Source organism: Mesoplodon densirostris, chromosome 13 (genome assembly GCF_025265405.1).
Source record: "Mesoplodon densirostris isolate mMesDen1 chromosome 13, mMesDen1 primary haplotype, whole genome shotgun sequence".
Taxonomy (NCBI): domain Eukaryota; kingdom Metazoa; phylum Chordata; class Mammalia; order Artiodactyla; family Ziphiidae; genus Mesoplodon; species Mesoplodon densirostris.
Genome location: NC_082673.1, coordinates 75839733 through 75911821, shown reverse-complemented (window position 1 = coordinate 75911821; position 72089 = coordinate 75839733). Strand labels below are relative to the sequence as shown.

The 72089-nt window shown below is 38.7% G+C and overlaps 1 protein-coding gene across 1 annotated transcript; it reads left to right on the top strand.

The window, feature by feature from the left end:
• The first annotated feature begins 24524 nt into the window (after positions 1–24524).
• Positions 24525–52291, top strand: HAS2 (hyaluronan synthase 2). Its single transcript, XM_060115786.1, has 4 exons — positions 24525–24834; positions 37620–38246; positions 49142–49243; positions 50869–52291. The coding sequence occupies exons 2-4, from the start codon at positions 37620–37622 to the stop codon at positions 51796–51798; spliced, it is 1659 nt and encodes a 552-aa protein (XP_059971769.1). The 5' UTR covers positions 24525–24834; the 3' UTR covers positions 51799–52291.
• Positions 52292–72089: the final 19798 nt, after the last annotated feature.

Sequence of the window (72089 nt, the reverse complement as noted above, 5' to 3'; positions counted from 1 at the left end):
TCCCCTGCATTGACAGGCAGATTCCCAACCACTGTGTCACCAGGGAAGCATGGTTAAATGAAATAATAGTGTCTAATGCATGCAAGATGGCCTAGTGGAAAGAATATGAGCTTATTTGTTTTTTTGGTTTGTTTGTTTTTTTAAATCTATTTTTGGCTGTGTTGGGTCCTCACTGCTGCATGCAGGCTTTCTCCAGTTGTGGCGAGCGGGGGCAACTCTTCATTGCGGTGCGCGGGCTTCTCATTGCAGTGGCTTCTCTTGTTGTGGAGCATGGGTTCTAGGAGTGCGGGCTTCAGTAGTTGTGGCACGTGGGCTCAGTAGTTGTGGCTCAGGGGCTCTAGAGCACAGGTTCAGTAGTTGTGGGGCACGGGCTTAGTTGCTCCGTGGCATGTGGGATCTTTCCGGACCAGGGATCGAACCTGTGTCCCCTGCACTGGCTGGCGGATTCTTACCACTGAGCCACCAGGAAGTCCCTATGAGTTTAATACTGACTCTATTCATCTTCTGGTAAATTGGACAAGTTACTTAATCTCTCTGGGCCACAGCTTTTTCATCTATAAAACACAGATAATTCTCACCTTGTAGGCTTGACAAAAGGATTCCAGATAATGTATGGAAAAGATCCAACATGGTGTTTGGCACTGTTTGTGTTAAATAAATAGTCATTATTATTATCAGTGTCAGTAGTAAATATCTGGAAGACAAATTGCCAACTTGAAGTTGAGCGTGCAGCTCATTGAATCATATCTCTACAGACAGTCGAACTACTCACTGCCAACTTTTTCAGGGAAACTTCTTTTCTGTTTATAAGAAATCCTAACTTTTCCATCTGGGAACTCATCTTGAAGCTTCCACTTAAGTTCTTGGATCCTCCAAGGGAGTGCCCCTCAAACTTTCTTGTCCTGAATTATGCTGTGTTCTTGGACACACGCCTATCCCACATATATCTGTTGTGTTCTGAATGTTTCTGGAGTTGCCATGGTTTCTAATACTCATTTCTAATATGCAGCAGAAGGTTTAAACTGAGAGGTTACCAGTTAAGGGGAGGGAAGGGGTATGGTCATGTCAGACTGCAAGGCTTCATATAACGTGGTCTCAAATTACCAGTCAAACCTTATAATTTCCATATTTATAAAATGGGATCATTATACCTACTTCACAAGTTTGTTGTGAGATTTACATGGGCTAATGCATGTTAAAACATGTGCCTTGCAATGCATCAGGTGTTTAATACATATGCTTATTCTCTATCCTTCAGGAGGTCCCATCATAAATACTACAATCCTACCAGTCTGATTAGCTCACCCTACCCTTGACAGACAGACATCTTTACCTCTTTCCTCTGCTCTCTTTTTCTTCCTTCCTCCCCCTTTTAAGCACTTAATTACATGTAGTTGTACCAAAGAGTAGGGAGCATTTATAACTGGCTTTTTATTAGTGGCTTTATTACTCCATCTAAACTAAGCTGCTGAAATTTTTAAGGAACAAGAAGAGGTCCCAGAGAAGATGGACTGTGTCACTTTTGGTCATGTGTTTAACTCCAGCTCTGAGCAAACATCTTGGCATGTCATGGGCACTCAGTGTGTATCAGGAGTCAAGGTTGTGGCTCTAGAAACTAAATGTGCAATCCAAACTTTTCTTGCTACCTTTGGATTTCAGACAAGTTATTTGACCTTTTTCAGCTCTATTTCCTCCTCTGGAAAATGGAGATAACAGTAGTGCTTTCCTCAGTGTTCTGTTGAGAATAAAACGAACAATGCATATATTAAGGGTTCAATACATTCTACATATTTATTGATAGTTATAAGTAAATAATTATTAAATATCACATGGAGCTAAAATAGCTGGCAGAAAAATGCATGAGTAATTTGATATTATTTAACCTTTAGACTAAGAGCTGGATGAGCAAGGGTCCTGGGGCTCTCTGACTTTCATTTAAGGGCACCCTAGTCAAACCACTTTCACCTATGCCACCCCATGTGTCCTTCACACTGTAATTACAATACCTTTTTCAAGGACTTCATTCCATTTTGAATGCTTCTTCCTTTTCAGCCTTTAGAAATTGTACCTTCCTTTCAAGATATAAACTAAATTCAGAGACCCCTGTGACATCTTCTTTGATCTCCCCCATCTGCCTTCCACAGTCCCCCTTTGAAACAGGAGGGAAGGGTGCAGGGCACAACCTTTGAAAGGATGACATAGACTGAGGACATGACATAAACTGATTAGAACCAAATGTGTCCAAGATGACAGAGAAATCATCTTCCACTAGACCTTAAGCCTCAGTATACACTCATTATAACACATCAGCACTCTAAATGACACATCCCCAGGTGCCATGACAGTTCCAAGACCAAACATAAGGATCAAAAAGTGGGTGGTGGCCCAATTCCTGGAAATCCCCACTCCTTCCTGAAATGGCTGGGATACGCCTCCCACTCATTAGCCTATGAAATTACCCACCCCTATAAACACTGACAAACCCATACCCTGGTGCCGCTGTCATCTTCTGAGATGGCCCACACTCTGTCTGTGGAATGTGTTTCTCTCTAAATAAATCCACTTCTAACCTATCATTTTGTCTCTCAAAGAATCTTTTCTGCGATGAGGCATCAAGAACCTGAGCTTCATTAAGTCCTAAAACCAGGTGTGTGATCTCAGTTGGAAGACCGTGGCTTTTTGCCGGGTTCGAGTCCCGGCACGTGGGTTCAAGTCCCAGTCTGAGGTTCACCTTCTCTACTCCTTCCAACTGCGATAGAGTGCACGTCTCTCCACCCCCTGTTACGTCATGGAACCCCGTCTACACCCTCCTCACAGCACTGCATATAATGGCCTGACTGGTTGTTATGGCTTATCTCTGTTAGATTATAAACCTCTTGCCAGCAGAGCCCTCTTTATTTCTTATTTCCCAGTATAGGGAACATGGCAGACCTCTGTCCCATTTGATGAGATCCCACTGGATTGATTTAATTGGAACTGATGGCAGTTTGTGAAGTCATGTGCCTCTGCTTCTTCTCAAGTCCTGGTGAATTTGACAGTTTACTCAGGGACTTCCCAGACACCATGCTTCAAATGCAGGGGGTGCGGGTTTGAACCCTGGTTTTGGAACTAAGATCCCACATGCCGTGAGACAAGTGACTCTAATTACCTCTTACTGGAATTGTATTGTCAGTTTAGTTTCTTGAGATTCCCAGAACAGCAAACAGGATTGAATGGGGTGGAGCTGCCTTAAGAGTGATTATAAGAGATTTAGAGGCAGTACTGTAGAGACATGCAAATCAGTACGGAGAATCTACACCCACCTAATTCTCTGAGTTTGTAAAGTTTCCATCCTTTTCTTTTAGAAGGAGTCAGCCTGATGAATTGAACACAAGGGCTGGCTTAATCAACACGCTGACTGGAATATGGATGAACTCCCTAATCTCTGGATGCTTTTAATTCTGGAAGTGTCTTGTGGGAGAGCCTAGCCTTATCCATAGGTTCAGTTTTGAAAGCAAGCAGAATAAAAGAAGACTGCTATTGTTCACATGTGTTTGAATTTACGTGCACTTAACAGTGTTTTAAAGGCTTTTTAAAAAGAGCTTTTAATATGATAATCGTTTTCTGTAAAGGCAATACTTAAAAAGAAAATGCTTAATGATTTTTTTTTAAAAAGTAGAAAACATGCTCTTCTGTTACATTTCTAAAAAGTATTTGTACGTTAAAAATATCTCAGTGCACATTGGTGTCATATTTTAATTTTTTCTTGAAAAGCATAGTGACTGCTTCTAGATATTTGTCTTTAAAACAGACTTTCATTCATTCCATGCAAAGTCATATTTTTAAAATTACATATCAATACTCATAAGATACATTTTGCATTGGAAAAATTATGAGCCACTTTAATATCATGCAAGTAATTGTAAATGAATTCATCACACTTTGAAAATGCTGCAGGTTTTGAAGGCAGGGGGACTGTATGAAGTCTATTTCCCTTCATCATCAGGGGGTCCCTGGACATACTCTCAATCTCTTTAACTTTCCAATTTTCTGGGTCAATCTCATAGGGCAGATATGCAGATTTTTTGTGGGTTTTTTTTTTTTTTTGCGGTACGCGGGCCTCTCACTGCTGTGGTCTCTCCCGTTGCGGAGCACAGGCTCCGGACACGCAGGCTCAGCGGCCATGGTTCACGGGCCCAGCCACTCCGTGGCATGTGGGATCTTCCTGGACCGGGGCACGAACCCACGTCCCCTGCATTGGCAGGCGGACTCTCAACCACTGTGCCACCAGGGAAGCCCAGATGTGCAGGTTAATAGAAAATGCACATATAATCCTGAGCATACTGCCTGACATCTGCAAATGCACAATAAACATTTCTTTTTATTGTTAAATAAATTTTACTCTGTTTCAGGCACTGTATCAGGCCATGATGACATAAAGATAAGAAAAAGGATCTTGTCCTTACTCCCACTTTGTTTAGAAGAAACCAAGGGAAGAATTAAAATTATTTTCTAACTACTGACCGCCAGGAAACCTGGGCACTGGAATCTTTATATTTATGTTTCTGAACATAAATCTTTATGTTTCTGAAACTCCAGCTGACCCAAACATTCTCTTGATTTTGATAGTTAAAAGACTAGAGTTTCTAATTGCCAAAGATGTTTGTGGTCTTACACTAACCACATAACTTCCAGTGGGAGCTCAGGTGATTTGAAATTTACCAACAAGGAGAGTGGACCCCTTTCTCTGAGCGTGCTGTCCTGAACTGGTGGCCTGAACAAGCATTTTTCTCAGATTCAATGGGCTTTTTCTTCGTTGTCTTCAAAGCAACTCCTCCTTTTCCTTCAAGAATCAGTTCAAAAGTTACCTCCAGGCTTCCCTGGTGTCTCAGTGGTTGAGAGTCCCCCTGCCGATGCAGGGGACCCAGGTTCGTGCCCTGGTCCGTGAAGATTCCACATGCCGCGGAGTGGCTGGGCCCCTGAGCCATGGCCGCTGAGCCTGCGCATCCGGAGCCTGTGCTCCGCAACGGGGGAGGTGACAACAGTGAGAGGCCCACGTACTGAAAAAAAAAAAAAAAGTTACTTCCTTCCTGTTTTTCACTACACACTACACACTCCCAGCAATGTTAACTATACTGTCCTCAGTTTTGTATGGCACTCTATCATATACCTCCATTATAGTACCCAATATCAAATAGTGATAAATTAATGTTTATTATTTATTTTCGAAATATGAAGTTTAGGCTATGTCCAACCATATTAATATGTGTAACCTCATTAGATGTGTTTGTTTGACATTCAGTAAGGATTGTCTCAAAGGACCAAGTTTTAGGTCTGTCACTAATTGTGTGATCCTAAGTTGCTTAATTCCTAGAACTCAGTTTCTTTAGCTACAACATGTTAATTTGGAGTATGTAACTGCTAAAGTCCTATTTGGTTCCCAAATTCTATGAGTGTAACATCAAGTAAATTACAATGTGCAGTTTTATTCTCCTGTTATTTCAGAAATGAGAAAACCAGAGCTCAGAGAGCTGACGTGATATTAATAGTGTTGAGATAGAACTTGGTATTTCAGAGAGTGGGCTCTAGGGGCGGAAGGCCTGGGTTTGAATCTTGCCGCCACTGCTTGCTTGCTTGCTCTGTGACTTTAGGGAAGTTGTTTAAACTTTCTGTGCTTTTTAAATTATCTGTAAAATGGGGATGATAATAATATATATGTGTAAGATTGATATAAAGATTCAATTACTTAACATATGTAAAATGCTAAGAACAGTGCCTGATCAATAGGAAGTATTAACTGTCAGCTCCCATCCTTATCTATTATCTTATACTAGTTAACAACACAGAAGGTCCTGGAACCAAGTCTTCTGGCCACACAAATGGTGCATTACTTGAGCTAAACTCAATAGCCAGAATTAGGTAAAGTAGTAAAGAACGAAAATAAAAACATTTATCACCAATTGGGTTTTCTTTTTTCTTCTTTTTTTTTTTAATCAAGCTCTTTAACAACTTATCTCCCAAAGCCCATCTTCTCCTGGTAGAATTGGATGCCTTACCATGATGTGAGGCCACAGGATGAACTGTCAGATTTGAAAAGCAATAAATACAGTGCAGTTCAGTTTCCTGGGAAAGATCAAATGTTTTGAATTTGACTTCCTTTCTATCCCTAAAAAACATTTCAGGAGGAAAAGACTGATGAATTCCTCATTGATCTTTTTCCTTTGTATGTTTTGTTAGAGTTTTTTAAAAACTAGGCTGTGAAAAGTTGTTGTTCATTAATGAAACTCAGAAAGTAGTCAAATCCCTTTGAAGTTCAAGACAGCATCTGTTCCACTGTCCAAAGAGAGTGGAGAAATTAACATCACCATCACATGGGTTTCAATGTAATTCAGGTTATTGCCACCCAGAAGTTGCAGGTGCAAAGATATAGCTAGCTTTGTTTTATGAAGCACATTCATGTTTGTATGTGTGTGTGTCCACATGAATAATAAGGACCAGGTCTTATAAAATGCATACTTAAAAAGGTAAGTTATAAAAGCATTGAAATTAAATTAGAATTACTCTTCAGGTAGATTTTTCTATTACCAGTCAAAGCTATTTATCCTTCAGTCAATAATAATCTAGGTCTTGTACAAAAAAACTAAACATTCTAAGGGAAAAATTAAATTTTCTAACTCAGCTAATTGAAAGGAATACATTTAAAAGTGGAAAATCAAATTCAATCAAATTCAAGAGGCTGCTTACCTCTCATACTTCCCAATCAAGATTTCAAAAGTTAGAGTATTAAAAAATAATAATAAATATTATAATTTTAACTTTGCATATAAATGCACATTAATTTGTCAGCCTTTTGATTTACAGTTAGGGCATTTTGGGGGAGATGGGAGGCATATATCAACTAATCTGTGCCATCTATCTTTTATAAGCCATATCAGTAATGGAATTTCTATAACTTCCAGTCTTGGTTTCCTTAGAATGGAGTGAGAACTCTGGAAACACTTGGAACATAATCTCAATCCAGAAACCTCAAATATTTTTTCTCATCCATACCTAATTTGATAACAATAATTTCAAACAATATTTTATAGATCAATTAATCCCCCCACACACATTGTTTTGTTAACTTATGTATAATTTACTAAAGTAATCAAAATGGATAAGATTCCACTTCTAAAAAGATAGAGTAGATATGTTTTTCCCTACTCCTCCTACTAAGTATACCTAAAATCCTTGGAAATTATAAGTAAGGCAAACAAAAAGAGACCTTGAAGGTCTGTTTCTGAAAAACAGAAAGAATATAATACACAGGAAAAAAAAGATGAACAGAGCCCTAAGAACCTGTGGGATTGTCACAAATCTAACATTTGTGAAGAGGAAATGTTTAAAACTATCATAAAAAGTAAAAGTTAAAGGAACATAAAGGGAAGTAAGGTTTTAAATTTTCATTCAAGCTAATAAAATCACAACACCAGTTTTCTGTGATAAATTATAAATTATACATATATATATATAAAGTATATATATATAAAGTAGTTCCTGGAGCAACCATTTAAAAAATTATATGAAGAGATAAAATGAAAAAACTATAGATGAAACAAAATGGAATTAAAAAAAAAGTTTAAGCAACCCATAGAAAAGAGAAGAAAAAAGAAATGAAAAGCAGAGAGAACAAGCAGAAAACAAAGATTTAAATGGCAGACCTAAGCCCTAACTTACCAATAATAACATTAAATGTAAATGGTCTAAATACACCAATCATAAGACAGAGATAAGCAGAGGAGATAAAAAACATGATGCAAGTATATGCACTCTATGAGAAACTCACTTCAAATACACTAATATCAGCAGGTTAGAAGTAAATGAATTAAAAAATATATATCATGGTCTTCCCTGGTGGTGCAGTGGTTAAGATGTTGCCTGCCGATGCAGGGGACACGGGTTCAAGCCCTGGTCCGGGAAGGTCCCACGTGCCACGGAGCAACTAAGCCCATGTGTCACAACTACTGAGCCTGCGTTCTAGAGCCCATGAGCCACAACTACTGAAGCCTGCGTGCTCTAGAGCCCGTGCTCTGCAACAAGAGAAGCCACCTCAATGAGAAGCCTGTGCACCGCAACAAAGAGTAGCCCATGCTCGCTGCAACTAAAGAAAGCCCACGCACAGCAATGAAGACCCAACACAGCAAAAAATAAATAAAATAAAATAAATTAATTTTTTAAAAAACTTAAAAAAATATATATGTATCATGGAAACATGGAAACAAAGCAAGAATGGCTATATTAATATCAGCTAAGGTAGATTTCAAAGCAACAAAAAATATCACATACGAAAAGATATATAATACAATAAAACATAGTACTCCTAAATGTATATGCATTAAAGAATAGAACTTCAAATCTGTGAAAGAAAAATTGATAGAATTGAAAGGAGAAATAGAACTATTCACAATTATAGTTGGAAACATCAACATCTTTCAACAATTGAGAGAACCATATAGAAAATCAGCAAATTAATAACACTGGATGGCATCAACCAACAGCACCTAATCAACATTTGTGGAACATTCCACACACCAAAAGCAGAATATATTCTTTTCAAGTACCCACAGAACACATTCCTAGATGGACCACATTATGGGCCATAAAACAAATCTCAAAAAGTGTAAAAGAAATGAGATCATACAGAGTGTGTTTTCTGACCACAATGAACTCGAATCTAGAAATTGTTAACAGAAAGGGAGGAAAATCACCAAATGCATGAAAACTAAACAACACACTTTTAAATAATCCATGGGTCAAAGAAGAACTTTCAAGGTAAATCAAGAAGTACAATTAACTGAATGAAAATAGAAATACAGTATATCAAAACATGTGGGATGTAGTTAAAACATTGCTAAGAGGGAAATGTATAGTTTTACATTCTCGCATTAGAAAAGAAGAAATATCTAAATAATTATGAGAGAAATTTAAAAATATATCTAACTATTAATTTAGATTAGTCCATATATTCTTATAATCCTACCAGTTGTTACTTTATTCTACTACTACTAATTTACAAATTTAGATGACTAAGACAAAAAAGGATATTGCTAATTGCTGAAATGAATAACAAATAAAAAATGTGAGAAATGTAGAAGTACCTGCAATTTAGGAGTAGTAGAATAAAGTAGCAACTTAGATTAAATTTGCTTTCATTTGCTGTGTATCATGCATCTTTTCCAAATTTCTATTAGTTCCTTCTTAATTTCTTTTTTTGGCTTGGCTTTGTTTTTTGATGAAAATTTCTCTGTTTAAGGAAAAGAATAGTAGAATCTTTTGTGTGTGTGCATGTGTGTGTGTGTGTGAGATAGAATGGAAATGTCTTTTTTATCCAAGTAAGCTTAATACATGTATTTATATTTATTATATTGTCATTATAAATGGACTGATTTTTACCTCTGATTTCATATATTCTATCTATCATATAATTACATTTGTGGAAAGAAAAATGACATTTTATATTTGTGCACTTTGCATACCTCACATTGGTAGCTCTACATGGAATTAATTTATGACTGGAAGACCTCTTTATGAATACCAAGGACCTGAGAAAAGGAATGGTAAGTGAGATAGAGAGGGGAGATTACACTTGATAAATATTTAGAGGGTAAAATTAAAATAATTTGAATGTTAATTGAATGAGGGAAGTGGCAGACAAAAGGATAACTTTTTGATCTCTAACTGGGAAGACTTAATGTAGGGTATCACCAAACAATAGATGTATGTAGTATGGTTGTACCAAATGTTCCATTTCTTTTCCTGTATGTCCTGAACCTTCAGGGCCCCTCCCTGTGGGAGAGTTATACTTTCCACCCCACTGATGTCAGCTTTGTCCTTCTTACTTGTTTAGGCCAATGAACTATGAGCAGAAAGGTGATGTGCCCTTTCTGAGCAGAAGCTTCCTGCATTCAGCCCAGTTTGCCATCTTCTCTTTCTTCTTTAATCTGAGATAAGCCATGTCCCAAACTGTTCTCTCAGCCTGAATCCTGAAGTAGAGTCATGAACCAAAACCTCAGTCAATCACATGAAACACAGTGAGAAATAAACCTTTGCTTTCATAAGTCACTAGGATTTGGGGTTGTTTTTTGTGCTGTAGTATAATTTAGCCTCAGCTGACTGATACACACCAATAACTTTCACTGTTGTCCTATCGGAACACATTATTTACATTAGCTGTAGGCACTGACACCACTTTTTTCTCCTAAACTCAAGACTTGCATGAATGGTATGATATATATTAAGTGAATAAGTGTTTATAATGTTTGAAATTGGAACTGCCTAGTAAATCCTCACTATGTGATCAATTTACTTTAAAAAATATGTGTGGATGGGAGGATGAATGTATAATTATTTCAACTTATTAATAAAATTTTTTAGCAATAGAAAACATTTTTAAGTTTGTCTCTACAAAGGAAAGGAATATTTGTAAAAGTTAGACTAAGCACAATTTATGTCAATTTGTTTAAACAGTTATTGTTAAACCACAATTATTTTCTCTCACTGACCTTAATGTTGCCATTTCAAAACAAACAAATAAACAAACAAACAAAAAATCTCTTAGCATTTTAGATTGGGTCTCATATTTGAAAATATGAATAGGACCCTTTGGAGAGAGACAAAAGAACAAAGAACCTTTGAAGGCTGATTTAATCTTAACTGTGTCAGTCATGCAGAGGTTTGGGGATGATTAAAATTTCATCTATAGAAACAAAAATAAGCCAAATGACAGTCATCGTTGAAGAATAATATTTGTACAAGATATTAGACTCCCTCTCTCCCTTCCTCCTCCTCTCCTTGTATATAAATATATGTATTTTTTTAATCTACCATGGTCCAGGCAGTATGCTTGGTGCTAAGGATTAATCCAAAAATGGGGTAGACTCTGTCCCTACCTACAGTGAACTACATGTGTTTAAATAGGCAGGACACACATTCCTTCCTCATCTAAACAAGGTATAAGTGTTTCAGCAATCTTGCCGTCTTCCGCAACTGGAAAAAGGCAAAGCAGCTTTCTTAGTAAAAATGCCTAGTCATGCTCAGGTGTAGCTGGTCGGTTAGAGGTCACTGAAAAAAGAGAGGTTGTTAGTTTTCTCCAGTTTATGTTTTCTGGTAAAGGGAGGATCCTCCTGTACAAACAGCTATTCTAAGAAACCAGTTTCTGACGTAGAGTTCTTTATTAAGATGAAATGGTGGAAAAAACCTGTTATTTAGCTTCAAGGCAGAGTGGCACGTTTAAGAAAACACTGAACTTGTGGTAAGACAAAGTGGGGCTCCTCCTATAAGTCACCTGGCCGAAGGCAAGTAATTTGTCCTGGTGGTAAGACTCTTCATCTGCAGAATGGATGCAGTGGTAGCAGTTTTATCCTCTCAGCATTGCTAGGAAGGAAGAACAAATAAACACACATCATGTTCACTGCAAATGTCTCTTACTCCATTTATTTCATGCCTTACTATTTCCTTTTTTTTTTTTTGTGAAATTTTTGTCTGTGTAAAAAAGTAGCATAGATCTGGATTCGCTCCTCCCAGAACATCCAACCACAGTACTGCATTAGGTCAGTTATATAAAGAGATACAAAGTAACCAGCCACAACTTTACTCTTGAATTTATCCATTCAGCCACTATTTATGAAATACCTGTTATTTTCAAGGTTTTGTATCAGGTGCTCCAAGAGATACAGAAGTGAATGACACAATTCCTTTGATATTACAGAAACCCTAGTTTTAAGACTTTATCCCAAGGGGACAATTGTATATACCTGAAAATATTTTAAATGAAGTTTATGTCTTCAGCACTTTTATAATAGATAAGAAAGAACAAAATAAACTACCAAGCAAGAGAGATTGGTTAGATACATTCTTGAAGTATTATTAGTATAGAATCATATGCAGTCATTAAAAGGATTATGTAGATCTCTAGATCATTAACTGAAAATATACAAAATATTCAGTTAAATGAAGAAAAATTTACAAAAAGTAAATGTTCCTCTTTTTGTAACTTCTGTAAATCGATCCATGTGTCTATATGAAAAAACTGGCACCATTTCTGAGTTTTTATTTTTTTGTACTCTTTTGTGGTGTTGCTCATTTACAATGAATAAAGATTTCTACAAAAACAATAAAGCTATTTTCAAAGAATTGAAAATAAATAAATGGTACAGGATAGTCTTCAAAGATTCTACAGCCAAAACTAGGAGAGATTACATATATAAACATAATGATAAAATTAGAAAAGGATAAGTATGATGTGAAAGATAGGCATGGAGCATCAAAAGAGATAAGAAGAGGGAGAGATAATAAGAATACTGATGCAGGCAGAGATGGGAAAAGAGTATTTTAGACAGAAAGGACAAATGGACTAAGGTTTTGAGATGGAAATGTGCTCTAAGTTGTTTAACCTAGTGTGCATGGAAAGGTTTGCTACCAGATTGGAATGTTTAAGGCAAGATCAAACTAAAGAGTTGGGTCTTTGCTGAGTTAACAATGGAAAGTGGTGATATTCTAGAATAGTATAACGGTATGTTCAGATTAGACAGTGTAACGATTTCGCCTTATATGGATGCCCTGGCACATTGACTGGCAGTACAACCCTTAAACCCAGGCATGAAGGCCCCCAGTTCTGAGCCTATTTTCAGGGCCAGCATAAGCTTCTACCCTGGATTTGGAAGTCAGGGGTCCAAAGAATTGTGCAGTGGGTGCCTGATTTGGGGAACTATGGATGTGCTTGGATGTGTAAGCTGGTATATTCAGTGCATGTCTGCAAGGCCCATCACATTATGGCATATAGTCAGGAGTGGGAAGAAAACATGGATGCTCTCAGGACCAGAGGCAGGAGACTGGTGCCAGGTGGCTGGTGGCTGGTAGTGTGTTTTTGCACTGCTGTTCTGGCACAGAATGCTAAGTTTTTTGAGAGTTCTAACGTTGAAGACTTGCAAGTTTATACAAAGTTATAGTTTTCAAGGTAGGAAGAGGAACTAATTTCATTGAATACTTTGCCAGCTTGATTTATAAAGATCAAGCATTTAGACACATGGCATGTGAGCCTCTATTAATACTCTTGTGCTGAGTTCTGTGCATGTTAGCAGTAAGGCTGTAGATGGCCCATTGTAGATGCTCAATCAACTTTTGGTGAATGAATACTTGGCAACAATGAACACAAGGACTCCAAATGAGGAGAGATGACAGAGAGTAGACCAAATTGGCCAGAATTTCTAAGAGGGAAACTTTTCTGCTATACTTCCAATTCCATATCGTCAAACAGCCTAAATTCAGTTATTTGGAAGAGAGTTGGGAAGTCATGTTCAGGTTGTTATATTTAGAAATATCTTTTGTTTTATTTAGGAAATTAACTTAAATAAAGACATGAAAAATAGCAAATATATTCCTTCTTTTTGCTCTAAAAGCAGAGGTGTAAAGATTTATGTTCAGTTAACCATTTATTTTTGGACACTCCTACCAAAGAAACATGCCAGAAGCCCTGGCAAAAAAAATCCTTGATTCAATCTGGCCTGAATCACTGACTCATTGCATGTGATGTGAGGCAATTCATTTGACCTCTTTTCACCTCAGAGCTTTTCAGCTGGAAGCATAGGTGTAAAGCAAGAATGTGCTGAAAACCAGATGCTCCATCTAAGTTAGCTTCCTTGGGTAAATACATTATGTAAAAAAAAAAAAAAAAAGAACATTCAACTCTTTCAAAGAAGTATTTCAACTTTGGCTTTTAATTCTGAAACATGAGGCTTTTTATAATTTAGGTAAACTCAGTGAATACTCATATATCAAATACCTTCTGAACTATATATTTACTGCTGGTGCTCAATAAGTATTTTAAAGGATTTTCTTAAGGAATTGAAAGCCAAATCTGTAGCTTTTACATCTTCAAAAAGATTTGACCAGCTTCTTAAATTTTTGAATTCTGATCATAGTCTAGAAGTACAGTAGCAGGAAGCCTAACCGGAACAGGAGAAATTGAACATCTCCATGAAAAGGGAGGAACAAGTTCTTAGGCACTTTCTTTTCAACAACACCAGTAATTATGGTTAACATTTATTGCACACTTATCAGAGCTTTACATGGGTAATTTTATTTACTTCCAACATGAACTTCTAAGGGAAAGTTTTACTACTTTCCACATTTTACATAGAGAGAAACTGAGACCTAGAGAGATCAGGCAATTTGCCCAAGACCACACAGGTAGTAACTGTATGGGGACCCAAAACAAGTAGTTTGAGTCCAGAGCCCTCAGGTGTACACTTGATACTGCCTCACTTGTGGTGGAAATCAGTAGAGTAATATGTCAGCTGATAACCTATTGATTATACAAACCTCATCATGTTCCAGATAATCATACTGTCATTGAACAGAGAAATCCTTTGGAATTCACAATTCAACTGTATTTTGCAAAAGAAGAGTTTTTGCTCTTTTGTTTTCCAAGTAAAGACCAAAAATCTAATTTTAAAGAGTTATGTGTAGAAAGCCCAAGAAACCAATGTCTTCATCTACAATATTCTTAAAGCAGAAGTTCCCAAGCTTCAGGGTACATAAGAATTACCTGAGGAAGCTTTCCAAGTAGGTATATTCTCAGGACTCACCACTATAAATTCTGGTGAACTAGGTCTGTGGTTTGGACACAGAATCTGTATTTTTAAAAACAGCCAGGTAATTGTGAGGCAGGAGATAGATGGGCCCCAGGCTGAAAGTTTCTCCCTTGTGGACAGAAACTCCATAAAAGCAGGATGATGGAGGAGGCTGAGCCCTGCCCAGATAGAAGTTAAGAGACCATATATTCCTTATTCTCAAAGTCAAGGAGACCTCCCTGACCACACATGCTCAGAAAGGCTCCCTGGAGGTCAAAAAGGGAGTGGGCGCCACCTCATAGTAAGTGAGGCCAACTACCCATAGGCCTCTTCACTAGAATCCATCTTGGCTAAGAGATGCCCACTCACACAGGGGAGGACCCTGAGATATACCAGACACGGACTCAGAACAAGGCAAAGCAAGATGATTGGTCAAAGGAAACCCAGAAGAAACGCCCCATAAAAGTGATTCAAACTGTCATGGGGTGCGACTCTCTCTCTGAGCACCCCCCACCATGTGTCTATCCACACACACATACTGTACCTTGTTTCCTCCTAATGAATACTTTACTTGCTTCACTACGTTCCATCTCTATGTGGAAATTCATTCCTTCATAGCTGATGGGCCAGGGCCTTGTCACTGGTGGTCTGGTGGCTAGGATTCAATGCTCTCACAGCCACTTCCCGACCTTAATCTCTGGTTGGGAACCGAAATCCTGCTTCACGCCACTGCAGGCTGAGGCCACCCGAGATCAATTGTGCTGGAGGCTGCCCTCAGTCCACACTTTGAGACGTCTTTAAGTTTCTTTTCACCTCTGATTCTTGGAGTCACCTGGCTTTTCAAAATAAACAACATAGCAACTTCCCCATTTGCTTAATTAGAAGTCTTGAGAAATTCAGTGTGAACAAACAACAGGTGCTGTCTGCAAGAAGTGAATCGGGAACAAAATCAAAATATGTTCCAGTTCTTTGCTTAAGCATAGTATATAGATGACACCACTGCATACTAAGTTCTCAGACCCACACAGATCTGGGTTGAACTTTGAAACTTTAAAATACCAGAAAGCAATGCTATGGCAGAGAACATGAGAATGTCATTCCTTTGACTAGCATGACAATACTTTGCTTTCATCTTCAAATTATCCTGAAGTCTAAGTTAGGCAGGATGTGACCAAGGCAATGCATGAAGTCACACGTCTTAATGGCATTTTTAGGGCTGAGAGTAACAGTACCAGCCCTCGGGTGCCTTTGGAATGGTAATTCTTCTAATTTGGTTTTGGAGCTAACACCTCGCTTGGACAAAGGTAGGAAGTCTCACTTTACTGAGTTGGTTCAGGATTTTCCTCTCAAGGATTTCAGCCACCTGTATTTGAAGGCAGGCTTCTTACCCCAAAAGCTTGAAGTAGAATTTAGATTTTCTTGTTCTCCTAAAAGTATAAAATCAGGTTTCAATGCCCGAGGAAAGGGAAATGAATGGATTCTTTAAAAATCTTATATTCCCGATTTCCTATTCCCCTTGGATGGCTTTCTCCCAAATGCCTGATTCCCTTAACTTGAGATTTTACCTCCCCCAAATTGAGGCATGAAAAAAAATTAGTGTGAATCATTAGAGAAAATAAAAGCTTTGCTTAGTTCCCCCTCCGCCCTTGTGTTTTTAAAAAAAACTTTAAAGTATATGATGTGGTTTCTAAAGAACTAAAAGATTTAGAGTTTCATAGTATTTCCAAAGACTGAACAACACTTCTCTTGGACAAAGAAAATTTTAATTTGTCCATGAACAAATTTGAGGGAAAGCAATCTGTGAAGACGCTGAAATTGTATAGACATTTTTGAGCATCTATTCACAGTCATTTTTTTCTTAATTATCAAAAAAAAAAAAAGGTTCCTCTACCTAGAAAACTTTTAACTATCCCCTCTAATAAGAAATACATTAGTTTCTGGAAATTAAACATATCTTTAAGATTTTTAAAAGCTGGAAATCTTGTTAAGCTTTTCAGGAAAAAGGTGAAATGCCACTTAATCTCCAAAGAAGATGATTTAAATTATGTATTTCTATTTCCACAATTACAACTATTAGCAATTGCTTGTGGGCACTTCCATTTCAAAATCTTCTCCTTAGTCATTATAATTGACTATTAAAATATCAAAGGACAGTTAGATTTCAGACTTCTCCTCAAGTAGTGCTCTCTACTTTTATTGATTTGTCATGTAAAATATAAACTCTTGCTGACAGAAATTGTAGGTATTTAAATCGAGAATAAACAGTTTTGTCCTTTTCTGTAATCTGGATCAGAAAATGCAAGTGATAAAAATGTCATTTAGGCTGTGTGAAATAACTTTATCCCTCTCTAATCTGAAACACATATGACCCAGGGGATAATTCTTAAAATTTAAATAGTCCAATAACATGAAAGGAAAACTCCCACATATTCAATGCTTTAAGGTAAAATTTTAAAATATAAGGTTTTCTCTTCTTTTTTAAAATAATTCATTCAGATGGTTGTATTTGGGTATTTTGATGTCAATCAAATCACAATCATAAGTCTCAGGTACTTTTGAGTATTCATCTTTTAGGGTTTAGACTAAGTCATATAACATTTTAAAGCTAGTTTCCTCACCCATGGAAAGAGATGTTGAAAGACAATTATAAAGAGTGTATATGATGAGGAAAGGGAGTTTTTGTCCCTTTTGTTTCATTTGGGTAATCTTTAAAGCACAGCTCTAATAATACTCAGAATCTAATTTAAAATAATCAACAATTGACAAATTATTCTATCTGATATAGTGAGATCTTCAAAAACTACGATGAGAAATAAAATCATCCTCTTCTACCTATATAAGTGTATCAATAAGTATTTTGATCTCTTCCAACTTGCTCATTCTAACTTCCTGGGTGTCTGATAGATGCTTCAATATCTCCCTCTACCCACAGTGAAAAACACAGCCATAGCTTCTTCAAAATTTGGTCTGAATTAATCCTAGAGCCTCAAGAGTTCAGCCTTGGAATTAACATTAAAAGTAAGCAGTCCGGGCTTCCCTGGTGGCGCAGTGGTTGAGAGTCCACCTGCCGATGCAGGGGACACGGGTTCGTGCCCCGGTCCGGGAAGATCCCACATGCCGCGGAGCGGCTGGGCCCGTGAGCCATGGCCGCTGGGCCTGTGCATCCGGAGCCTGTGCTCCGCAACAGGAGAGGCCACAACAGTGAGAGGCCCATGTACCGAAAAAAAAAAAAAAAAAAAAAGTAAGCAGTCCAATTTCTATGATTTACTAGAAACTTCTTCACATCATCCAATTTAGAAAACTAAATTCAAGAGCAATCTCTTTCCATCTTTGCACAACTTGGATTCTTATAAAATTCTACCTTTTATGAAGCTGAGATAGATTGTGTTTTAATCCCCATTGGCATACCATCTTAGGCTCATAGAGAATATCTTAAATCTCACATGTATATGCCAGCACTGTAAAAGTTTTCCAGTGTCTGTTAGGTTCTCTGAATCTTTTCTGTCAATCTAGGCATTTCTATTTCCTATAGTCATGTTTCATATGACAGGATTACTATTAAGATTCATCTTCCCACTGCTAGATCTCTACTCAATGTGAAACAGTTTGCCTATGTTCTTAAAGTAAAACACTCAGATTTATACACTACTGCATCTGGTATGCTTAATATAAACGAGCATTTTCCAAAGCATAGTCTGTAGATGCTTGGGAACCCCAAGACCCTTTCAGGGGACCACTAAGGTTAACACTATTTTTATAATAATAAGACTAAGAAATTATTTTCATCTTTCAATATGTTGACATTTACACTGATGGTGCAAAAATAATGGTGAATAAAGCTGCTTATACCGTAGCATGAAACAAGGCAGTGCATCAAACTGTACTATCAGTCTTTGTATATTTTACCCCATACATTTACAGGAAATAAAAAGCAAATTTCATTTAAGAAATTTCTTGATAAAGCAGTAAAAAATTATTAATTTCATTAAATGTGAATTCTTGAGTGTATGCTTTTTTTTTTTTACATCTTTATTGGAGTATAATTGCTTTACAATGGTGTGTTAGTTTCTGCTTTATAACAAAGTGAATCAGTTATACATATACATATGTTCCCATATCTCTTCCCTCTTGAGTCTCCCTCCCTCCCACCCTCCCTATCCCACCCCTCTAGGTGGTCACAAAGCACCGAGCTGATCTCCCTGTGTGTATGCTTTTTAATGCTCTGTGTGAAGAAACACCAAACTATCATGTTTTCTGGAGGAAAGTCTTTCATGTGATTGAGTTGTGAGCTGAGCCAGCCACTTTTATCCTGGAATACAAGAGCAACTCATAGACAAACTACTATTATATTCAGACTTAGATATTTTCGAAGACATTTTATTTTTTTGAAAAATAAGTGAAGTGAACTTGTCATTACAATGAAAACTACAGTTACTGACATTATTTGATGCTAGTGAAGATATTTGAGCTTTCAAGAGAAAATTAGAATTTCAGTAAACTTTATTTGCCACCATGACCATGACAGTTTCCCAATATTGGAAGACTTTTTTGGATGAGATTGGTGGTGATTCAATGATTGTGATTTTTAAAAATATGGAATAATGAAATATACCAACAATTGGAAAATCTACATAACTTAGTGAACCGATATTTTATAAATGATTGATACATGATGTCACAAATTCATTAATGGTTGTAAAAGATGCAATTAAAGTGTAAGATAAACCAGCAGATTTTAATGTGACAGAGTACACAAAGTTTATTCCTATTGTTTTAGATTCTACATTGCAATTTACCTTTAAAAAATGACTGTCAAGTTTTGACATAGCATCAAAGAACAATAACTAAAAAGGCTATTAAAATAATTCTCCATTTCTTAATTACATATCTGTTTGAAGCCTAATTACATATGTTTGAAGATTTTTTTAATATATGTCAATCAAAATGATTGAATGATGAGGCAGATATGAGAATCCTCCTATCATTAAGCCAGATAGTAGAGATTTGAAAACATGGAAAACAATGCCACATTTCAAAAAAATATTTTATTAAGTTGACAAGTCATTGTGTGTATTATTTTTAATGAATTAATAAATATTTTTAAATTGAGACACAGATGTAGAGAACAAATGTATGGACACCAATGGGGGAAAGCAGCGGGGTGGTGGGGGTGGTGGGATGAGTTGGGCGATTGGGATTGACATACATACACTGATGTGTATAAAATGGATGACTAATAAGAACTTGCTGTATAAAAAAATAAATTAAAAAAAGGAAGGAAAAAGATATTTTTAAACTTTTCTAGTCAGTTTTTAAAAAAATTTATTTGATTCAAGTATAGTTGATTTACAATGTTGTGTCAGCTTTTATTTCTAACATGCTAAATATTGATGCCTATAACACATATACACAAGTTTTTTGAAGCCCTCAATAAGTTTTAAGAGTGTACAGAGGTACTTTACACCAAAATGTTTGAGAACCACTTATACAGAGAATTATGAAGGTACTAAGTCCTTGTCCTGGGGAAATTCCCTGGTGGTCCAGTGATTAAGACTCTGTGCTTTCAGTGCCAGAGGTGCGAGGTCAATCCTTGGTTGGAGAACTGAAATCCTGCAAGCCACGCCACATGGCCAAAATAAAAAGAAGAAAAAAATAAATCCTTAAATCCTTGTTCTGGAAACCTTGTCTCTCAGACGCATAAACACTTGCTCTGTGTTGTGAGAGGGACGAGATCAGTAACAGGTCACATCAACTCCAGTAAATCTCCTACTTCTGCAGTTCCTTGCTACATTGTCTTGTACAGTTGAAAATGTAATAGATACAGGTTGGATACGGTAGGTCTTAGAATGTCAGAACCTGAAACACCTGTCATCTTCTGATCCAAGCAGCTCATGTTCAAAATAGTTAAATTGTAAATTAATTATCGAATGTTATTCAATTGGTCGGTGCCATAACTTGTTTGTGAACTGGATCTCACGTCTCTTAATATGTTGCTTATGAGTCAGTACTAGACAGCTGATAGCCATAAGTCAGGCCGGGACTTAGAAAGGAATTGCAGTTAAATGTGAAGGTTTGTGGTGTATCTGTGGGCACATAGAAGAATTTAACCTATGAGAGTCAGTCAGGGGGCAGAAGAAAGCTGAAGTAGGTCCAATAAGTGAGCATAGGGTAAAACTTTAGTTAACGCTTATCAAGAATAATATAAAGAATAGAAAGCCAGGAGAAGGGTACTATTATTTTTTTTGAATACCCGCAGTGGTTATATTAGGAACCATTGGGTTACATTAGGAAGCTCTACTTAAAGGAGAGGCACCGCATTAATCTCTTAATATAATTTAACACATTCTATCATCGTAACAACTCTGTAAAGCAGGTATTCTCCATTTATCAACTAGGAAATAGAGGTCTAGAGAGGTGAAATATGAATTCAGGATTACACACATGGATCATTCAATCTTGCATCAAAAGTGGGATTTGAAGTTAAGGTCTTTCTTATTCTGGATCCCCTCCCTAAGAAAATCTGGTAGATACAATATTCTGCCTTCAGGGAACTTTCACCTCTGGCTTTAAATTGTGCTATCCCTTCCCTCTTCTTTTGGGGGTGGGGAAGCAGTGGTGGCGGGAGGGGGAAGAGACTGATAGAAATACATGAATGTGTAATTAGCTTTTATATTCATCTATAGTTAGGGGACATTTTACTTTTGCTTTATGAATCATGAAGTACAAGTAGAAGGGGATAAACAACAAGTGTGTTTTTAAGAAAAGAAACCTAATTTTACTGAACGTTCTCATTGCTTGGACTCTTAGCACAGAAACAGTTAAATGCTACCAAGAAATAATGAACAATCTTGCATTACATATAATATTCATGGAAATTTAGAGCTGAGGTTGTGTCCCTTTGTGGGGACCCACAGCTAGACACTTGACATCCCACAATATCCGCCCTACTCCTAAGTCAGTTTAATTCACATTACATGTAAGAGTACATACGTTAGATAATATATTTTAAATTATAACTTAGCATGTAAAAACCACCATACAACTAAAAATCACAAAGCTGGAGTCTGATTCAGTGAGATGAACTTGGGCTCTGAAATTTAAACCAGTTTCTCAAGAATTGACCACCTAAGGCAGGGTTCAAACAAAGCCTGAAGGCTTCAAGGTTTGCAGGAGAAAATTAGTAAGTGAGTTTCCCCACAGAGGTGTGAAGTCATCAGGCCAAGGTAATACTTCTCAGAGGTGTAACTGCTGTGTGTGGGGGTAAGGGGGAGGTGATGGGGTAGAGGTAGGGTGGAGGTAGGGTGGAGGTGAGGGGGTGGGGTGGAGGTAGGGTGGAGGGGATGGGGTGGAGGTAGGGTGGAGATGAGGGGGTGGAGGTAGGGTGGAGGTGAGGGGGTGGAGGTAGGGTGGAGATGAGGGGGTGGAGGTAGGGTGGAGTTGAGGGGGTGGAGGCGGGGTGGAGGTGAGGGGGTGGGGTAAAGGTAGGGTGGAGGGGATGGGGTGGAGGTAGGGTGGAGGTGAGGGGGTGGAGGCAGGATGGAGGTGAGGGGGTGGAGGTAGGGTGGAGGTGAGGGGGTGGAGGCGGGGTGGAGGTGAGGGGGTGGAGGTAGGGTGGAGGTGAGGGGGTGGGGTGGAGGTAGGGTGGAGGGGATGGGGTGGAGGTGAGGGGGTGGAGGTAGGGTGGAGGGGATGGGGTGGAGGTGAGGGGGTGGAGGTAGGGTGGAGGGGATGGGGTGGAGGTAGGGTGGAGATGAGGGGGTGGAGGTAGGGTGGAGGTGAGGGGATGGGGTGGAGGTAGGGTGGAGGGGATGGGGTGGAGGTGAGGGGGTGGAGGTAGGGTGGAGGTGATGGGATGGGGTGGAGGTAGGGTGGAGATGAGGGGGTGGAGGTAGGGTGGAGGTGATGGGGTGGAGGTGAGGGGGTGGAGGTGAGGGGGTGAAGGTGGGGTGGAGGTGAGGGGGTGGAGGTAGGGTGGAGGTGAGGGGGTGGAGGTAGGGTGGAGGTAGGGTGGGGTGGAGGTAGGGTGGAGTTAGGGTGGGGTGGTGGTAGGGTGGAGGTGAGGGGGTGGAGGTAGGGTGGAGGTGAGGGGGTGGAGGTGGGGTGGAGGTGAGGGGGGTGGAGGTAGGGTGGAGGTGAGGGGGTGGAGGTGGGGTGGAGGTGAGGGGGTGGAGGTGGGGTGAAGGTGAGGGGGTGGAGGTGAGGGGGAGGAGGTAGGGTGGAGGGGATGGGGTGGAGGTGAGGGGGTGGAGGCGGGGTGGATGTGAGGGGGTGGAGGTAGGGTGGAGGTGAGGGGGTGGAGGTGGGGTGAAGGTGGGGGCGGCGGAAACCATAGTACTTTGCAGGTTGGTCCCTGGGGACGGGCTGACACCTGGTGTTGTAGTAAAATTCTTGACCTCTAATCACAGCCCCCTACACCACATCCTGCCAGACGTGTTGAAAAGCATCGCTCCCAGTTTACTGACTTTTCTGTTTTGACTTGTTCATTATTGTAGAAGATACATGATAAGGAGCAAGAACTCAGTTTTCAAGGCCTAGTCGAGCTCAAAGGAAGTCCACACCTCAGAGGAGCCTTGGAGGAAAAGAAAAAAGAAAAAGAAAAGAAAAGAAATCTCTTTTATCCTATAGTAACTTCCGGGAAATCTCCAAAAACCGAAATAGTTAATATGTAAGCTCCCTTTCATTTTTTCCTAAACAGTGCCACCTACTGTCCATTTGAAGTCATCAGGAGGCTTGCTGGCGAGGACCAAAGAGAAAGAAAGCGGAAAAAAGGAACAGAGAAAATTAACTCCCAGCCTTGGGTCATTGGAAGAAAGATGAGGAAAGACCATCACGAAGCAAAAATAAGTATTTTGACTCGTTATCTTTTTAAAAGACTCGTAAGAAGCAAAAGTCACTTAAGACATTCCCTTAAAATAGCTTTTTTTTAAGGGCGCTATTTTGGAGTCCTCTAAAGGACGGTTTTTATTTTGTTTTATTTTATTTATAATGCTCGCTGTTGGCGTATTTTAATGTTAGGGGACCGGGTTAAGAAAAAATACAATTATTTTTCTACTTTTTCGCCCACCCAAGGCGAAACTTCCATGTAAAAGGGACTTTGGACACTTGACATCAGCTCAGAAACTTTTGAGTTGGCGGGAAGAAAGGGTTAACAAGTGATAGAGCAGTCACTGATCTTTTAGAGTTTCAGCCGGCTTTCGGAGGCTCCAGGTGTACACACACACACACATACACGCACACACACCTCCCAGCTCTCTCTCCCCAGGGCAGTTACTTAGCCTAAGGGCACCATTTGGTCTTAAAGCAAATTACTTAAACAGAACTGGCAGGGCATCGCGAAGTGGGAATCCTTGTAGCTCAGAGGAATCAGTCTACACAGCGTGGCCTCCCGGCTCCACTGCTGGAGGAAAGGAGGGAATCAGGTGGTGGCCAGCATGTGTGCACAACATTTCTCTGCACACGTTTGCAATCAAGTTAATTGAATTCATTGGCGTTTAGAACCGGTCGCTAGCTCAGAGAGAGCTTTGAATGGCCAATTTCTCTCTCCCTCTCCCCCTCCCCGCCTCCCGCCCGCCCGCGCTCCCAGTTCCCTCCCCTCCGGGTTCCCCAGTCCGCACCTCCCTTCTCCACTCCCCTCACCCCCCACTCCCTCCTCCGCCCTATTAAAACACCCACCAGCTCACTTGTTAAGACCCCCTTAAGTTGGAGGAGGCAGAAAGGCAACAACCGCGAGGAAGGAGAAGTCAAGACGTCTGGAAAGAATTACCCAGTCCTGGCTTCCAGCAGCCCATTGAACCAGGGACTTGAACCAGCCCCAGCCAAAGACTTTCTCCCGATTCTACGCTTCTTGGGTTCTGCTGAGTTTTCACCAGGCTTTTTTTTTTTTTTTTTTTTTTTTAAGAAGAAGAAGAGACTTTCCGATATTAGGGGAGGGGGAACTAGAGCATAAAATAAAATAAAGTTAATTTATTTTCAAAGCACAGATAACATTTTCTTTAAGAGTTAGAAGATTGAAGTGCAACGGAAATATTAAAAAATACTAGTGATTTTTTTAAAGTGAGGGAGACCTAAGCATTTAAGACTCCCCCATCCTTTTTAAATGTTGTTTTTAAATTTTTTATTTTTTTTGGCCGGTCGTCTCAAATTCATCTGATCTCCTATTACCTCAGTTTTGGAAACTGCCCGCCACCGACCCTCCGGGACCACACAGACAGTCTGAGGACAACTTTATGACCAAGAGCTGAACAAGGTACGTTACACTGGCGCGATTTGGTGAACGCTGAGGGTCCTCGAATAGGCCAGGGAGAGGGAAGACATTATCCACGTTAAGAGTTAAAAACAAATTTAAGTCAGTTTTCTACAGAAAAGTTTGAGGTCTGAAAATTTCCAACAGACTGCAAATCAGGGGATATTTCAGATCACTGTCAGGCTTAGCAACATTTCCTCTGTCTTCTTCCATCCCTGCGGCGCTCGCCAGAAATCCGCTGCCTTTCTGGAACACAGGTAACCTCTTTGCCTGGGAAAGGCTACAAGTCCCGGGATGTACTTTTCCATTCCTCATCTTCCCGAGCTGCACAGGGGCTCACGAGTTAGGAAACAAGAATTTCCACTGTGTATGGAAAATGCATTCCGCGCAGCCTCCCCCTTCCCCCTTATTCCCATCACTTCTCTTCTTTTTTTTTTTCCCACACACTCTCTGTGGGAAGGAAAGCCCTGGACAGCCTAGAGCGTTTTCCGAGTGGGAAGCCTGTTTCTTACTTGGAATGCAAAGGGTTAAAGCGATCCTGGGTCCCAGCTCTGGCCCCGGAGAAGGAGGGTCGGTCCTTCGCCACCTCCTCGCAAGCTACCGACCTCGTTCGGCCACTCCCCGTCTTCTCCTGGCCTCCCCTCCTTTGCACTCCCTGCACCCCATTAAAGTGTCACCGTGGGTCTGTCCGGGCTCAGCCCGGCTCCAGAAGCCATACTACGGTCTGGGGTCCGTGACCCAAGCAGTGGCACTCGGAGACCCGAGCGGGAGGAGGGCGCGCATCCCTCCTCTCGGCTGCAGGGCTGCCCGCCGGGCCGCGAGGGCAGGGCGTGCGCGGGGACCGCGTGCTGCGCGCAGGCAGCTGCAGCGTCCCGGGAGCCAATTCCGACGTGGCAACGAGCACGCTGGCGCCTCTTTCCGCAGCTGCAGCGCGGGGCACAGTCGGGTGGGGATTTGGGGGTGCCTTCCCGAGCGCCCAGCCCCGGGTGGGGGGTGGGCTGTGGGAGCCGGGGTGAAGGTGGGAGGTGAGCCAGGGGCTAGGTTGGGATGGATAATCAACACCTTGGGCGGAATTCGTCACGCCGGTTCCCGCCCAGCGCGAGCGAGGGCTACAAAATGGGTCCCTGTGAACCGGAGGGCGGGTCTGAAAGGAGGGTCTGTGTGAGAGCGAGGACTGGGCGGCTAGAGGCTTTTCCTCGGGCTAAGGATACGCAGCCGAGGGGAAGTGGCTCTGAAGGGATAATTAAGGCTGGAAAGAGAGGCTGGGAGCTGAGAGGCGGTGCCTGGGGAGGAGGGTTTTCAAGACCTGGGTCCTATTACACAGCCTTAGGTGCCAGCTTCCCGCGGCCGCTCCCTCCATCCCCCAGACGCCCGCGCTAAGTACTTGGGAGTCACCAACCCCACGCGCCTCTGGGTGGAGTGAGCTGCTGCAGCCCTGCTCCCAGGAGGTGGGTGTAGGAGCTCTGCTGGCTCCTCCCTGCCCGGTTCCACACCCTTGGGGGCCATTGCTGCCGGGTGTCTCCCGAACAGCTGCCCAGAAAGGTTACACTACTCCAACCCACGTGGCTGGCCTGGGATTGCCTTTGACGTCACACCTAGGGGGGAGGTGTGACGCAATAGGTCGGGAAGTCCTGATTGGCGACCGAGGGCTTCCCCAACTTGAGGCCTGAGTATATATAGACTTTCAGCTCAGCCTTAGAGTAAAGCCAAGAAAGTCGGTAGTTGAACATTGCTGCAAAAGGGAAGCGACAGATAAGGAGAACAACTTCACTGCCCATTGTAGATTTCAAGGCTTTTTTTCCGGCAGATTTCTTATTGCAGTGAAGGCATAGGATAATGTACCTTTGAAGGTTTAAAACAGGATTGTGATTTTTTGAAAAGGTCATTTTAACAAAACATTGTAAAGGTCAGCACACATTCAAACATGCCAATGATGAAAGGCTAAAAATTAAAATGTGTATTTATATAGAATTGGGTAGAACAAATAGTTATGCCCATCAAACTATTTGTAGATACAGTTGAAAATGTGACAGAATAGGTTTGAAAAGAACTCTTAACTTCTAAACTTTTCTTTTTCCTTTCATTCCAATTTGTGCAAATTGAATCATTCATTACATTAGTTTTCACTGCATTATTCTAGAAGCTAAATAAGATTACTCAGGCAGCTGAAATACTGTTTTGTTTTGTTTTGTTTTTTTAATACTTATCATATCCCACCAAAGGTTTTCCTAATATTTTGGCTATTCTTTTAAATTTTCAATAAAGTTTAACTCTTTGAAGTACACATTTTAGTATGTATATTATGTTGTGTATGCATTAAGCAATATTGGGGCTAATAATTCAAAATTCTGAGACATTTCTGGATGAGAGCATTATAATGAGGATATCATTTCTCCTGTTTTCTTTCTCTTATTTATATAACATCTGAGTTGGGGGAACAGAAAAGCTTATTGTAGAAGTGTTGACATGTAAATTACCGGAATTACTTGTATTGTACCTAGAACTGAATCCTTTCTTATCAGAGAAAGCTATGGTGTTTATAAGAATTCAAGGTCTTAAATCAGTGACTAGCATCAAATTTGAATGTCACTCTCCACAAAACGTTTAGTCAGCTACCTTCCTGGAAAACAAGAATTGTGCAACAATTGAGTAACAGACTTACTAGAAAGTAAGTCACATTGAAACTAATCATTAATGTTAAGTCTGCAGAATAGTCCCACAATGTTGAATTTCATAAATATTGTTTTGCCCATGGTTTCCTTATCAGCTAAGTTTTTTTTGAAGAAATATTTCTTGAATTGTTAAATTCATGCCTGTCACTGATTCATTTATTTTCTATCATTGACACTGTGAGGAAAGGCCTTATCTATGGATTAATGGGGAGATCCCCTTTAGCAAAGCTATATTACACAGTTGTATTTTTAATCTAAGAACAAGTAGCATGTTACATTATTAACTTCTTGAGTTTTATACGATGTGGGAGCTATGAGTTAATGTCATTTCAGAATAGAGCATGAACCCCATTGTCCCTTTCTAGGTTCTCTTTTTATCCATGCATACCCAAGCTGTGTTCCATTAAGAGGCTGTAAGGACAGAACCAGTGGCAGTGCTAGGACAGCTGAATGGGGGGACAGCTCCCTGCAGGAAAATCATTTCCATCACCCCAATTTGGTTTTAATCCTTTCCTCTGTAGCAGCAACCTGCATAGACTTAGTATCACCCCACTGCATATACCTTAAATTCAATAATATTTTGAATATTACCTATAACTTAATGTTAGCTATAACATGCGGAGTACAATCTAAGAAAATGTCACTGATATATGAGTCAAAATAAATACAAGGTCAAACTGAAGTATTTTTCAATTTATATAATAAAATATTTAGAAATGAATGTCTCTTAAAAGCATAATCTGTACTGCAGTTTATTTAAAATGAACAAGATGTAGTGCATATCTAAATCGAATTCATCATAGAAAAAGCATACTCAAGGAAGTTTAGGGTTTTTTTTTAATTTACTTTTGGCTGTGTTGGGTCTTTGTTGATGCACGTGGGCTTTCTCTAGTTGCGGTGAGCGGGGGCTACTCTTCGTTGTGGTGTGCGGGCTTCTCATTGCGGTGGCTTCTCTTGTTGTGGAGCATGGGCTCTAGGCGCGCGGGCTTCAGTAGTTGTGGCTTGCGGGCTCTAGAGCGCAGGCTCAGGAGTTGTGGTGCACGGGCTTAGTTGCTCTGTGGCATGTGGGATCTTCCCGGACCAGGGCTTGAACCCATGTCCCCTGCATTGGCAGGCAGATTCTTAATCACTGTGCCACCAGGGAAGTCCCTGAAAGAAGTTTTTAAATAACCATAGTATAGGGCTTCCCTGGTGGCACAGTGGTTGAGAGTCCGCCTGCCGATACAGGGGACACGGGTTTGTGCCCCGGTCTGGGAAGATCCCACATGCCGCGGAGCGGCTGGGCCCATGAGCCATGGCCGCTGAGCCTGCGTGTCTGGAGCCTGTGCTCCGCAACGGGAGAGGCCACAACAGTGAGAGGCCCGCGTACTCCAAAAAAAAAAAATAAATAAATAAAAATAAATAAATAAAATAACCATAGTATAAGGCAAAATGCAATCTGGCCCATAAAGAAGTAAAATAATAGCTACTATTTATCCCATGTCTAATACATATCAGGCATTGAAGTAGATAATTTCATACATTATATCTAGTATCCCTCCTGCCCACCGAAGAAAACTTTATGAATAAAAGGAACCTTGCCTCAGAAAGGTAAAGCAACCCACTGAAAGTCACAGTGTTAGTAAGGAGAGTGGATGAAATTTAATTCAGGAATTCTTGAATATAACACCCTTGAGCTGGACTATGCTGCAGCTGGGTTAGTCAAGTTTTACGGGGGTTCAACCTGAGGAGAAAACACATCTGATTGAGAGAGATCAGGGAAGGTTCCATGTAGAGACTTGGCACTGTGGTATGTATGTCTACATAGGGAATGAGGGCCCTATAGAGACAGGGCCCATGAGCTGATGGAGGAACACGCAGAGCTAGGATTCCATGCCAAGTCTTCCTGTAATTTCCCCCTTTGCCACAGTGAACTTTAGGATGAAGTTTAGGATGGCAAAATTCAGAAGCCAATAGGGCACTTGGGAGAGTGGGCATTTTAGGAAGTCATTGATCAATACAGCTGGTGCAAGTGAAGAGAAATCTGAACCTAAAGTTCTGGATCCAGAGACAGCTCAGGTGACAAGGTCTTTGAAAGGTGTATTGCTTAACCCTGTGAGCTCTGGTCCAGGTCTCTGCTAGAGTAAGTGCAGTGGGACTGGAAACACAAAGGCCAGCTTCAAAGCCAGGGAGGGAGAGGAGGTCAGAAAGGGAGAAGGGGAGGGTCATGTGCTCTAACATGTAGGCTGCTGGGATACTTCATCTGGGTACTTCTCTTAGGATTTCTAGTTGAGGATGGTAGCAGAGGCAATACACCTGAGGGATGTATAACAATGCAAATGAGATCATGAAAGTTTTCATAGACTTTAACCCAGTGATTGCCAAACTTTGTTGCAATTAGAATTACTTAAGGAGATTTAAAAACTCCTGATGCCCTTGTAGCATCCCCTGCCAATTAACTCAGAATGTTTCAGGAGCCACACATCAGTAACATGTACAGATTCCCTTGTGATTTGGATGTACATCAACATTTGGGAACCACTGCTTTTTAATCTTTTGCTCACCATGCTTTCTAAGCCACCGTTAGCAGGCAAATGACCACAAGCAGAATACGTCTTGTTACAAAGAAGTACATTTCCATATGCCTTGCTAGTGTCACCTGCCTAAGTTAATATTCCTAATTCTAATCATTCTACATGACTTGAGGACTATTTCCCCCTCCTCCCACACGACACCAGTTTAAGAGTAAAGAAAACCTGTGTTCTAAAACCATTTCTGCTATTTATTTATATTAGATGTGATCTTGAGCCACGCATTCACTAACCAAACATTTTAAAAAATATCTCCTGTTGTCCTTTGTGTTTTGTCTGTTTAAATATTGGCTACAAGTAAAAGGACATTGATCTTATCTTTTTTTTTTTTTTTTTTTTCCGGTATGCGGGCCTTTCACCGCTGTGGCCTCTCCCGTTGCGGAGCACAGGCTCCAGACGCGCAGGCTCAGCAGCCATGGCTCATGGGCCCAGCCGCTCCGTGGCATGTGGGATCTTCCTGGACCGGGCCACGAACCCGTGTCCCCTGCATCGGCAGGTGGACTCTCAACCACTGCGCCACCAGGGAAGCCCGATCTTATCTTTATTAGATTTTATGTGTCAGTCCCTGAGATCAATCTATTCCCTCAGTAAAATTTACTCTAAATGTGCCTTTTATTCCTTTGTACTGTGATACTAGACAACAACGAGATACCTTGCAGAAATAGAAAGTACTTGTGCGAGAGTAACTGTTCCTTTATGTTGAGATATTGAAGCCATTAATATCCCATTAAAGCTGCAATAAATATATGTATTCCTTACCTGGTTACAGTAAGCCTGCAAAAGGTATCATTCCCATTTTGCAGATGAGGAAATGAGGCTCAGAGAGTAGATACCAATATCAATTTGCTCTTTGTATTCACCCTTGTTCAGGTGACTATGATGAGGAGACTGCCCACAGTGCAGCTTACATCCATCCTTCTTCTAGACACTCAGCCCTGGTTAAAATCATTAAAATGAACAAAGTGAATTATACCCCAAAATATTTGATGTTCAGAGATATTAATTGTCCAAGGACACATGGCTCATTCATAGACCCTTCAAGTGGTTTGTCTAAAATCGGACAGCTAATATGAGGTGGAGATTGTCCTTGAATCCATTTCCTCCCTGCCCTGTTATTCTTTCCATTATGCCAGAGTTATCTCTTGTTAACTAACAAACAACAACTTAAAGAGAAGGAGAATCAGGCTGATTAGATAGTTACTGCCAGGGTATTAACCCACAGAGAGCCGACATCACTGAGCTCTGTTGATTTCTTTTTAGGTATTTAAATGAGCTCCATCTTTTAATCTCATAATTAGGTGAAGTCCATATGGCTAGTTCCATTTTATAAATGAAGAAACTGAAGATGACAAGTATTATGTAGCTTGTTCGAGGTTACCCCAACTTTAAAAGAAACCATTAAAAGATAGTCAGGAGTCTATTCCAACTCTGTCTGGTTCCAGAGGCCAATATATGTGGGTGTGTACACACAAACACACACACACACTCACAAGGCATTAGCACTAAACACAAAGCAGAGTGTAGATTAATGGACAATAAATATTGTAAGACAACTAGAGTTTAAATGGAAAAAAAGATTATCTCATTATCTCTCATGCTTCAAACTTGACACCTGAACTCATAAGATTGCTCAGATTACAACTTTTAATTTCAGGAAATGCTGTTAGGGACCATTTGCCTTTTTAAAGTTTGTTATCCAAAGGTCTTGTAGAGACTGTCTGGTACGCTCTACAATCATGACCTTTAAATAGCTGGGCAAGAAATCATAGAACTGGTTTTAAAAGAAAGAAAAATCCTGCTGGATGAAGGATACCCTTAAGGGCTCAGCATATTCATTGCCCCTGCAGCAAAGATAGAGAAGGGCCCTGTGCTCTGTCAGTCTGCATCGACAACGTGAGTCCACATGATTTATTCACTTATTTAAAATGTGTTTATTGAGTACCTACTATGTGCCACACCTTGTTTTATGATATAGGAATACACAGTTAATTGAGATACGCAAGTCCCTATGGCCAAAGAGTGTTCTTAGCGTAACTTAGAAAATCAAACAGGGTCAGAGGAGAGAGTGACAGGGAGTGAAGAGAGAGCAGGGTGGAAGAGTCTATTTTTTTTTAATGTTTCCTTTTATTAAAAAATATTTTTTGGAGTATAGTTGATTTACTGGAGGAGATACTTTGGAAGGAGTGGTAAGCTAGGGCCTCTCAGAAGAGGTATCACTTGGCCTAATGTCTGCAGCCTTTCCTAGATGCTGACTTGACTCATTTGAATTCACTTTGGCTTCTCCCTGATCCAAAATGGAAGGCCCCCTTAATGAAAGCTGGGAGAACTCAGTTCTCACCACTGCACTAGGGCAGTGAGAGCAGCTGGTATTCTCTCTCATCCGCCATTTGCTGTCTGGTTAATACAAGGAAGGTCAAGGGGAGGAAGAGGCTCTGATGCCCAATGACCTACAGAGTCCCACTTGGGGTATACGAGCAAACAGCAAGGCTTATATCTGCTCTACAGGTGGAACCAAGGGAAAGCGAAGCGCCTCTCTTATGGTTAAACAGGATTTGGACTGTTGGCATTCAGAGCAGCACTGCTGCCACGTAGGTGGAACCACCATCCGGCTCCCTTTCGGACAACATCATTCCAGGTCCCTTTGGACTTCACGCACATAGGAAGGTATAGGACCCCAGCAATCTTCTCTGAGTATTGGCTGGTGTTGTATCTGTACCTGAGTACATGATATCTATTTTTCCATTACAGCAGGAAAACAGTTTTCAATGTTCTTTTCTAATCTTTCCTTACACAACGTGTTTATTAATCAGAAACAAAAGGATGTTGCCTATTTTGTCATGAAGATTCAAATCTGTTCAGCCAATATTTATTCACTGAAGACAGTCTAGTCACCCGGCATTATGCCACCATGTGAACCCTACTCCTGGTTGTGTGATTTGGGGTAAGTTATCTAAATACTCAGTCTTGGTTGCCTCGTCATATGCATATGTGGTTTGTAACATGAGATTAACAGTCTATTTATCACCTAAAGTTATTAAAATTAAATAGCATTTTGCTATTCAAGTAAACAAAACTTGCTTCAATGCCTGTTGTCTAGTAAATGATGAAAAACAGTTAGCTGACATAACAATGATGCCAATGATGATATTTAGGAATCAAGTCACATCTATCATTCAGCAAATATTTCCTGAATACCAACCATAACCCAGGCAATGTTCTATGTCCTTGGGGCACATTAGTGAAAAAATATATATAAAATCTGTTGATTTTTTGGAGTTTACATTGAGGTGTGCCAAGCTACTCTTTAACACTTGGTTTGGCCTAGAATTCCGTGAAGACTAGTCCTTGGTGAATAATTGGTATCAAGCCCAAGAGCAACTTAAAAATCAATTAATAGACTAAAGTCTGATCCTGGGCAAAAAAAAATCCAAGTTTTATATTTTCACTCTTTATGGGAGGTACATTTCTACGACTTCTATCAGCAAATGATCTAGGGTGAAACTAACCATATTTTCCAATTTAGCAATAAACCATATGTCTGAGAAGGAGGGTTTGCTTATGAAACAGAGTATTTGAATTGGGGATTGTCTCAGAAAGTCTCACACATATGGTGCCCATATCTCTGAAATTATAAAGAAACATCCTGTGCGTCAGTCCCTGAGATCAATCTATTCCCTCAAGGCAGCTGGCTCTTTAACCCTTTGGCCTGTACTGAGATGCTACAACCCTTTGGCCTGTACTGAGATGCTACATGTGTCATGCTAGGCAACAACGCGATACCTCGCAGAAATAGAAAGGTTCTATTGCTGCAGTTTACTAGCAACTTTTCCCAGGCTGAAAAAGGATATTCTGTAGACTCCTATGATGTAAGAGGGTGTTCCCACTTCAGCAGTGGCCAGCAGATGCTATGCAAACACTCTCTGTGTCCACACGTGCTGATAAAAGCAAGGAAAATGTGAATAATGGAAAAGAATAGCAGGCGGTTCTTTTGCTGGCTATGCTGATTTGAAACACAAGCAGAACACACTTTTAAGCTTCGCCCAGGCAGAGAGTTTTAGTTGCCTTGAAATTTTTCACTCTTGTGAGAATGACTCATGTCTTGGAAAAGACAAGTTCCTAGTCTGGTGCTCCCAGCACTTTTAGGCATTAGTTAATGTACACTTTGGAGTTTTCAGCATCCAGTCAGCAGTTTTAATTAACAAGGGATGCTGTGCTCTCTTGCCTTTCACTGAAAACTCAGCATTTCACCATTGCCCAGCAGCTTGAACTTTCCATCTGTGTCGTGATTACCTTTATCAGGGTACTTGTTGCATTCTATGAAATCCTATATAAGTGCTAAAAGTGGAACGCACATTTGGTTTTTGTTTTGCTTTGTTTTTTTAGCATCCATGTTAGCTGATACTTTGTATTGTGTTTCTGATTTTTTAAAAACAGTTTCACAAACACTTTGATTTTGCTCCTCACTGTAGCCCTGTGAAGGGCTGTTGACAAGTACCATCATCTCCATTTCACAAAGAAAAATAATATCCACAAGCTCAAACCCTGGTCTCCAGCCTGCTCTGCATTACTTAGATTGTAATGAGTTTGGGAAACTAAACCCAAAATGAGTAATGGGCACACAAACAAACACAAACTCAAAAATTATTTCTTGTTAACATAAGAGTCCAAGGCAGGTATTCCTGATTGGTGGCATTGGTGGCTGGCTTCCTTCCATGTGGCAGTTCAAGGGCCAAGCTCCCTCTATCTCTGGGCTCTGTAATCCCTTAGGACCTGTTGATATGTACATCAAGACTGTTGGAGGGAAAAGAGATATTGCAGGAGGCCCATTCTCCCCCTTAAAAGTTCTATTGGAAGTGGCACGTCAATGATTAACAAAGGCTGGAATGCCATGGCCACATCATGCAGTCTGCTCAGAAGGAGTGGAAACACAATTGGTGAGCAGTCACAGTAAGTTACCCTAAAGTGTAATGCATATCCACTCAGGACCACCTCAGTGATGGCCACAGGGACGAGAATGTGAATGGTGGCACTTGGAGCTGAGTGATGTGATGGCCACACAGCTAGTAAACCAAGATGTTAATAGGTTTTATGTCAACATTCAATTTTTTTTTTTTTTTCGGTACACGGGCCTCTCACTGTTGTGACCTCTCCCGTTGTGGAGCACAGGCTCCAGATGCGCAGGCTCAGAGGCCATGGCTCACGGGCCCAGCCACTCCGCGGCATGTGGGATCTTCCTGGACTGGGGCACGAACCCGTGTCCCCTGCATCGGCAGGCAGACTCTCAACCACTGCGCCACCAGGGAAGCCCTCAACATTCAATTTTAAGTCTTAATGTGGAATAGGAAAATATAAATAGCATATCCAATAAGAGATTTTGCAGAGGTAATTGCTTAGCCCAAAGTAACTTTGAAAATAAATATACTTAGCTTTCAAAAACTAGTTGAATTAAGGGAAAAGATTAAATTGTGGTTACCTGCAAATTTAGAGATGTCTTTCGTTATGCTCATGAGGTGACTTTTGGAATGCACCTGGTTGAGGTTGGTTGCCAGTAGAGCCAAACATGTGATTAGAGGGTTGGAACTTCCATTTCCCTGCCCAGACCATTGAGGAGGGAAGACAGGCCGGAGATTGAGTTCAATTGCCAATGATCAATGATATAATCAATCATGCCTATGTAATGGAGACTCTAAAAACCCCAAAGGAGAGGGTTCAGAGAGCTTATGGATCAATGAACATGTGGAGATTTGGGGAGAGTGGTGCCTGGAACTCCATGCCCTTTCCCCATACCTTGCCCTGTGCATCTGGCTGTTCCTGAGTTACATCCTTTTATAATAAACCAGTAATCTAATGAGTAAACAGGTTTCCTGGTTCTGTGAGTTCCTTCTAACAAATTAATTGAACACAGGAGGGGATCTTGTGAACCTCTGATTTTTACCCAGTTTATCGTAGTTACAGGTAACAACCTGGGCTTGCAACTGGCATCTGAAGTGTGGGTGTTGTGGGGGGCAGTCTTGTAGGACTGAACTCTTAACCTGTGGAATCTGATTCTGTCAGGCATATGATATCAACATTGATTTAATTGTCAGGCACCCAGCAGGTGTCCACGGAATTGTTTGTGACACGTGTAGGAAACCCCCTCTTCTCCACATGTTGGAACTGGGTCTAGGAAACCAAAAAGAAACAAATTTTAAAGGTCTACCAAGCACCTCTTCTATGCTCATAATTGGAGACGCTTTGAGAAATATGAAATATATGATCCTCCTGTAGTCTAGTTCAAGATATTTCAGGAGATTCACAAACGCTAGGGAGGTGTACAAAATTGTATATTATTAAGAACTGGAATGTGTTTTTAGGTCTAATGTGTTAAAGCTCTTAAGACAAAAGAAAATTTACCTGTTGAAATTAAGCATGATGCTATTTCTTCTCTAACTGTATGATTTATTTCTGCAAAAATTTATTGTGTTCTTACTATATTCCAGTAAAGTTCCTGATCACCAGGTTTGAACCAGCTGGTATTAATGGTGGATGAGGGAGACAGCCATTTGAACAAAGGAATGTAATACAGAATTTCAGGGGCTTTGATAAATGTCTGTGTAGGATATCTATGCATAAAGAAATTTTAATGGCAACAGAGACTTGGGAAATAATTGAGTCTAAATGCCCTCATTTAACAGATTTTTAAAGACTAAGGCCCAGAGAGGAAAAGCAACCGGCTCAAAGTCACACAGCTAGTTGATGGAAGACCTAGAAGGATAGAATCCACGTATCCTTACATTCAACCTTGGCTAGCTGCATGGGAAAGGTGTGAGCTGAGGGATTTCCACTGGAGATGAGATAAAACTACACATAAGAGTGACTTCCCTGGTGGCGCAGTGGTTAAGAATCTGCCTGCCAATGCAGGAGTCACGGGTTCGAGCCCTGGTCGGAGAAGATCCCACATGCCGTGGAGCAGCTAAGCCCGTGCGCCACAACTCCTGAGCCTGCGCTCTAGAGCCTGCGACCCACAACTAGAGAAAGCCCGTGCGCAGCAACGAAGACCCAACACAGCCAAAAATAAATAAATAAAATAAATAAATTTATTAAAAAAAAAACTACACATAAGAAATTTAGCAAAACCTGTAGATTTTTCACTGGTCAGTATTGGGGTGAGGGAACACGATGGCACAAGAAGAAAGAGTGCCTTGCTCACTAAAATATTTAGATTTTATGCTTAGCTATGACCACATACATAGAGTGCATCCTTAGACAAATGATCTAACGTACTAAAAATAATGCATATGTGCATTATGGTTTTCAATGGTACACTGCATCATCATCTCATTTGATGTTTGAAAGGGTTCTCTGAGGTATGCAGAAAGGGCATCCTTATCCTTGTTTTGCAGATGAGCAAACTGAGATGCAGAAAATCATACAACCAGTTAAGTGAGAAACTCAAGGTTAGAACACCTGGAATGCTTCTAGTCCAATGCTCTCCCTGTGATACCATGTATATAACAAGTATGGGACAAGAGTGGCTAACCAAGTATATCATGTGATTATTTTACAGATGCATTGTGAGAGGTTTCTATGTATCCTGAGAATAATTGGAACCACACTTTTTGGAGTTTCTCTACTCCTTGGAATCACAGCTGCTTATATTGTTGGCTACCAATTTATCCAAACAGATAATTACTATTTCTCTTTTGGACTATATGGTGCCTTTTTAGCATCACACCTCATCATCCAAAGCCTGTTTGCCTTTTTGGAGCACCGAAAAATGAAAAAATCTCTAGAAACCCCCATTAAGTTGAACAAAACTGTTGCTCTTTGCATTGCTGCGTATCAAGAAGATCCAGACTACTTACGGAAATGTTTGCAATCTGTGAAAAGGCTAACCTACCCTGGAATTAAAGTTGTCATGGTCATAGATGGAAACTCGGAAGATGACCTTTACATGATGGACATCTTCAGTGAAGTCATGGGCAGGGATAAATCAGCCACTTATATCTGGAAAAACAACTTTCACGTAAAGGGTCCTGGTGAGACGGATGAGTCACATAAAGAAAGCTCACAACATGTCACCCAGTTGGTCTTGTCCAACAAGAGTATTTGCATCATGCAAAAATGGGGTGGAAAAAGAGAAGTCATGTACACGGCTTTCAGAGCACTGGGACGAAGTGTGGATTATGTACAGGTAGGTTTCCGCATCTGCCAGGACGAACACATTTAAATAAAGCATCTTTTGTATCTCTCCAGTCATATGCTATAGTCCATCCTTGTCCCTTCTGGACACAGTGCTTCTTTCAGTTCATCTGAAAACAGCATGACTGTTGAAAGCACATTCTGAAAGAGAGAGAAAAAAAATCTTGTAAAACGGTTAAAACTATCTATGAAAATGCTTAATTTGTGCAGTGTTACTGGTTGGAAATCAAGATTATTTTGAACATGAGACCCTTCCTTCCTTCTTTTCCCCTCCCTTACCTTCTCTGCCCCCTTGGTTCTGCCAAATCAATTCCAACGTCATTTTCCACACTCTTAAAATCTCCAGCGTTGTAAGAAAATAGTGTCTGCTCCAGCAGAAGGAACTTGAGAAAATCTGCAGGACCAAGGGAAAGCTATAAAATATTTTTCACAGAGACTAGGCAAAATGGGGGTGATGAAAACAATTTTGATTTAAAAGTGTAGGAATTCAAAACTGAAACACATAGAAAAAGAAAAGAAAAAGGGAAAAGGAAAACAAAAACAAAAAAACAACCTTCCCAGAACAAAATCTAAGTCATGTTTATTTCACTCCCCAAACAGCATTACCTCACTCCCTGCTTTCAAACTTGACCTTTGAAAGCATTTGTGATGGTGTTTGCTTGCATGAAAATTAGACAGGCTGTGTCTCTCATTAATTCCCTGACTGCTAATTCTACGGTTTCTCCTCTTCTAGTTCTCACTGAAAGTTTCTTCTTTAGAACATTAATAGGGTACCTGTGAGTTTTCTAGTTGTAGTTTTGTGCAGATATTTTAGTTAGATTTTATTCATGATGATATTGAGAAAGGAGAACTATCTCTGGCTTCAAATATCCATCCGGACACTTTTCCTCTTTTCTTAAATGTGAAATCCTTGTTTTTGGAAGACCCATCATATATTTTAGGGGATTTATCAACACAAAGAGATGCCCAGTGTGTCTCTCTGTGTAATGGGATGGCAGTGGCCACTGGCTTCAATGTCAATTGACTGAGGTTCTAATTAACAATTTGTAGCTGGTTGACCTTGAGCAAGACCACCTCCCAAACCTCAGTTACCTGGTTAGAAGGAACCAATCTCACAAGGGATTTGAGAAAATTATTTCAAATTATGTATCCAAAGGGGCTTAGCAAAAGTTGTTGATAATGGCATTGTTAATATTATTAAAGTGTTTGCTGTTAAAGTATTATTTCTTATATGATTATCTAGTCCTTACTTGAAAACTATACTACATGTCAATTGCTAATTAACATGTTGTTAATTTAGCTAATATCTGAAGAATTTTGAGGTATTTCTTCAGTTCATACCATCTGCATAAATCTCCCTCCTAGGGAGTTGATTAGAGTTTCAACCCCAAGTGTCTCCTAATTTCTAGAACTTTCACAAATAAGGCTGTTTTAGTTAAATCAAGACATTTTTACATATTTACCTATTGCGACTTCAGGCCCAGATGAGAGGATAAAATGAAACTTTTAAAGTTAAGGAATGGCTAGGGAACTTACAGAGGATTTGAAGAATGAAGCTCTGGGCCTAAAATGAGAAAACATCTGTTTTGATGTTTTGCCTTTAATTCTAGTTAAAACAGTTTACGTTTGTCCTTTCTAATCATGACATTATTGTGACATTTTTCTTCTTTTTTTTTTAACCTGCTTCTCGCAAAGCCCCTTCTCCCAACATCTTGTTTGGAATTTTGTTTGTATCCTTGACAACTTGTCTTGTGCCTGTCGAGGAAAAACTAATACAAAATATGAAATTTTAGAGTAGGCTTTTTGCTAGTGCCCTAATCAGGCTTGAGAACTTTCCTTCCTTCGGGCTGAAGCCTCCAGATAAACTGACCCTAGCAACAGCTGTTAACTGGGCCCCAAATCCGCTTGAGACTTCCAGTTCATTCAGAGCACTCAAACAGGGGTAAAAAATCTTTTGGCATTCTGAAACTAGTAAATACTATCCTGCCATGCCTCGTCTATGCCGTATAAAAACAGAAATTGCATAAAGTTCAATCTAATTTAGTACTCTTATCCTTCCTTCTGACTCACCCAGGGTCCAAGAGTTACAGAGCAGAAGCCACAGAAAGACAAAGAGGGAGGGGTTTGAGGATATTGGCTCCTGAATATTACAAGTGATTGAATGTGGAGTTCAAGTTGGTTAGGGATGGAAGGAAGCAAAGTTCAGGTGCTAATACACAAGAGAGACTGGGGGCTAGGGGAAGAAATTGACCATCTGCTCATACTTGCTAACCTGGCTAGAGAACACTGTTTAACTGTGCAGAGAGATGGCCAAAATGATTGGTTTCCAGTTGCAGCTGGATCCTCAGCACTAGTCAGCACTCTTTTCACTTGATCTTGAATAGATGTCTTGCTTATTCCTCTCTTATTTCAGATCTTCATCACTCTCCTAGGGCCTTACCCAAACTCCTCCCTGCTTAACTACAAACAGATGATCTTGCCTCTACAAAAGAGAACAGCAAAAGTACAGGCTGTGAAGGCTGTCAAGGTCTGACTCTCTTCTGCTTACAGTTTCAAGGGTACCCACCTCACCTCCTATCTCAAGGTTAACCTTTCTACTTGCACTTCTGAGCCTTCTGAGCTGGCTCCCTCTCGTCTCTTTCAGAACAAGCCTTTATCGATCACCACCTCTTATATCTCTCCCCTCTCATCTCTAGTCTTCTATAGTAATTACTCTTTCAGCCTTGTAGCCTCTCAAATAATAAATGCTGGCATAGAACATGGAGGGAAGCTTCAGTTTAAGACGAAGCCAGCATGGTAGGAAATTCATCTATGATGCTAGTGGCTGCTTCCAGAGATAGAGAAGATAGAAAAGCAGCAGAAGAAAAATAAAGTGAGAAAATCAAATACAGGGAATGAGAAATAAGGAGGTGAATGAGGAAGATTTTCTTAATTTTGAATCAAAGTATTTTCTGGAGAAACTTTTTCAAAGATGTAGAAAAGTGCAATAAGCAAAATAAAAATAATCTGCAGCAGAGAGGGGAAAGATAAATTAGGAATTTGGGATTAACGGATACACACTACTATCTATAAAATAGATAATAAAGAGCTACTGTATAGCGTAGGGAACTATATTCAATATCTTGTAATAATTTATAATGGAAAAGAACCTGAAAAAGAATAAATATGTATGTATGTATAACTGAATCACTTTGCTGTACACATGAAACATAGTAAATCAACTAAACTTCAATTTAAAAAAGTCATCTGAAGTGAATACATGACCCATACATAGATTATCAAATTTAATACTTTCCAACATATACTCTTCTATTTTTCCTTATTTTAAAAACAATTTTGAGATTATATCATGTTTACTTTTTTGTATTTTTTACTTAACAATTTCAGAAGACTTTTAAAGTGTCTTTTGATATCTAGATTAGATAATTGCTTTATTCATATCTCTTTTCACTGAACATTGATATTTCCACGTAAGTGGCCACCAGCCTATATAACAAAGGAAAAAAACAGTATCGTCTGATGTGTGTATTAAGAATTTCCCAGGTAAAAGTTATACAATAAGTATGAACATTTTCTAAAAGGGAAGATTATAGGAAGCAATTTTATTATTAATTTAATCTGGCAGTACCATAGCTATCCAAGATTATTTGAGCAGGAGGAAAGTAAGACTAAATCATTCATAATAGTAGAGTTGACCCTTATTATTCATGGATTCTGTATTTACAAGTTAACCTACTGACTAAAGTGTATTTATTACTCAAAAATCAATAGTTGCAGTGATGTTGTGATCATTTGCAGACATGTGCAGAATGGCAAAAAAAAAGTGAGTCATCTGATGTGCATGTTCCCAGCTGAGGTCACACAAGATTATGCTTTGCCTTTTTGTTTTACCTTTTATACTGTAAACAAGTAACTTCCTTAGTCTATTTAATATCATGTTTTTCATATTTTTGTGCTTTTGGTTGCTAATGTAGCTGTTTAAAATGGTCCCCAAGTGTAGTGTTGAAATGTTGTCTAGTGATTGTAACACAAGAAGGTTGTAATTGCCTTATGGAGAAAATAGGTTTGTTAGATGAACTTTGTTCAGGCATGAGTTACAGTGCTGCTGGACATGAGTTCAATGTTAATGAATCAACAATACATATTAAATAAGGTGACACAAATAAACAAGTAAGCACAAATACTACAAGGTTAGGGATTGATCACTAGACAGAAATTCCGTGACCAGAGACTTGGAGGAACCTAACTCTGTATGTCCGCTAGATGCAATTTTTTAGTATTTGCTAACTCACTGTTCATGGAAACTTTGTAGAACATAACCACCGTGCATGATGAGGATTGAATATGTATAACATTTGATTTGTTCCTATTTTCTGAAAATTTCTGAAGGGTCATGTTGAGAATGTTAATGTGATTTTGTATCCTTCATCTTAGAGGATGAAATTGAGCTCATTGAAATAAGAATGGGGAAATCTGAATTCTTGATTTAACTGTTTACTTGCTATGGGCCTCAACTGGTAGAAGAGATGATTTCTGAGATCACTTTCAGCTAAAGACTCTAACTTAGGACTGTCTTAGTTTCTTTCTAGCAACATATCTATGCTCTTCAAGATTGGGATCAAACAAACAAACAAAAACAACAAACAACAACACAAAAGGGAGTATAGCATTAGAATTTTCTTTTCATTTTTAATCTACACTTTCCCTCAAAGTTGGGTTCTTGAATGTAAACCCTGATTTAAGGCAACCATTATGTGATTTCCTGATTCCTTTCTTTAGAATGAGGATTCCAACCATTTGGAATAAGGGTGTTTCCTGGCTTAAGCCTAGAGGTGACAACATTTGGTTTCTCATTTTTCCAGCTGGCTAGTCACCTTTGCTTTACACCTACAACTATTACTCGTGTATAAGCCTTCCTGAAAAATAAAAGAGAATAACCAAATGACTCCTTAATGTCTTAAAAAGATTCTAGGTTGCCTGAGGCAAATGTTACTTTATAACAATTTGGGTAACACATTCTAACAAGAAAGGTATATATCTTCCCAATTCCTTTTAAAAAGAACAACAAATATGGGCCAAATTGTTTAGGTTTTTATGATTTAGAGGCTTTTTATTGGCTAGATTTGAGGTCTTATACTATAAACAAAATTACTATGAGAGAATCATTCTCCCTATCCCCCATCCCTCTCCCCCAAAAAAGTTTCTGTATTTTTCTTTGAGGGCATTTATTTTTTCCTGGAATGGTTTCACTGATTAATTTCAAAAGGTCTTTTTATTCCTAAAATTCTTACATTTTATGATTTTGTTTTTGCCACTCATAGTCTACCATAAACTTCTCTCTAATCTTTTTCCCTAGTAGACAGCCCAATCTAAGGATTTTTATATTGCCTGCTCAATAATCCAGCTTGTTTAATTTAAATTTGTTGGGCATTGGACAAGGCATTAGTTTTTGCTCTCTGAACAAGTCATGGTTTATTTACAGTACAGATAAGAAGGACCCCTTCCCTCATGGGACTAGTGTTCTTAGTTTGTGCCTCTAGTTTTGATTATCACTTCTTAGTATATATGTCTTCCTTTTATTGAGCATTTACTATGAGCTAGCCCTTATAAGTGCTATACATACATTATCTAGTTAATTCTCCATTACAGCAAACTTATGAGGTGGATGTGCTTATCCATATTTTTCACCTGAGAGATGGAGACTTAAAAGGTGAGGTAAGGAGTTTAAGGTTACAAAGCTAGTCCAAGGGAATATAACTGGTCAATTGTGGATTGGGACTCAGATCTGTCTGATTCCAAGGTTTTGCGTAGTGCTTTCTTTTCCTTTCAGTAGTGTGTTTACTCTGGCATAGTACTGTTAGGAGTTCTGGGGGCTAACACCATCTTGTGTTTGCCAGTAAATAACTATTGGTGAATTTTAAAATTCTGGCTGACTTCTTTCACTAGGAGGAATGTCCTGGGGGAAAGAGGGGGTAGGGGGTACTTTCCATTTACTATGTGGTTAAGTTTTGGAAGGGAAACTGGGCAGTGGGATCATGACCAATGGTAAATTTCAAACATGGTTGATATAAATCATCTCCCTGGGTCCAGGTTAAGATGAAGGGTCAAGATTAAGAAAGGATTGAGGTTTACAAGCAGACAAAGGATGAAGGCAGTAGCAACAGAATGAGTCTTGATTTATCTTCAGCCTGTTTCCTCATCGAAGGCAGCCAGAATAATTAAGTTTTCCTCTTGCTGTGTAGCTCTCAGTGCCCTTTGAAGTGGTTCGGGGCAGGCAGAGGTGGAGAACACACCAGTCAATCTGAAAGGAAATATGTTGAAAAAAAGGTGAAATATGGATACTCAGCATTTTAGACTTGGGTCTTAGAAGTTGAAAAACATATGGTAGAATAAATAACAATATTTCTACAGGATATTTTATTTAAATTATTGTGAGGTAGATCAACTTTAAGATCAGTGAGATAAATTGGAATGGACTTACAGTCTAACAGCTTATTTCACACATTTATAGCAATTTATATATCTAACTGCTATAGTTGTATTGGATACATTTGAACTCGTTCATTGTGATAAGATATTCTTGATATGTAATCCATTCTCATGTTCCTTTTAGTGATTCTCTTTACTGAGTTCCCTGTTCATGGTAATTAGTGGGTTTACTTAGCAAGTATAAACAATTAAAGATTATTACCCTATACTAATGGCATATATGACTTTTCTGTGAGCCTTTGTAATTTACCAAGTACTTTGACATACAGTGTGTCACTCTGGTATCATGATGATGGTAACAGTTTGTTCAAGGTCATAAAAGTAATAAAGTACAGAACTCAAGATTTCATTGCAGCCTCTTGATTTGTTATAATAGTCAAATCTTGGCCTATTATAAGAATAGAAGATAGAGGCAATCATAAAAACCTCTAGTAGAGTTAAATTGGGACTTAGAATGTACTTTATCTCAACTTGTCCTTTTAGTTTATTCTTTGTTTTTTTATGAAAGAGACCCACCCCCGGCCCCCCAACAAATTCTCTCAGGGTTGGCATTCTTGCTTGTAAAATGCCTCATAGAAACCATTAAGCTTTGCAGGCTATATGATCTGTGTTGCAGCTATTCAACTTTGCTGTTTTAGTGTGAAAGCAGCCATAGATAATATGAAACTGAATGTGCATGACTGGGTTCCAGTAAAACTTTATTTATGGCCACTGAAATTTGAATTTCATATAATTTCCATGTGTCACAAAAAATTCTTTTTCAATTTATTTTCAGCTATTTAAAAAAGTAAAAGCTATTTTTAACCCCCAGGCCATACAGAAATTGGTGGGAAGGCAGACTCATCCGCAGACCTTAGTTTACCAACTCCTGTTTTACATACGGAGAAGGCGGTGGCACTGTCTCTTGGCTAGAACAGTGAAGGAGGAGGAGCCATGGTCTTAAGCAATTTAGCTGATGATTCTGTGGTTAAGACTGAGGTGGCTGCTTCCTCCCAATAACGTCTTCTTGTCTTGACATTTTCTACTCATGTTAGTCAAAATTTGGTGACTTTGCCTCATTTCCATATCTCCTAGTGAGAAATCTTTTGACTGGCGATCATGTAGTTTAAACAAATTACAGTGATACATTCAGCGTGCACAGAAAGACATTTTGATTTGTTTTCCAATTGTTTCCTGTGTGCAAATCAGTCCTGTGGTTTTTCCCAGTGTGAGGTTAAGCTCCTTGTGAACTGGTGTTTTTCTCCCACAGTTTCTAGCCCAGAGCTAAACAGCCAACATTCATGAAATTGCACACTTCCCATTAATTGGTGAGGAGACAGCTAGAAATCCTGTTTCTACTAGACTGATTTTTTTTTTTATAATGTGATTTGCTTTCAATTTGAGTTCTAGTGTATTTTTTTTTTAATTTTATTTATTTATGGCTGTGTTGGGTCTTCGGTTCTGTGGGAGGGCTTTCTCTAGTTGTGGCAAGCGGGGTCCACTCTTCATCATGGTGCGCGGGCCTCTCACCATCGCGGCCTCTCTTGTTGTGGAGCACAGGCTCCAGACGCGCAGGCTCAGTAATTGTGGCTCACGGGCTTAGTTGCTCCATGGCATGTGGGATCTTCCCAGACCAGGGCTCGAACCCGTGTCCCCTGCATTGGCAGGCAGATTCTCAACCACTGCGCCACCAGGGAAGCCCTAGACTGATTTTAAGAAGGACTAGAGTTATACCCTTCACACACAAACAAATTAATACTGTTATATCCATGAACATACATGCTTTCACAGACTGTCATAGTCGGTGGTTTTCTAGTTGGCATTCTATCACCAAAGAACATCCAGAAATTGAACTTCTTTAGAAAACTCTTTGATCCCACTATAACAAACCCTTCCCAGGAGATTTCTGAGAGCTTTCCCCTCTGACAGTTAAACTCACCATGTGAACAATCTCTCTCAGAGAACTTCTGGCACTTTGCTTTGGAAACTGGGAGGGGCAGGACCAATTTAAATATGCAGAACCTCAGAAGTTTGGTTCAAGTTTAGTCATTTCAGAGAGGCAGTTCCCTTGGCTTGCTTATCTTACAAGCAGGCGGAGTTATTTGAACATTAATTCTAGGTTGCCCCCTTCCTGTTGTTTTTAGTCTTATTTTAGCTTTTTCTGGTTTTACCTTTCCCAGCTTGAGTCAATAGAGGTGGGTGTGGCCATAAACTCTGGATGCTGAGAGGTTGAAAGGTGGATTTGAAATTATGCCTTCACTTTCTACTACCCTAGTTACTGGCCTGCTAGGCTTATAGCCATATACAAAACAGTGACAGACAAGGCAAGAGAGAGGCAAAACATCACTATTGGAAGAATTTGCTTAGGTTTCTGAGGCTTGGGACCCTTGAGTATAAACTGAAGTATTAGAAAAATCCTATTTTTTTAATGGAATAGACAGCCTAGCTGCTGTCTATTTTTTTTCCTCTAAAATAAGTAAGACCATGCAGACCAAAATAGAATGCCCCCCCCCCAAAAAAAGGGCAGTAGGTTATTTAGAAAATGCCTGTTTCTAAATAGGTAAAGTAATATACAAAATCCAGAAATTAACTTTAAAATTGCTATAATTAGTTGAGTCCAGAGAGGTGATGATTTAACTTTTTATAATTGGATACCCTATATACTCCTTAAGTCATGTTACAATAATGCATTTAAATTGCTCTTTTCACCAACATTCCTTATTAATATATATTATGTTTTTTCACAAAAAAATCTATTAATAAAATTAAGATAGGCATTTTTTTAAATGTTGAGACTTCCTAGCTATGTATGTGAAGGACTCATATTTTTTCATTCAAAACTGGTATATCAAATCCGTACTATTTTTATGAAGCAGATCTGAGAACTGCACAAATACTTGCTTTTGATATAAGGAAAGAGACTAAATCTTGATTAAATTCATAAATGTAGCCAGACTACATAGAAAAACAGTGAAATTGCAGATAACACTCCCGTCTCTGCCAATCATGTCATTTATTGCTTAGATGGGAATGTGAAACTGGTTCATTACATGTCAATTTTCATCACTTTATGTCTACTTGGGCCTGGCTGCATTTTCCAGAAAAGGATACTATTTTATTAATATCAACCAGGAATAGAGAGGTGACAGCTCTTTTCCTACTTTTGATTTTCTTTGATCCTATGGAAGAAGCTCCATCCACAGGTGTAACGTACCTAATTTCTCCCTAAGAGAAGTGACTTAATCTGATTAGTGAGTATGGGAGGAGTAAGGGGTAGCCTAGCTCCTTCTTTCCCCTTTCTTCTAGAAGTGAGCTGCCATAAAGTAGGAGGCATCTGCCATACCTTTCGAAGGGGCATTAACTGTCTTCAGGAGGAGACTAGTCCCACTTAGATGCTATTTGGAATTGGTACATCAGTCTAATTCTGGGGAACATAGTTACAAAGTCTGCTACTCCATTGATATAAGCCCTATTTTCCATATCAGCTTTATGAGTATACATGTAATATTTCGGTTTTTCCTCTCCTTTATCTTTCTGTTTCATTCAATAAGTTCATAAATCAGCTTGGGAAGAAAAGTACTATTTATAACCCTGTACCTTTGGCCTCCAGTAGAAATTTCTGGGAGAAGCTAATGGGTATAGACAAATCCTAATAATTTTCTTGAAGTTGTAGTTGGTTTGGTTTCAAAATTGTTTTTTTGTCCTGTATAAAGTTTGTTTTTAAGAATAATAATTAGCACTTCTAGAAAAACTTAAGATAATTTAACATCTACTTTTGTATATAAAGAGCTAGACAAATACTTAATACTCTAAAATAAAAAGGTGGTCTGACCATCAAGCTAGTTTCCTTTCTAATGGAAGGTCATCTGCTAAGCCCAGGTCAAATAGACATCTTGCTTCAGAATTAATTATACAACCAGCCTTAGTAGAACTGCTTTCCTGTCTTAATCACCATATTAAAATAGAGAAAAATAATCACTGTTAAACATGCCTTTTTTTCAATACTGTCATAGGAGTTTCCTATCATCATTCAGACCTGAGGGATAAGATATCTGAAAGCCTTATTTAAGGCAATTTTTTTTAAAAAAAGAGCTATCTATGGTGACCAACCCAAGATGTTTTCCAAGTCCTGGAAATCTAGGATGTTACCTGGGACATGAGACTTTCATTGCCAAAATTGTGTACATCCATGGCAAACCAGGCAAAGCTGTCACCCTACATGACATGCCTAGGTCATCACTTTAGCTGTTCTATCCAGCAATGTCATTAACTTAAATACTGAGTTTTCAGGTTCTTTGTTACTTATTGAGGTCTTGTGACAATAGGCTGAAGGCATAATATATATGCCCACTTTTGACTACATGGAGTATATTCATCATCTTCTTTTCTTTAACTTATTTCTTACTTTCTTCTTTGCAGGTTTGTGATTCAGACACCATGCTTGACCCTGCCTCATCTGTGGAGATGGTAAAAGTTTTAGAAGAAGATCCCATGGTTGGAGGTGTCGGGGGAGATGTCCAGGTACATGAGTTCACTTTTTGCATGAGTCACTTTTAGTAGCACCCTCACTCATTGATTCTTTGAACATACATTTATTATACACCCAAATCTGTGCCAGGTATTGTTTCTGGTGCCAGAGACATACTAGAATGTGCCCTGGACCCACTTTATACCTCTTCTGCTGTCTAAATTGAAGTAATTTATGATTTCTTTGCTTAATCCTGGGTTATAACACAAGTATGTAGTGGCTGATAAGTTATATAAAATGTAAATGTGTAATAATTTCTGCTATATCTTCTTGAGCCACAACTTAATGTTCTGGTAAAATGATGTTGGAACTCATTTAGTACAAGGGTTAAAAAATGGAGGTATGGCAGGAAATGGAGTCTATGTCATATAACTATGTATTTAAAAGCTGAGCAATATATGGTTGTTCAAAAATCCAAATTGGAATACAAAGGAAAAAAAAAGAGAAACAGCAACTCAAATTTACACTAGAGAGAAAGTCAAAGGAACAATTAAGTGAGTTTTCCAATTATTATTTATTTCCCATTATTTGTTATCAATGGAGAAACAATAAGTGAAACAAATATTAATGAAGGTGATTTGAAATGTATGGAATGGGAAAACAAATATGTGAAAATATATGAAGATTAAAGTGAGCCCTTTGCAAAAGTGCACTAGATTTTAGCAAAAGATGTGAGAAGCACATGGAATTTTGACTTTAAATGTAGGTATTGTGTTGTTGTATAACCCATACTTATATGCATGGTAATAGTGAAGTCAAAGAAAGTACACTAGATGGACAAAGAAATACCCTGGAGATAAAAAGGAAGAATGTAAAATCCAGATGAAAACTGAACAAAATTGAGACAGAGGAGAGAATTAAGAAATATTGCCTCCCAAAACTAATAATTTTAATAGCCTTTTTGTAGAGCATTATTTCAGGATTCCAGTTTTGGGGTGAAGCCAGAGCAAACCCTTTTATCACTGGCATTGCTAAAACTGGAAGGAGAATAATAGAGTTGGATGAGTTGAAAAGAGAAGAGAATAGGACTTAAAAACTTTCAAATATTAGATAGTAAGAAAGTGGGAGAATAATTTTTTTTAAGATTTTTTGATGCGGACCATATTTTTAAAGTCTTTATTGAATTTGCTGCAATATTGATTCTGTTTTATGTCTTTGGTTTTTTGGCCATGAGGCATGTGGGTGGGATCCCAGCTCCCCAGCCAGGGATGGACCCCACCCCCCACCCCCACATTGGAAGGCGAAATCTTTAACCACTGGACTGCCAGTGGGAGAATAATTTAAGGGCTGAGAACCAAAGCCTAAAAAAATCTCAATTTTATAACATAACAAGAAAAAGAAACAAAACACATAACAAAAGAGTACAGAGAGTGATGGATTAGAAAAAAATTATTGTCAAGAAGTCCCAACACACACACCCAACTTGCCAAATTAATATAGTATATAGAATCAAAGAAAATAATGTAAAATTGTGTTAAAAAAGGGAAAGAGACTAAATAGAAGGATAAAAAAACAAACATTACTCTAGGTAGTAACCTCACAATGCTGCAGATTTTGTTGGAATTTTTAGCTGGGGTTTACCTTTATTTAATTATTTTTACTTTTATTTTTCTTGTAGATTTTAAACAAGTATGATTCCTGGATCTCTTTCCTCAGCAGTGTGAGATACTGGATGGCTTTTAACATAGAAAGGGCTTGTCAGTCTTATTTTGGATGTGTCCAGTGCATTAGTGGACCTCTGGGAATGTACAGAAACTCCTTATTGCATGAATTTGTGGAAGACTGGTACAATCAAGAATTTATGGGCAGCCAATGTAGTTTTGGAGATGACAGGCATCTAACGAACAGAGTGCTGAGTCTGGGCTATGCAACAAAATACACAGCTCGATCCAAGTGCCTTACTGAAACACCTATAGAATATCTCAGATGGTTAAACCAGCAGACCCGTTGGAGCAAGTCCTACTTCCGAGAGTGGCTGTACAATGCTATGTGGTTTCATAAACATCACTTGTGGATGACCTATGAAGCAGTCATCACTGGGTTCTTCCCTTTCTTTCTCATTGCCACAGTAATCCAGCTTTTCTACAGGGGTAAAATTTGGAACATCCTCCTCTTCTTGTTAACTGTCCAGTTAGTGGGTCTCATAAAATCATCTTTTGCCAGCTGCCTTAGAGGAAATATCGTCATGGTCTTCATGTCCCTCTACTCAGTGTTATACATGTCAAGTTTACTTCCTGCCAAGATGTTTGCAATTGCAACGATAAACAAAGCTGGGTGGGGCACATCTGGAAGGAAAACCATTGTTGTTAATTTCATAGGACTCATTCCAGTATCAGTTTGGTTTACAATCCTCCTGGGTGGTGTGATTTTCACCATTTATAAGGAATCTAAAAAGCCATTCTCAGAATCCAAACAGACAGTTTTAATTGTTGGAACGTTGCTGTATGCATGCTATTGGGTCATGCTTTTGACACTGTATGTGGTTCTCATCAATAAATGTGGCAGGCGGAAGAAGGGACAACAGTATGACATGGTGCTTGATGTATGATCTTACGTTTGATGTTTGCAGTTACAGATGCAGACACACATAAAACCTTAGTTCCTCTAGGGACTGTGCGGTATTGTGGCATCAGATAATGCCACCAAAGGAGACATATCACTGCTGCTGGGACTTGAACAAAGACATTTGTATGGGTTTATTTTAATTCTGCCAAAGTAAAATGATACATCAAGAAGAACTCAGATTTAACCTGATATTTCTATGAAAATGGGAAGAATTCTTTGTTTATGCACTTTTTCCTTATTGTACATCTGCCTAACAGTGTTTTGCCCTATATACCTCACTAGTCATGCTTTATGTGGGTTATCATGTAAGAAAAGGATTTTGGAAACTCAAGGAAAAGTTCTTTCAACATATACAACCTAACTTATGTACTGTGTTGATAGCTAATTTTTTTTAAGAAAGGTTTTTCTGTTTAACTCTACCAAATGAAATGCCAAAGGAAATTTACAGGCCGTTGGCTGTGCTGTATTTTTATATAATTGTACTGTGTTTTAAAATTTTGTATGCCAATTTTAAAACAAATTTTGCATATTTTATATTTTACTTCTGCCAAAATACACCTGTTCTTCCTTTTTTTTAAAATAAAATAGGTTCTGAAAAAATTCATACTTAAAAAATTTTTACCCAAAATGTGAAGCTTGGTTGACTGATGTTGTTCATGATAGAAAGAATAAAATGTTTCTCTCTCTCTCTACCTTTAAAATTGAATAGTTTATTTCTGTGAAAAAGTATTTAAACTTTCAATATTTTAACTTTTTTTCATTTCTTTTAGAAAAGGCCAATATACCTGTCACACTTCAGGAGTAGAAATTCATACTTGTGTGTACAAAAAAGAAGTCATTGAAAATCAAGGCCAAAGGGGTAGAAAAGTGCAATTTTTTCATAAGATTAAAAAAAAGGGAATGCCAGTTCTCAAAAGAAAATACTAGGCATCCAGCAGTGGACAAAATCTGGGTATCAAAGATTGTTTTTGGAGATTCTCACAGTGTTTTCCCAGGCTAAGTAAAAAGGAAAGTGGGAAAAATTGTCTGTATAATCCGGACAAATACACTGCAGTTCATCATTTTGTTCTGTGACCTGTATTCACTGGATCCTGTCTATATGTTGAACATACTTTACCTACCTTTTTTTTTTCCTAGATTGTCATTTCACTTTACATGTTAGTATGAGGTTTATACGGGTGAGTGGGATAAATTATAATAAGAATAAAGCATATAGATTCAAAATTGGCCAAATCAAGCTCCATGTGTACTCTTTAACTTTCTAGGGAAGATTTTTTTCTGAATTATACAGATAATTGCTTCATCTCTTCTGTTCTTGACCTAAATAAATGTGTTTACATAGTAGACATGATATCAAGGTTTAATAGTTGTATCAAGAATTGGCACATAAAAAAAATTGATGGACCCTCGGCCTGGTTAATTTAGCTACTCCGGGGCCTCAGTTATCCAGTTTGACTTTTGACATGACCCATCTTGCCTTGTAGCCGGTGCTGTGTAGACCTGTGTTAAAAACAATTGAACACATGAAGAGTTGCAGAAAAAAAGTATTGTGATGAAGCAGAAATGTGAAGTGTTCAACCATGTGCTTCCTGCCTTTCTGCTTCCTTTTTATGTAGATTTTTATATTTCATCCATTCTGCCTAAGAAAAAACCTGCACATTCTACCTTCAGAGCACAAAAAATATATAACGTTCTACAACTTAGACTCTCACTGATTGGGGAGCTTGTGGAAAACAAACAGACCATGCCATTAAATGAAACTAAAACTTGAGTTTGCCTTTTTAACTATTTATGTTCTAAGTTAAGCTTTGATAACATTCAAATGTCAAATTCTCTCATTCTTATAAAAGATTGAATTAATTGCCTGTATTTATTTTAGCAATTATTCAATGTATTTCCAGTATAGGATGTATAGTATAATTGAATTTTTTTGTAAATAAAATATTTTTGATAAGATTATTGCCTTTTTTTCTAAGGGAAGGGGGAATTCAAACAAAACAAAACAAAATGTTTTATTTTGATTGTAAGGGTATGGATTTAAGAATGGGGTATATAGAAAAATAAACATTGTTGGTCAAAGCTAATGGAAGTCATTTAATGTTACTAATCAGAAGGTAGAAATCTCCAAAGTTGGTATAGTTGGAAATCTGGAAAAATGAGAGAGAGAGAGAGAGAGAGAGAGAGAGAGTCCCAATTAACACAACCCTTGTCTTTCTTTAATCTTCTCTTTCTTCTCCTTCCCTGAAAACAGCCCAAATTTAGGCAAAAATTGCTTTACTATAGTAATCTGTCATAGTGGGAAAAAAATCACCAATTTTTCAGAGACGTCGTAGGCAAGTTTGTTATAGCATTATTTACAAATAATAACAAAAACTTAAAATAAGATTTAATGATGAGGGAAAAAATAAATGAATTATGGCATTTCCAAACAATGGAATATTATTACCCATTAAACATAATGTTCTCAGAATATGAAGTTGTTGGAGAAATGTTACATTAAAAATATATAACCATTTTGTACAGTTAACATCCCAATTTTGTAAAAACAAAAATGTTTAAAGGTGGTTATCTCTACTCTTGGGAATATGACCAATTTATATTCTGTATACATTTTTGTATTTTCCAAGTACCGTAATCATGTATTGCTTTTATAATCAGAAAAGGACAATAAATATTGCTTTCTTTAAAAAGTGGGTTGGGGCATCTAATAGCATTTCCTGGTTTGAGGAGCTTTAGTGGTAATTAATTCATTTTACTACTTATCCCTCAAATTCATCTTATTTCCCAATCTTTTTTATTGTTCGGTTCCTAAGAATCCTTTATTACCTCGGTACAGTTACATTAAGAACAGAACACTATAGCCACTGACCATTATTGCCACTCTAGACACCAAAATAGTGATGGTTGTCAACCTTTTAAGGTAAAGAGCCAAATAGTATACAATGCAGGCTTTCCTGGCCATATGGTCTGTCATGTGACTACTTAACTCTGCATCCATAGGCAATATGTATACAAATTTGTGTGGCTGTATTCCAATAACATTATTTAATGGACACTAAAATTGAATCTTGTATAATTTCCACGTGTTGGAAAATATTTTTCTTTTGGTACTTTTCAATCATTTAAAAAATTTTAAACTATTCGTATTTCACTAGCATTACCAAAATAGGTGGTGAGTCAGATCTGGACCTCAGGCCATAGTTTAACCACTCTGGTCTTTAAGAATCTGTTGACTTCTTTGTACCATTGAATTCTCACACCAACACCTAATTTTTGAGCACATGCCATGTGTCAGGTACTGCCAGAAACACATTTTATAGGTCAACTATTTTATCAATAGTTCTCACTGATAAAATTAAATGAGAGGCGTAAAATCATAAAGCTAGTGAATTGTGGTGGTGGAATTTAAGTCCAGGCATTCTGATGTCAGACTGACCCTTTAAACTAGCGCTATTCAAAATGACTTCCTCTTTCGAAATCATCAGCATAACCTGGGAATTTGTTAGAAATGTAAATTCGTGACCCCACCCCAGACCCATTGAATCAAAATTTCAAGCTAGGCCCTGGAATCTCTCTTTAAGAAGATCTCCAAAACTTACTCATATTCAAGTTTGAGAAGTTCTGCTTTAATCTAGTATTTTATATTGTTTCCCTTAGACTAAGTATAATTTCTATGATAACTCAATTCAAAAATTTGTATTTTCCTATTGAACTTTTCTACTTTTATTATTATATATGTATGTTGGTAGATACCTGGTTTTAATTAAGTTTACTGAACACCGGTCATAATCAAGAAATCAAGAGGTGTACATTTTCTCTATACCCCAAAATCTTATAATTGTGCAAGAGTGATATAATTATATGAGCTTTTGACACAAAATGAAATAATAGGAGTGTAAATAGTGGGTATAAAAAAAGAAGGAATGAAATGTACAATTAGTTCTGTAAAGGTAGACTTCGAGATAGCATGGTATTGAGGTGATTCTTAAAGATGTGCAAATTTGGGTGGGAACTAGGGACTTTTAGATGAAAAGAATCATGGGAATTAATATGGACAATAGAGGTGTGATTCTGATATGTGATTTTGAAACAATTGACAAGTTTAGTTAAGGTATAGGCTGTGTTTTAAGTAAGAGTTGAGATTTAACTACAGAAAGTAAATTGCAGGGTGGGTCATGGAAGACAATAACCCAACTGGGAGGAACACTAGAATGTGATGTTTAAAGCTAAAAGATCATGGTACATGCAGATATTTTTGAATAGGGTGCTACCATTGTTGTAAACTGAACTACTTTATGGTGTTTTGGATTTGAATATCCCACACAAACATGATGGTTATAACATGATTTGGTTCAAGTGTGCTTATAATAAACTAGTATTGTTCTTCCAGTCACTTCCTTGGCTACTCTCATCATATTTCCTCCAAATCTGCCTCTCGTTTCACATCCTCAGTTAATGAATAGCATCACATCCTACCAGTTGTCCACATACTATCTTTGCCTTCTTTTATACCCCTGTAACCAGCAGGTCACTATGACCATTTGATTCCACCTCGGCCTTGTCCCTCAAATTCATCTCTCACATTGGTTAAGATGTTCTGTATTTCTTACCTGAACTGTGAAAAACACTTCCTAAATCCTTCCTTTTCCCCCACTTCAGTTTCATCCAATGGATTTTCTACATTTCTGTCAAAATTATCCTTCTTAGGTCTAACTCTGAATACAAAGGTTTAACTTAATCTGTGTCAACAAGATAAAAGCATTAAATGTTTAAGAAAGACTTGGGGACTTTCCTGGTGGCGCAGTGGTTAGGAGTTCACCTGGCAATGCAGGGGACACAGGTTTGAGCCCTGGTCCGGGAACGTCCCACATGCCACAGAGCAACTAAGTCTGTGCACCACAACTACTGAACCTGTGCTCTAGAGCCCGCTAACCACAACTACTGAGCCTGTGTGCCACAACTACTGAGCCTGTGCTCTAGAGCCCACGAGCCACAACTACTGAGCCCATGTGCCACAACTACTGAAGCCTGAATGTCTAGAGCCCATGCTCCACAACAAGAGAAGCCACCGCAGTGAGAAGCCTGTGCATTGCAATGATGAGTAGCCCCCGCTCTCCACAACTAGAGAAAGCCCACGTGCAGCAACGAAGACCCAACGCAGCCAAAAAGAAAAAAAGATGCAGGGTTGATGATTATCTACTTATATCCTCTTGCAAGCCTCCATCTTCCTATTTTTGCAGTCTAACTAAACTAGATTTTTTGCTCCCTCTTGCACACACTTTGTCCTTTATCTTTGTTTGCATTTTACTCTCAACCTGAAATGGCTTTTTCCCTCCCCATATCTATTTGTCAAAATTCTTCTATATTCTTCATTCAAGGCATAATTTTACTACCATCTTCTTCCCCAAATACCTCAACTTAAAGGGATTTCTTGCTCCCCATCACTCTCATATTTCATTTTATCTCTGTCATGCAGTCCAGGCTTTTTCTTCTGCCTTGTGTTAGGAATATTGGTGCACATCCTAATATCCTTGTAGACCAAAAGTTTTCTGAAGGTGACACTACATTTTCATCATTTTTGAATCCTCCTTAGTGACTAGCAATTTGGTGAATAAGCAAATGAAAACATAAAAGAACAAGGAGTAAAGGATGGACTCAAGTAATGAATTTTCTTTAAAGAAAATCTGTGGCATTCTTTGCACTTTGCTTACAGGAAAAGCTTTGTGATGTGAGGACTCCACTTTCTTTTTGATTTGGGCAGTGGGCTGATACCTCTGTCACCAGAAAGAGAATTACCTTGGCATTGTCTACTAAGTTAAGGCATTCATTCAACAAACAGATTTTGAGTGTGATTATGTGCCAGACTTTGCTGGGACTTCAAAAATAATAAATTTTGCTTGCTTTCAAGGAATTCTTTGAGTTTCTCCAGCAAACTACACTCTTACCCTCCTGTGGGCATTTCCAAAAGCTTTTCCCAACCTAACTTCCTTCCTACCATCATCTTTGTTTAGTTATCTTCTATACTATGCTTCAGCCCCAGTTCAGTCATTACTTCCTCAGGGATGCCTTCCACAACTACCATAATGAGGTTCATTCCCCTATTCGATCTAATAAAACATTTTTAGTATTTTTTTTCCATCTCTATGATTGCTTATTTAATATCTGTCTCTCTTACTAGTGGATAAACTCATTGCAAGAAGGAACTGTGTGAGATTGTATCTGCATCCCATCTTCCCATCTTAGTGTATAGTTTGTCACATGGTAAGAACTCAGTAAAAGCTTGTGAATTAAATAAGTGGGTGAGGGAGTGAAACTCCCAGTACAGCTTGAGAAACAGCCAGAGGGTTGAAGTTCTATATAAAAAAAAATCAAACTCCCAGCTTTCCATTTATAAAGAACTGTCCAGGAGTTATAAAGAACTCCTTTATCCCTGGACAGACTTATAACTTAAGGCGGAAAGAGAAGATAGAGATTGTGAGGCCTTCATAATTAAGAGAAAGGGACATCTATGGGTAGGAGGCTCTTTTTCAGTTATGAGAAAGGTGAAGCAGTGATTCACTAGAATTCCTGTAATGAGGATGCACAATCCTGAAAAAAAATCACATTTTTAACTTAATAACTTAATGTTAAACGCTGCATTTCCTATTTTGGTTTGTGGTTCATGTTTTCCTTGATATATTTTGGGTATTTTTGACGTGTGTTCCTGTGTTATCTGGTTTCCTGGAATATAAAGTCAGTCCTCTTACCCAACAAAAGCATTTCTGATAGTAAGTTTTGTCTTCAAAACATAAAATATATGGCTAATAATAAATGATTAACAATTGCTTAAATACAGCACATGTGAGGACTTTCCTATACATGCACATTGGATATATTCGTGGAGTCACCTCTTTGCATGGCTAACTCTCATTTGTCATTTAAGACTCAACTCAGATATCACCTTCTCCAGAAATCTACCCTGTACCACTGCTACATATATTCCATAGCACCATATACTTACTATCTCTCTTCCATATATGATATTGTGTTACCATCATCTTGTTCTAGATTCTGCAGTCCTCAACTCCTAGCATAGAGCCTCTTAGCTAGCAGAACTCAATAAACATGGGTTGGGTGATGTTAAATGTATTTCTGTCAGAAAAAAATTATTCACAGTACAGGTCTGTGCAGATAAATATATATCCTTACTTTATAGAATTTCACTCATTCATGTACTTATTTGACTTTCTGCAAATACTTATTAGGATTTTTTTTTTTTTTTTTTTTTTGCGGTACACGGGCCTCTCACTGTTGTGGCCTCTCCTGTTGCGGAGCACAGGCTCTGGACGCACAGGCTGAGCAGCAATGGCTCACGGGCCTAGCCGCTCCACGGCATGTGGGATCCTCCCGGACCGGGGCATGAACCCGTATCCCCTGCATTGGCAGGCGGACTCTCAACCACTGCGCCACGAGGGAAGCCCAGGAGAACTTTTAGTGTAGTAAGTGCTTGCTTTTCTAGTGCCCTGAGATGATGAAAGATCTTCCATGAGATAAAAGGGTGTTATCCTTAGATGTGTTTAGGAAACACTGAGGATATCAAGTTTCTTCACTGAAGAAATTCTCACAAACCTTCAGCATGCTGATGAGCTTTATGAATCAGCAAGACAGTCTCTTTTTATATAGAAATCTTTACACTTTGATAACTATGGTATCCTTTGCACAAGGATGCTGGTTAATGTCTGGATTAGCACTATCATCCTGCAGTACAGAGTTTAGACAATGCTGGTATACAATGCCTGACACCACAAGTTGGATTTGTTTTCACTCAAGATTGAGAAACAATACTCAGAGCTTAACCTGCTTATGACTTGAGTAATCAGCTCCAGATGTGAAGACCAGGGGGAAAGAGGGAGGAGCTTGCAGGATCTTTTGTCTCCCCCCTGAGATATAGAAACAGGGTCTTCTCAAAAGAGTTTGGTTTACCCATTTGCTGTCAGAAAGCTCTCCACACTGTAGCTAAGACAAGCCTAAGTGACTTATTTTAGCTCTGCTATTCAGGGCAGCAAGGAGTTTAATCCTGATATGTTGGGGAAAAGTACAGTGAGTGGGTGAGCCTGATCTTTGAAACAACTTTGGCAATGTATGACAGCAATGACTCAAAAGAGGCACAGTTGATTTATAAAATAGGGGAAAGATTGCATTTTATTCTCTGCCTCGGATTGAGTTGAGTCACAAGATCAAATGCAATCAGTCTGTGACCAGTTCAGGATAAAATTACACTACATGTGTTCAGTCTTAGAAAGAACAGAGGCATGAGTATGTCATGTAAGTACACATCCCATCCCATCTCTCCAGATATGTGAAGTGTCTCTTTAACTAAAAAAAAAAAAAAAAAAAAAAAAAAAAAAAAAAGCAGCAAAAAAAACCAGATGAAAGCTTTCAGGAAATAAAAGTCCTGGAAGAAGGACCTTTTGGAATCAAAGTTGATTGGCCAGTTTCATGAAGCTATTAGCAGAATCAGTGTAGAAAGAAAACTTCAAGTTATTCAGTGCAACTCAGCTGCCTCAGATCTTTGTTGGAATGGGGAAAGGTACAAAGAAAGAAAGGGAGAGGGTAGAAAGTCGAGGATCTTTATCTCAAAAGATAAACTGCAATTCAGTTAACTTTAGCACCTTGCTCTCAAGGCTTCACAGCTGGTTATAAACCCTGAGGCTAGCATCTGGGTCTCTTTTACCCAGATATTTTGGACCTGATTTGTAATGCAGAAAACCTCAAATCTGCAATTTCTGGGCAGTTACTCTACTCTTAAATTTGACATTGAGACTATGCTTGAATCCATTTCCGCAAAAAGGAATTGTAAATTATAAGCTCTAAGGCTTATGAGTCTTTGATATTTAGATTTTAAATAAAAAGCCACCCTGGGTAGTCTACCACAGTACCTGAAATTTTCAGCACCATTAAGAAATATCATAACATGTCAAAAATGGAGATTCTAAAGTTCTCACCCCAAAATGAAGTTTTACCTTATTACTCACTTTGGAAGTACACAAGGCCAGAACAAGTTTAGAGCTTTGATTCATGGTGTATTCGGGCTTTGGTTACAGATTTACTTGTATTCAAATGATTACACTGCTACATATTAGCTGTAGAAACTTGAGAAAATTACTTCACTTTTTTGGAGCATCATTTCCTCATCTAAATGATGATGGGAATGACACTCACATCTTAGAGTTATTGTGTAATTAAGATAGAATATGAAAAGTACCTAGAAGTAATACTTTCCTCATAATAGAGGTTTAATACAGTTTTCTTTTCTCTCCCCTCTTTCCTAAACAACTAACTGCATTAATGTTCCTTTCCTCATTTTTTCTTCATTCATTCCTTACTGTTTTCTAAAATTTCTTTATTCAGCAAACCACTAGACCAAGGACTGGGACATTTAACTCAAATATAAAGGACTTTTACTTCTCAAAAATGCATTTTAATTCACCCAATGTGGGGCTTCGCTACAGCCTTAAGATTTTCTCTAGAAATAGGTGGCCTTCTTCTCCTTTAGACACAGACAGGACAACTGCTATCACTGTCTGTTCTGACCTCCAGAAGAGCTCAGTACAGACAATTCTGCATCTGACAAAATAAATGCTTTGGAACATCTAAAGTGTAGTCGGTGGGCCAGTTGGCATAGTCATCCGATGGATTTAAGTCCTGGCACCACTGTCCATGTTCTGGTTGACCGTGAGTGGACACCCCAATTTCTCTACCTGTAAAAGTACAAGGACTCCCCTTAACAAACCTCATAGGATGTCAGAAATTCAGAAAACTCTTCCGATTTGAGTTCTCGTTATTAGCTCTGAACATTGGGAGGAGACCTTCAGATTTTCCCATGGCACAGGTCAGATTAGGGCCTGAGTCACTGTGGACACTTGTCTTCATCCTCATTGCTTCCACCCTAGCCATGCTGCCATCATCCTGTGTCTATTGCCAGAGACACCTATCTATCTATCTTTCCTCCGCACTTGCTCGTCTGTATTTCTCCAGGGAACAGCCAGTGTGAGATCATGTCACTCGTGTGCTTAGAAACTTTCAGATGTCTTCTGTCTCAGGATGCCCTGCTCCATAAGGTCCTACACGATCTGCCTCTGTCTGTTTCCATGATTTCCTGTTGAACTTCTATCTTTCTTCCTTACTACACTACATATTGGCAGTCTTTGTTTCTCAGCCAAGACAAGCTTGTTCCCACTTCGGAATCATTACCTGTAGCTCCTAAAGCACTCTTCTCTATGAACTTGGCATGGTTGGCTTCTTCCTGTCATTTAGGTCACCTCCTCCAAGGGGGCTTGAGGACAAAATTGTGATTCGCTAAGCTCAGCTCAGTATCCCCCCTCACCTGTGTAGGTGTGTTGTGAAGCAGAGTCACCCTCCTGCATGGTGACCATGGAGAACAGAATTCAGAAGATGAGGGAGGATGAGCAGACTATTTTGTATGTATCAATTACACGTGTTGTCCCAGACTCTAACAGTAAACCCACAAATCGATAATGAGTCTCTTGGTGAATCCTCGTGAACATGACTGCTGGAATGCCAACTGCCTCTGTCTTCCACTGACTTTACTTCTTACAGGACACCTAGTCTCCGAAGTGACTGTCCAAGACCTTTCCTTCCATGAGGGGGTGTGATGATGCTCTATATGCTTGGCACCCCACTGGGTTACCTCTGAAGCTGTCTTCTTGCTCTGTTGCACCTTCCATTTAACATTGCTTCCATTGCTTTTCTCTTGCTGATGTTTCTTGTGGTCACCATTTCTACTGTTACTTGCACAATGAACATGCTCGTTACAGCCGCCCTTCCCAGTTGGTCCTCTGCAGCAACTTTTGAATGACTTAAGAGTGTAGGTGGCAACCCATGAAGATTAAAACAGTTTCCTAGACTTTTACACCATAGTCCAGGACTGAGGTCTTTTTTTGTTGATTTTTCTGAAGTCTAGAGCTAAGCACCTAGAAAATTACCTATTTACAGTGTGTCTTCCATCCAATTCCTCAGTAATAATACTTTAAAATTAAAGTTTTTATTTTCCAGGTGGTTTATTAGGTCCGCTTTTTGAAAAAAAAAAAATCTGAAAGATAGTGTGGGGAATAGGAATGAACAGAGGAAAAGTTGCTTAAGGTGCATTTGAAATTAAGGCCCCAGTCTATCCCTCAGAGCTTCTAGAAATGGAATGGCCCTCCAGAGTTTTCCTAAATTTAGGCAAGGGGCCCATGTTCTTGTTAATTCCCCTCTCCCTCCATATCAATCAGTAATTGGGTGAAGGATATTCTGGGGCAGAGACAGGGGAAAAGAATTCAGAGTTGGGAAACTCCCAGGGAGTAACTCAACTATCATTTAACAACAGATAGTACTATTAGAACCTGGGGGCATAAGTACCTCTGTCCTAAAGCATGGAAATAGAAATTGCCTCTACTGTAGTGTGCTCATTAAGAAGGCAGATTCGAGGTGATCAGAACTTTTTTGGTTAATAAACCCTTGGTGGACCTTAGGAGTCTGTACATCTCAACAACAGCCTAGAAAATTCTCATATAATTTGTACTTCTGACTATGTTTTAGTAAAAATTACTTCAATAAATGTTGGAGTCCATCATTGAAAGAGCACTTCTCTTAATATTCTTAATATTCTCTTAATATTCTTCTCTTAATATTCTCTTAATATTCTTCCTCTCTCCCCATTCTCAGTCAGAATTTTCCTGTTTATCAGAAGACCTTCTTCTTGCCAGATTACCCAGGATAGATCTTTATAAGTACAAGGCCCATTTCATTTTTCCCTCAATTGCTTCTCACTTTTTTTTTTCCTGAAGAGGTTGTAGATTGATGCCAATCTCTCTAAAAGGCAGCAAGCCCAGCTCTAACCAACTTGTGATAAAATATTACATTTTATTACCAAAACTCAGGACAAAATTTCAGGGCCTCCTGGAGGGATGTCATTAACACTCCTGGCTATTCTTTAATGAAAATCGAGTGAGAGGTTATCCCCAAATCTGCTCTGTAAAAATGTGCTTTATTACACAAAAGTAAGAATGGTGCCTCCAGCTGTTTTCTTCAAAGCCCAAATGTGGAGGGTTATTTGTGCCTATAAAGAACATTTGTGCTAGGACTGGAAGTCCAGAGTCACAACCTTTTAGATGTAGCTGAAACTAGAGAGATTGTCTAGTCATTGTCATTCTTTATCTCCACATCCTCTTGTATTTCAGAAGAGTAAACTAAGAATGCTGAGAACCCTGAATCTGAAAAGAGAAGCAAAGCAAATTTTGGTGCCATGGCCTAGACCTAAATTCAGGTTTTCTGAAAATACAAATTCAAGAATCCTTTCTACCAAGCTAGGCAGGCATAGACAAGGATAACTCACAAGTGCAACAAAGAAAATCTGTGCATGTTCTCTTATTATATGGCAGGAGAATCCTTTGTGGAGAAAGACATCTTAATCAATTCCAAACCCTCTTACTTAATAAATAAGTCAAGATAGTCCTTTCTCATATAAGATAAATTCCTTTTCTTAGAGTTGTTGATATTACAGTCAATAAGAGCTTGACTAGAATGACCTGTACCTGTTAATCACAAAACATTTCTTTTTGGAGTTAACTTTTTTTTAATTAAAATGTTCATTTTAAGATAATTGTAATTTTAATACCATTGTTACAAATAATACAGAGAGGAGTGGCCAAGATGGCAGAGTAGGAAGACCCTGAGCTCACCTCCTCCCAAGACACACCAAAGTTACAACTATTTACAGAGCAACTATCATTGAGAACAATGATAGTTCTAGTCTTCTAGTCTGAAGACTAGAAGAAAAGATATTTCACAACTAAAGATATACAGAAGGAACCATGAAGATACAGGTAAGAAGATAGTTAATATACCCACACCCCTGGGTAGGTAACCCACAAATGGGAGGATAATTACAATTGCAGAGGTTATCCCCAAGGAGGGAGAGATCTGAGCTCCACATTGGGCTCCACAGCCCCAGGGTCCTGCACCTGGAGTATGAGCCTCTAGAACTTCTGGTTTTGAAGGCAAGTGAGGCTTAGGTATAAGAGAGTCAGAAGGCTGTAGGAAACAGAGACTCTGCTCTTAAAGGGCACAGGTAAAAGTTCATAAGCTCTGAGACCTAACGCAGAAGCAGTAATTTGAATAGATCCTGGGTCAAACTCACTTGCTGAACTTAGAGAACTTTCCAGAGAGGCAGGAGGCAGCTAGGACTTCCCCCATTTTGGGGAGTTTGTTCCGCCACGAGGACACTGATGATAGTAAGTGCCATTTTGGAGTCCTCCCTCTAGCCTATTAGCAGTGTGGACTTCCTAAGCCACAGTGCACTAACACCAGCTCTGAGATATCCCAGAACTCACAGCCAGATATTATGGGAATTGGACTGACTCATCAGCAAGCCTGCATCAGCCCTGTTACCCCCTGGGCACTGCAGCCAGCCATGCTGGTATCCAGCCTCACCCACCAGCAAACCCCCACCAGCCCCAGAACTCCCAAGGTCCTGGTGAGCTCCAAATACTGTACCAGCAGGCCATGCATATAAATCCCATGGAAACCACAAAACAAAAGTCTAGAATAATACACACACACAAAAGAAAAAAATAATCCAAATATAACACTAAAGATAATCATTAAATCATAAGGGAGGAGTGCAAAACAAGAAGAAAGGAACAAAAAAGAACAACCAAAACAACCCCCAAATGATTAACACAACAGCAATAAGTACATTCCTACCAATTACTTTACATGTAAATGGACTAAACGCTGCAATCAAAAGACATAGAGTGGCTGAATGAATACAAAAACAAGAGCCATATATATGCTGCCTACTAGAGATCCACTTCAGATGTAAAGACATATACAGACTGAAAGTGAGGGGTGGGAAAAAGGCACTCCATGCAGATGAAAACTAAAAGAAAGCTGGAGTGGCTACATTTGTATCAGACAAAATAAACTGTAAAACAAAGACTGTAACAAGAGATGAAGGACATTATATAAAGATAAAGGGATTGATCCAACAAGAAGATATAACAATTGTAAATATATATGGACCCAACATAAGAGCACCAAATACATAAAGCAAATATTAACAAACATAAAGGGAGATATTGACAGTATCACACCAATATAGTAGGAAAATGTAATGCCCCACTTACATCAATAGACAAATTATTCAGACAGAAAATCAACAAGGAAACACTGGCTTTAAATGACATATGAACTTAATAGATATATATGAAACATGCCATTCCAAAACAAACAAAAATGCTTATTTTTCTCAATTGTACATGGAATATTATCCAGGATAGATAACATGCTAGGCCACAAAACAAGTCTTACTAGATTTAAGATTGAAATCATATCAACCATCTTTTCTGAGCACAAGGCTATGACTTATAAATCAACTATAAGAAAAAACAGTAAAACACACAAACACACAGACGCTAAACATATGTGACTAAACAACCAATGAGTCATTGAAGAAAAACAAGAGGAAATCAAAAAAATTCCTGGAGACAAAAGAAAACAAAACACAATGATCCAAAGTCTTTAGGACATGGCACTAGCAGTTCTAAGAGGGAAGCCTATAAGCTTACCTCAGGAAACAAGAAAAATCTCAAATAAACAACCTAACTTTACACTTAACAAAACTAGAAAAAGAAGAACAAACAAAACCCAAAGCTAGTAGAAGGAAATAAAAAATAAAGATCAGAGCAGAAATAAATGAAATAGAGGCTAAAAAAGTAGAAACGATCAATGAAACTAAGAGCTACTTCTTTGAAAAGCTAAACAAAATTGATAAAATTTTAGCCAGACACATCAAGACAAAAATAGAGAAGGCCCAAATTAAAAAATCAGAAATAAAATAGGAGAAGTTATAATCAACACCACAGAAATACAAAGGATCATAAAAGATTACTACAAATAATTATATGCCATAAAAATTACTACAGACAATTATATTCTTGAAATGTACAATCTTCCAAGACTGAATCAGGAAGAAAAACAAAATATTAACAGACCAGTCACCAGTAATGAAATTGAATCAGCAATTAAAAAAAGAAACCCAACAAACAAAAGTCCATGGCCAGACAGCTTCACATATTAATCCTACAGAATACTTCAAGAAGAATTAAAGACAATCTTTCTCAAAATATTTTTAAAACTTGAGGAGGAAGGGAAGCTTCAGAACTCATTTCATGAGGCTAGCATCACCCTGATACCAAAACCAGACAAGGACACCACAAAAAAGAAATTGTAGGACAATTATCACTGATGAACATAGATGCAAAAGTCCTCAACAAAATATCAGCAAACTAAGTTCAATAACACAATAAAAGGATCATATACCATGATCAAATGGGATATATCCCAGGGATACAAGGGATATCCCCAAATCAGTCAGTGTGATATATTACATTAAATAATTAGAGAATAGAAATCATATGGTAATCTCATTGGATGCAGAAAAAGATTTTGACTAAATTCAACATCCACTTATGATAAAATAAAAAACTCTCAACAAAGTGGGTATAGAGGGAACATATCTCACATAATAAAGGCCATATATGACAAACCTACCATCAATATCCTCACAATGAAAGGCTGAAAGCATTTCCTCTAAGATCAGAAACAAGACAAAGATGTCCACTCTCACCACTTTTATTGGAAGCATTGGAAGTCCTAGCCACAGCAATCACAAAATTAAAAGAAATAAAAGGAATCCACATTGGAAAGGAAGAAGTAAAACTGTCACTGTTTGCAGATGACATGATTCTATACAGAGAAAATCCTAAAGATGCCACCAGGAAACTATTAGAACTATCAATAATAAATGAATTCAGGGATGTTGTAGGATACAAAATTAATATACAGAATTCAATTGCATTTCTATACACTAACAATGAACTATCAAAAATAGAAATTAAGAACACAATCCCATTTACAACTGCATCAAAAAGAATAAAATATCTATGAATAAATCCAACTAGAGAAGTAAAAGACTTGTACTCAGAAAACTGTAAGACACTGATGAAAGACTGAAGATGACAAACAAATGGAAAGATATACCATGCCCATGGATTGGAGGAATTAATATTGTTAAAATGACCATACAACCCAAGGAAATCTACAGATTCAATGCAATCTCTATCAAAATACCAATGGTGCTTTTCACAGAACTAGAATAAATAATTCTAAAATTTGTAGGGAAAAACAAAAGACCTCAAACAGCTGAAACAATCTTGAGAAAGAACAAAGCTGTAGGTATCACACTCCCTGATTTCAAACTATACTACAAAGCTAGGTAATCAAAACAGTATGGCACTGGCACAAAAAAGACACATATCAATAGAACAGAATAGAGAGCCCAGAAATGAACCCACACTTATATGGTCAATTAATCTATGACAAAGGAGACAAGAATATACAATGGGGGAAAGATGGTCTCTTCAATAAATTGTTGTGGAAAAACTACACATCTACATGATAAAGAATCAAAGAAGGCTACTTTCTCACACTACATACAAAAACTCAAAAAGGATTAAAGACTTAAATATAAGACCTGAAACAATAAAACTACAAGAAAAAAACACATGCAGTGTTATCTTTGACATCAGTCTTAGTGATTTTTTTTTTTTTTTTGGCTACTCAGGCTAGGGAATCAAAAGCAAAAATAAATAAATGTAACTACATCAAACTAAAAAGCTTTGCACAGTGAAGTAAACTATTAACAGAATTAAAAAGCTGCCTACTCAATGGAAGAAGATATTTGCAAATGATATATCTGATAAGAGGTTAATATCCAAAATATATAAAGAACACATAGAACTCAATGTCAAAAAAAACAATTAAAAATGGGCAGAAGACCTGAATAGACATTCTTCCAAAGAAGACACACAGATGGTCAATAGACACATGAAAAGATGCTCAGCATCACTAATCCTCAGGGAAATGGAAATCAAAATCACAATGAGATATCATCTCACACCTCTCAGAATGGCTATTATCAAAAAGACAACAAGTAACTAGTGTTTATGAGGATGTGAAGAAAAGGGAACACTTGTCCACTCTTGATGGGAGTATAAATTGGTGGAGCCATTATGGAAAACCATATGGGAGTTCCTCAAAAAATTAACAAAAGAACTACCATATGATCCAGCAATTCCACTCCTGGGCATTTTCCCAAGGAAAACAAAAACAATAATTCATAAAGATAGATTCACTCCTATGTTCAACATAGCATTATTTACAGCAGTCAAAAAATGGAAGCTACCTAAGTGCTCATTGGTAGATGAATGGATAAAGAATATGTGGTATTTATACAATGGAATATTACTCAGCCATAATAAAGAGTGAAATCATGCCATTTGTGACAATGTGGAGTAAACTGGAGGGTATTATGCTAAATGAAATAAGTCAGACAGAGCAAGACATATACGATGATTTCACTTATATGTGGAATCTAAAAAACAAAACAAATAAACAAACATACATAACAAAACAGAAACAGAGTCATAGTTACAAACAACAAACAGGTGGTTGCCAGAGGGGAGGGGTTGGGGGATGAGTCAAATAGATGAGGGAGATTAAGAGGTACAGACATCTAGTTACAAAATAAATGAGTCATGGGGATTAATTGTACAGCATGTGGGGTAGAGTAGATAATAAATTAATATCTTTGTATGGTGACAGAGTCTAACTAGACTAATCATGGTGATCATTTTTTAACATATAGAAATATCAGAACACTATGTTGTGAACCAAGAATTAACATAGTGTTGTGGGTCAATTATACTTCAACAAACAAACAAACAAACAAACAAGAACTCATAGAAAAAGAGATTGTATTTGTGGTTCTGGAGTCAGGGAGTGGGCAGAGGAAGAATTGGATGAAGGTGGTCAAAAGGTATAAACTTCCAGTTATGAGATAAATAAGTATAAGAGAATGTTATGTAGAACATGGTTAATCTAATGAACACTGCTGTATGTTACATATGAAAATTGTTAAGAGAGTGAATCTTAAGAGTTCCCTTCACAAGGAAAATTTTTTTTTTCATTTTCTTCTACTTTGCATCTGCAGGAAATGATGGATGTTCACTAAACTTAAGGTGTTAATTATTTCATTATGTAAGTAATTCTAATTGTTATGCTGTACACCTTAACCTTATATAGTGATGTATGTCAAATAATCTCAATAAAACTGTAAGAGAACAAAACTTGATTGGCTAGGTTTTTTTTACCCAGTTAAAAAAGGAAAAAGGAAAAGAGTAGAGAGAGATCTTATTCTTTTTACCTAGTATTCCTCATGCCTCAGTGGTAACAACTTGCAAAACTATAGTACAGAGGACTTCCCTGGTGGTCCAGTGGTTAAGACTTTGCCTTACAATACAGGGGGTGTGGGTTCAATCCCTTGGTTGGGGAGCTAAGATCCCACATGCCAAAAGACCAAACCATAAAACAGAAGCAATATTGTAACAAATTCAATAAAAGACTTGGGGGAAAAAAAAAGGAAATTAACATTGATACAACCCATTTATCTTATTCAGATTTCCACAGTTTTTTTTATACTCATGTGTATGTGTTTTATGTGTACTTAGTTCTTAGATGAGAAAAGGTGATTGCAAAGAATATTTTACAATCATAGGTCTTTATCAATTTTATGAAGATCTTGGGAATAAAAAATCAAATGAATGAAGTAAAGTATGAAACCCTTTATTCGTACATGGGATTCGGAAAGTGAAAGTGTGCTGGGATGTTTTTTGAACCTAGGTCACGGCTTGCGCGTCCCGAAGATGAGTTGTATATCAAAGGTCAGAACTCAAGAAGCAGTGAGCAGGGAGGGAGACGCAAGAGGGAAGAGATATGGGAACATATGTATATGTATAACTGATTCACTTTGTTATAAAGCAGAAACTAACACACCATTGTAAAGCAATTAGACTCCAATAAAGATGTTAAAAAAAAGAAGCAGTGAACAAAACTCAGCACAAGCCCATGCTCTAGATAAAGAGCTACAGCCAGTCTGGTCTCAGCCTCGGAGCTGTGGAAAGGGAGCCAGTGAAACAATGAGACGTGCTCTGAGGGAGGGACTGACACTACCTGACTTAACTCCTACAGACAGGACTTTTATGTGTTCCAAGATTACTGCTTAGGTGAAAGGGTTTCTTAATGATGCCTAACTCTCTGTCTCCATTTTTGGAAAAAAATAAAAGTCCCAAATTAAAAAATAAATCAAGGAGCTATATGCCATGTACTATGCTTTTTAGAGGCTCGGAAGAGAACATGGCATTCTGGAATACCTAATTGAGTATCCTGAGCTCTTTATAACAAAGAAGAGGGACTCTGGCAACCTGCCCCCGTTACAAATCTTGTGTTCCAACTTTAGGCTACCCCAGTTCTGGCCCTGACGGTTTTCATTTAGGGCTGGTTGGACCCCCAAGTAGAAGGCTTGGAGATTGCTTCTGAATCAACTCTGCCATGTAATACTTGGGGTGCCAGATTTGAGCAAAAAAAAACCCACAAGAAATACTCTTGAAGTCCAGAAAAGCTTGGCTCAAAAGACATAATAAAAAAACAACAAAGAGGAAAAAACTGTGTGTTTGTTCTTATAAAATATGGGGTTAGCGCTTTGTAGCCAAACTTCTCTATCACAGCTGTTGCTAAATGCATCCTAAAAGAGCTGCCCAGTGAGTGCTTAGTTTGGGATTATGAGAAACTCCGCTTGACAAAGCTGTTGATTTCATCACCCAAGCTAATTACCCAGGCAGGGCAGCCAGACCATTGGCTATCTCCAACATAGAGACTAGATTCCACATTCAGTTTAGTAACTTAAGCCTCCCTGGGTGTCCAACCTCTGCTGTCTACACACACTCAGAACAGGCTGTTCTGAGTCTTTGTCTACTGAACCCAAGAGGAGAGGGAAGGCAAGGAGGGATTTTTGTCTGTCCTTTCAATCTCCATCTGAGCTGAGGCTTCAAAAGGCAAATGACAGATTCCCATATCCCTGCTCTTGACCTTTTCTGCAATTCAATCTCCAGGATTTGAAGAGTTTTAAATCAATGCGTCTCTGTCCTGTTTAGAGAGTATCATGGAAATCTCCAAACCAAGTTGTATTTCACTTCCACTCCAGCCTGTGGGGATGTGCCAGTCCCAGGCCCTTAGGTTTAGATGACATTTTGCCAGTTCTCCAGTGGTTGATGGGTTTAGTGATTAAACTCTATTTAGATGTGGAGTATAGAAGTTTTGAATGGAAGCTGCAGA

What these genes read in the sequence shown, in the direction of transcription:
- HAS2 (XM_060115786.1), top strand. Translation starts at nt 37,620, where the DNA reads ATGCATTGTGAGAGGTTTCTATGTATCCTGAGAATAATTGGAACCACA. An exon ending in GAAGTGTGGATTATGTACAG is followed by an intron (nt 38,247 to 49,141) that starts GTAGGTTTCCGC and finishes TCTTCTTTGCAG; the next exon opens with GTTTGTGATTCAGACACCAT. An exon ending in GTGTCGGGGGAGATGTCCAG is followed by an intron (nt 49,244 to 50,868) that starts GTACATGAGTTC and finishes TTTTTCTTGTAG; the next exon opens with ATTTTAAACAAGTATGATTC.